At 40.9% G+C, this 72089-nt stretch overlaps 1 protein-coding gene and 1 pseudogene across 1 annotated transcript; both read left to right on the top strand.

Annotated features, from left to right (window-relative positions):
• The first annotated feature begins 24785 nt into the window (after positions 1–24785).
• On the top strand, positions 24786–27992 carry LOC147895948 (pentatricopeptide repeat-containing protein At3g09040, mitochondrial-like). The gene has a single exon (XM_087383053.1). It carries the CDS (start codon positions 24820–24822, stop codon positions 27337–27339), a length of 2520 nt encoding a protein of 839 aa, XP_087239179.1. The 5' UTR covers positions 24786–24819; the 3' UTR covers positions 27340–27992.
• Positions 27384–45870, top strand: LOC147895947 (uncharacterized; annotated as a pseudogene).
• The last annotated feature ends 26219 nt before the right edge of the window (positions 45871–72089 follow it).

The raw sequence follows: 72089 nt of genomic DNA, 5'->3' as shown, positions 1-72089 counted from the left end.
AGCTATCCACATCAAGAAACTCAAAAATATATAAAGTGACTCTTGTACCAACCATCCCTCGGCCATGCTACCTTCGGGCCTTTCATTTTGCCTCATGAAACCCTTCAAGGTCTTAATGAAGTGCTCAAGGAAGAACAACCATCGTGCATGTATAGTGTTGCATATAGCAATCTCATCCACCAAATGAAGTATGAGATGTAGTTGGCTAGTGAGAATAGAATGTGGAAAGGTCTCCTCCACTAAACAAAGCACCTCCATTGACATAACTCGAGCATTCTCAAGCGTGGTGGGATCTATTTCCTTTGAGCTCACATACCTAGAAAGAAAAAAGTGCACCATATTAGCAATATGAAAACCTTGCATGGAGCATTGATATGCTTCACATTTTGTATCCTATAAAGTACCTCACAAGCTCACCCATCTTGTAAATACAATCCTTCATGTCCTTCGATGCATTATGAGAAATGCTAGTAGGTATTATGAAATGAACACACAAGGAATGGTTGATTAGTTGCTTCTACACTCACAAATTTGGAAGGAAAAAGAGATTATGCTAATAAAATACTTACTTGGAGCATCTTGTGCCAATCATGAGATTTCAAGCCAAATCACAAAAAGTTTTGAGAAAGTGATGTGGGTGAGTTATGGAAAAGAAAGGAGGAGGATTGTTTAAAAAAGGACCAAATCCTTAAGATTGCCCACATGGAACCCCCAAGAAATATAAAATTGACAATGGAAAGAGCAAAAGAAAAAAGGCAGTTATGAAGGTAAGCTAGGAAATGTGCATTGATAGGTGGTGTGCTTTAATTATGGCCTTGAAAGAGCACCTCCAAGTTGAGCCATGAGACAATATTGTTGAGAAGTAAATAAGGATTGTGTGAAAGTAGATGTAAGTGAAAAAGACTTGTTGGCAACATTGGCATTAGCGAGTGCAGTATTTGGTATAGATACTACCATTTGATGTTATACAAGTATGCTCTTCCATAGCAAATGCCTATCAACATACACGTAGAGAAAAACCATCTACAAGGGATCGGTAGAATGCTCTGTCCTTCTTTATTTCCTTTTCTACATCTTTCTTCTCTACTCTAATGCGCCGAACAACTCTGGAGATTTGTGAATCTATATCAAGTGTCTTTTCAGATTGCAAATTTCAATGGATTGCTCTTGTGCCTAGTGGGTTGTTGATTCCACCAGCTTCTCCTAGAGAGAGTGCACATTGCTAGGAATAGGAACACACCCTGCCATAGTCGTTTCTTGATTTCTTGGTCACCGACTGTTCTTGGGTGCCATCGCTTTGCCATTAGAGAATACCATTCCCTAGTCTCGGTTCCCATGCAATTAAATGGGGGAAATGAAAACAAACTTGTGGCAAAGAGTGTACTAGATAATTGCAAGTCCATTCCATATTCAAGATAAGCTAATCGCTCAATGGTGCATTAACAGATGTCACTATGTTTGGTGGTCTTGCAAGTTTGAAAACTGAAACCTAGTGGTAGTACCTACCTGGACTACCTACCTGGACATGAGAAACATATATTGAAAGAGTTGCATAGGAGCTTCACTTAGATTCCCTTGGTCTCTATTCCCTCCTTTGCTTTTGCTATGTAGGAGCTCTACTTAGATTGCTCTCATAGAATGATGATTGTTTGCCAACCAGTAACTTTGATTGTCATATCATAGCAAATATGGTGCTGACGCGATGCCTTATTTCAATCATTTCTTTCATCTACTCTTCAAGTGATTCTTAGTGGCTTCACAAGCTTGCTCCAAGGGTGAGTCACTAAATGTATATCTACCGTGGTGCATGTGAGGAACCAAAATTGATGGGCCGCTTCTCATCCTGGTCCTTATTAGTGGATAGAGTTAACAATTGTTCTGTGGTTTATAGTAGGGCAATTTTTATAAGGGACGGATACGCATATTATGAAGTAAAGTAATGTCATCTCCATTTAACATTCTACTATGTATACCTCCCATTAAGCAATACGTTTTTTGCATCAAGACTTGTTGCCATGTGAAGGGTGATTCCCAAATGTAGACTTCCTACATCTCTAATTAATGTCTTTGGTTCAACTCTACGGCTATTTCTTAGTCTCTCCCAAACCTTCTCTCTCTCTCTCTCTCTCTCTCTCTCTCTCTCTCTCTCTCTCTCTCTCTCGCTCTTAGCCTCCTGATCTTTCTCTGCCTAGTGGCATTGTACTAACAATCTACTGTTATCTATCACTACTCTTTTTCACCTACCATGATAGAGGGAGCCTTTAGTAATAGACTGGTACTCGCCGACTATTAACAATAATTGGAGCTTTGTTAATTTTCTAATCTTATCTGGAGAGGTCTGCTTCCCTCATTTCTACCAATGTACATTTTCCCATTGTTAGGTTGCCATGTTGTGCTTCTTTGATCGTGGTGCATTGCGGGTTTGCTGTGAGTGGTTGTGAGTCAGCAAGTGTGAAAATTTGTGAAATAAGACATGCTGTGAAATAAGACAGATGCCCAATAATCATACTACACACATGCAACCGAAAAACTAAACATTGTAACTAGCCAAACAACATTATTCAACCATGACTCTTGCACATAATTTTCTTTGTTCCCCAAACAATTGCGTGCACACATGAAGGAAAAAACAATGCGTTGCATCTTGCAATAACATGGAATGTATATAATGGCCGTCACACTGTGAAGAGAGTGGGAGAGAGGTAAGTAGTCTCACTTGCAGCTTTCTCACATACACAATGGGGGAATACACACAAAGGTGGAGGCTGAAAATAGTTTTTCTCTTCTTGGTTGTGAAAGCCAAAAAGAACTCTCTCTCTTAGTACAAAAGGAATAGATCAACCCTATATGTGGGTCTCAAACCAAACTCAGCTAACCTAGGTGGCATACTAACTGAGCCACTAACTAGAGTACATAAAGATAGCTACCATCCAGCTATTATTCATGGGTAGTGTACCAACCACATCTGCAGCTAACAAGTTGGTGACATACATGCACAACAGTCACCCTGGCATATCACGAGTGGAGCTCGATATCTCAACACTCCCCCTCAAGCTCAATCCCAATTCCTGCACACCAAGCATGTCTTTGAACTTGTGCAGCTTCTCTGCACCCAATGCCTTCGTGAATATGTCAGCTACCTGATCCTCTGTGCTAACATAAACTAGATTAATAAAGCCTACTAGAACCTTCTCTCGAACATAGTGGTAATGCACCTCAATGTGCTTTGTTCTAGCATGATAGGCTAGGTTTTTTGCCAAGTGTATAATGCTCATGTTGTCACAATAAATGATAATTGGCCCATCTATAGGCGGATGCATATCATAAAGCAGCTTATGCAACCAAGTTGCCTCACATGTAGCCATTACTGCACCCCTGTATTTAGCCTCTGTGCTCGACAAGGCAACTGTAGGCTATTTCTTGTTGCTCCAAGTGACTACAGCACTCCCAAAGGTTATTGTTTAGCTCTAGTAATGAACTCCCAATAGCCTTTTCCCTTAAGGAAATTTGTCATTTTAAACTTTCATGCTTGGAAGTTGTTCTTGTCAAGCTTTTCAGTGACTATTTGTGAAAGAGCATCAGACGCCATTATAGAACACTGCAAAAAACACAACTTCTGTCTCACAAGGGTAGATCTGCAAAACTAACGAAAGTGGTATTTGACCACACAGTCACTTCCTAGTGATGGTTTTGCATCAATAGGCAATAAGAATGATTTTGTCACTCCCAATATCTCTACGCATAGGCATACGATGCAATTTCTACAGCATATACTACCCTCTTGCCATATCGCGAAGGGCATCTCAATCTGAGACAGTGCACTCTTGCACTTTTCGGGTGTGCTACCTGCATATATTTACTCCCAATGTCGAAAAAGGAAAGCAACATTGATCCTCTTACCAAGACACTATGAACTTGGTTTGCTTCCTTTGAGAGTGCTCTCAACGGAAGCAAGAACGGAAGAGGGAGAGAGAGAAACTGAGAGCCACACAAGTTTTGGTAATCTTCTTTTCCATTCATTTATATATGTGTTTAAGTATTGTACATAACTGGGGAAAAGGCACAGTGACCTTTAACCCCCACAACCTCCCACTTACGGAAGCAAGAATGGAAGAGGGAGAGAGAGAAACAGGGAGCCACACAAGTTTTGGTAATCTTCCTTTTCATTCATTTATATATGTGTTTAAGTATTGTACATAACCGGGGTAAAGGCACAATGACCTTTAACCCCCACAACCTCCCACTTAAAGGACAATGTGCCTTTAAGGGAGAACAATCAATGAGCATACTATCGAATACACGACAATACTCAAACCGCTGACTAGGTAGATTCTTCGTCAGCATATTTGCAGGGTTATCATCTGTATGAACCTTGACAAGCTCTATGCGCTTGTCCTCAACTACCTCCCTGACGAAATGGTACCTGACCTCAATGTGTTTAGTCTTTGCATGAAAGACCGGATTCCGTGCTAGCTGAATAGCACTCATGGAATCACTATGCAATGTCGGTACACTTGTATGAATCCCCAAATCTCCCACTAGCCGATCAAGCCATATAGCCTCCTTGCAACCCTTTGTGGTTGCAACATACTCATCCTCTGTGGTAGACAAAGCAACACACTTCTGTGTGCGAGACATCCACGACACTGCACCACCTGCAAAGGTGAACACATAACCAAAAGTGGATCTCCTACTATCCACATGCCCTGCATAGTCTGAATCTGTGTACCCAAGTACACGCATGTCTCCTTTACCAAAGCAGATGCACATCTCCTTGGTACCCTTCATGTACCTTATGATGCACTTAACTGCCTCCAAATGCCTCTTTCCTAGATTAGCCATATACCGGCTAACAACTCCCACTACAAATGCAATGTTTGGTCTAGTAGCTATCATAGCATACATGAGACTCCCAACTGTTGATGCATAAGGAACCTTGGCCATCATGGCCCTCTCCTCATCTGATTTGGGACTATCTGTATGACTCAGCTTCACATATGGAGGCAATGGAGTACTCACTGCCTTCCCCCCCTCCATATTGAAACGCTACAATACTTTTGTAACATACTCCTTTTGTGAAAGCCAAAGGAGTTTCCTACTCCGATCACGCGTGATGCGCATACCAAGAATATGACCTGCAAGTCTCAAATCCTTCATATCAAAGGCCTCATGCAACTTGTCCTTTAATGCATCTAGCTCATAAGTATTCTTGCTAGCCAATAGCATATCATCCACATATAGTGTCAACTCCTTCTAAAACCCTGGGACCGAATGAAAGCATCAAACTTCTGATACCATTCTCTAGGTGCTTGCTTAAGACCATAGAGACTCCTCTACAGCTTGCAAACTAAATGCTCTTTGCCCTTTTCTTCAAAGCCTTCCAGCTGTACCATGTAAATTTCCTCATGCAAATCCCCATGCAAGAAAGCTGTCTTAACATCCATCTACATAAGCTCCATATCTTCTACTCCCACTAGTCCAAGCATGCATCTAAGTGTGGTCATCTTCACAACTGGAGAGAATATCTCATCAAAGTCCACACCCTTCTCTTGCTTGAACCCTTTAGCGACCAAATGGGCCTTGTACCTAGGCACATCATCACCTGTGACCTTCATCTTGTAGACCCATTTACATGGCAATGCTTTCTTTCCATGTGGCAAAGAAACCAAGTCCCAAGTCTTATTCTTCATAAGTGAACTCATCTCTGATTGCATATCTCTGATTGCATAGCATACTCCCACTTGCAATGATCCTCGCGCATCATAGCCTCTCTATAGCAAGAAGGCTCCTCACAATCAGTAAGCATCACATAGTCTACCCTTGGAACAAACCTATCAGGCGGTCTAGACACTCTAGATGATTTTCTCAAGGGCATTTCAGCTTGCTGTCCCACCTGTATATCCGCCACATTTGGCTCATCATTTCCACCAATAAATGATCCATCATTCACTCTTGATTGTATACCTGTGGGAGTATTTGGTGGTACCATTTCTTGCACATTTGGTGCATGGACAGCTTGTTGTCTATCAACATATGTAGGTGGATTCACATCCTGGAATGCGATTCTCCTCATTTCCACATCCCTCATGGGTGCCTTATGCATCTTCTTCTTATTAAAGGCTACATCCTGGTTGCGTATGATCTTCTTTGCTTCTGGATCCCAGAGATGATATCCCATCTCTCCACTTTCACCATTACCCAGAAAGATGCATTTCCTAGACTTAGGATCTAGCTTCTTTTGAAGCTCTTTTGGCACATGTGCATATGCCTCACAACCAAATATACGCAAATGAGAGTAAGAGGGCTTCTTGCCACTCCATGCCTCTTCAGGAATACCACCATCCAAACTCTTACTAGGTAATCTATTGATCACATGCACTGCAGTCTTCATTGCCTCAGCCCAAAAACCACCAAAAAGACTTGCATTGGAAAGCATGCATTACAACCTTTCTTGAATGATACGATTCATCTTTTCTGCAATTGGATTTTGCTCTGGAGTTTGAGGGGATGTGAGGTCCCTCTTAATCCCACATGTATCACAGAAATGCTAAAAGTCATGAGAGAGATACTCTCCACCATTGTTAGTCCATAGGCATTTAAGCATTCTACCTGACTGATTCTCAACCAAGGCTAGCCATTTCTGAAATACCTAGAACACATCACTCTTCTGAGCTATAGCATAAGCCCACACTTTCCTAGTTGCATCATCAATGAATGTCACATAGTATTCAGCCCCACCTAATGATCATGTAGGCATGGGACCACATACGTCTGAATGCACCAAATCAAGCTTTTCAAACTCTTTCTTTCCCCTTCTTTTATGGGCTGATTTAGACTTCTTCCCATAGAGACAGTGCTCACAAAATTCAAAATCAGAGAAACTCAAATGCGGTACATAACCCAAATGGCATAAGAGTTTCATTCCATTCTGGCTCATGTGCCCCAACCTGCAATGCCACAAAGAAGTGCTTGGCTGCTCGGTTATTGCAACAACATGATCAAATACCTCTGATACATGTAAGGGATACAAAGTCCCACACTTGGCACCCCTGGCCAAAAGCATAGAGCCCTTTTGAATTTTCCAACTCTGAAAGCCAAAAGTGGTGTGAAAATCAGCATCATCTAGCTGACCCACTAAAATAAGACTCTTGGTCAACTTAGGCACATGTCTCACATGTTTCAAAATAAATGCAGACCCATTTGCAAAAGAAAACTTTTTGTCACCTACTCCCACTATGTCACATGCATAGTCATTTCCAAGATGCACACAAGCTGTCTTTCCATAATCATAAGTGGAGAACCATTTCCTATGGGGAGTAACATGGAATGAAGCACCAGAATCCGAAATCCAATCCTCGGAATATGCATCATTTGGAGTGGTAAGCAACTCTGCAGATAAAGTAGACATGAAGAGAACGTCATTGTCACTATCATGTGTGACTGCATTGATCTCGATCTTCACTTTTCCTTTGTCCTCCCTTGGACTCTCTTCCTTTTGATTTGAACCCCAATTTGCATTCTTTTTCTTATCCTTTTGCTCTCCTTCCAGCTTGTAGCAATCCTTTTTCAGATGGCCCTTCTTGCCACAGTGGTAACACTCAATGTTTTGTGCCTTGGATTCGCTACAAGACTTCCCTCTTTCTTGGGACTTCCCCCTGAACTGTGATCTGCCCCTTTGCACATTTAAGGCTGCATCTTGCTTATTGCCATCCATAGACTTCCGTCTAATCTCCTCGGCCAACAAGCTACCTAAACATCATCAAATTTCAGTACTCCACCAGGTGCAGAGTTACTGACAGCTGTATGGAAGGTATCCCATGAGGATGGCAATGAACATAAGAGAAATATTGCCTTAGTCTCCACATCAAAATTCATCTTCTGAGCCTGAAGCTGGCTGAAAATAATATTGAATTCATTCAAGTGAGAAGCAATGGAGACCCCTTCCTTCATCTGTAGCTCAAACAACCTCTTCATGAGGTAAACTTTATTAGAGACAGTTTCCTTCTCATAAGTGGCACACAGTTTCTTCCATAAATCTTCCGTAGTCTGCTCATTTACTACTATGAAATAAAATGACTCCTCAAGATGAAGTCTAATAGTAGACTTTGCTAATGCATCCAACTCATTCCAATCATCCTTAGACATATCTGCAGGCTTAGCTTCAATATCTACCAAGGGTTTAATCTGCTTCTTTTGAATAAGCACATCCCTTATCTGTTCTTTCCACAAAGAAAAGTTTGTCCCATCAAACTTTTTAATGTTGAAAAACTCCTTTTCAAACATGGAAGAGGATGCCATGATGCAAATAAAGCAAAATCCCAAATGTTAGTGCCTATAAGAGAGAATCACACCAAATACCAGGTGCACCCAAATGTGTATGCCACAATAGATTGAAATATCACCAAAACTCAAAGCTCAAAGCATCAAAAGATGCAGTTGACTCATGTGCATGTACTATGTATCCATATGAGCAAATGTGGCCCAAAAGAAAGTGCCAACTGCAATGGCAATCCAAAATGCCAATAGGTGCCAAATGGCTCAAGCATAAACACCGTCCATGGGCATATGCATCAATAATATCTCATCCAAGAGAGCATAACACTATCAGTGCATCACCTGCAATGTGTCAAAGCTGTCCCTCAGCATAGTATAGCATCCATGTGCAAAGCGTCCATAAAAATAGCATCCCACAAGGCAATTTGGGCCTATCAGCGCATCCAATAAGGATCGCAATACATCCAAATGGCCTATAAATCATCCGTTGCAACTGAATGCACACCACAAATGAGCACACATGGCTCAAACTACAACCAAAGTGATCTGCATAAGGTATGCTCAAGAAATCATGGTCCCACGGAAAAGACCGCTACTGAAAATAGAACTTGAGATGCCTCAAAACATGGGTGCCATTGCATAATCGGACTCAACAAGAAAATCTGAAAATATCTCTCTTCTGCCAAAACTCCAAAATCCCAAGCGATGAGTGAGAAATGGGAGTCAACACTTATCCATTGCCATGTGGCATAAATCTAAGGTTTCAAAACCTTAAAATGAAAAATGCATAACAGAGAGATGAAATCGAATACATAGAGATCTATAACTCTGAAAATACTCCACCGAATCACACAAGAACTGATAGGTAGGGGTCTTTGGGCATCTGGAATGCAATGGGACAGATGGTTTTGGAAACCATGGTCTCAATCACTAGGTCCAACACACGGATTGAAAAACGTTTTTGGAAACAAAGACGTTTGTAAACTCCACCAGAGTGCGAATGATGAGCAACATAGAAGTTTTAGGACCTGTTGAGTCGACCAGAACTGACAGATCTGCAAATGGTTGCTCCAAACTTGAGTTCTAACATTGAGGTAGAAAAACGCAAAAACTGACATAGTGAGTCAGAATCCAATGAAATGATCCCAGATTCAAGAATGAAGGTGTTTCCAAGCTTCTGAAGTGAAGTGAACACCAAAAGCAAGCAATAGTTGCCTCTACAAGTCAATACGGAGTCTCTGTCATTGAACGGAATAGGGAAAAGCTCAAAAAACGACTTTTTCTTCACAGGCTCTCAAAACCACTTCACAAAACCAAAGTGACTTTTCTAAAGGTTCCTCCAAGGCCTCTGCACACTCAGTTGCAAATAAAGTCACCACAAAGCTTCCCACAGAGCTTCTCCTTCCTCTCACAGAGCTGCTGAGCTTCTAGGCATTCACGCACACTGAGATCACCCGAGCTCTGATACCAGTTGAGAGTGCTCTCAACAGAAGCAAGAACGGAAGAGGGAGAGAGAGAAACAGAGAGCCACACAAGTTTTGGTGGGTGAAAAACACCCTAATCTTCTTTTTCATTCATTTATATATGTGTTTGAGTATTATACATAACCGCGGTAAAGGCACAATGACCTTTAACCCCCACATCCTTGAGCTCCTTACCACGAACCGAGCTTTGATACCATGTGCAGAGAGTGGGAGAGAGGTAAGGAGTCTCACTTGCAGCTTTCTCACATACACAATGGGGGAATACACATAAAGGTGGAGGCTGAAAGTAGTTTTTCTCTTCTTAGTTGTGAAAGTCAAAAAGAACTCTCTCTCTTGGTATAAAAGGAATAGATGAACCCTATAAGTGGGTCTCAAACCAAACTCAGCTAACCTAGGTGGCATACTAACTAATTTACTAACTAGAGTATATAAAGATAGCTATCATCCAGCTATTATTCATGGGCAGTGTACCAACTGCATCTGCAGCTAACAAGTCGGTGACATAAATGCACAACGGTCACCCTGGCATATCACGAGTGGAGCTCGATATCTCAACACACACATATATAAATGTTTGCCCTTAAATCTAGCTCTCGGAAACTCAGTGGTTGGTTGATAACAAGAATGTGCAAGACAACACTATGAAGGTGGTAGAGCGTGCTTCGCAAGACATTCCCACCAATTCAACGGCATTGTTGCCATCAAATCATAATGTAGGTCATTCCAACGCACTCCCAATTGTGAAAATAGCTGAGCTATCGAAGTATGTGAACCATTGATTTGTGTTCGAGAGGCATGTACTAGCAAAATATTGAACTTACAAAGCAAGGGCGCATATGCCACATACATGAGTGTAGACCTCACCGATTCAGATTGTTCATGAGATGGTGACCCTACATGTTCCTCACAACTATGTTTTCCAATTGAAGGTTATTTTGGACATGGATGAATTCTATCGGATCGAAGGCCCATCCATAGTAAAGAAGAACATGGGAGAAGGTGGAGCATGCGATGTTTCCCTGTGTATCGATGCAACGACTAGTGTAGTCAAAGCAGAGACTTGGCTCTACCTTGTGCCAAAGAAGACTATTAGTGCCTATATACCATGGGTGGTGCAGCAAATGCAAAGTGGGAGAGTCCCATTTACATCAGTGATGGAAACAATTGCATTCATTGTGATAAAAGTTGACCTAGATATGTCTGTGAGACTGAGCAAATCATAATAGCAAATGGCCCAAATCCAAAGGATTGCACAATGATACTACCCTTCCACGCAATATTTTTTGGGTAGGTAGAAAAAGTGCTAAAGCTAACAATGTGTATGTGATTGTAGGTGTCTTGTGTAATAGATTGTCGATCCATTTTATCACATCTAATCCAAGAGTTTGCCGATGGGGGGATTGTGATATATGTTGCGAGGAACATCTCTTACATGCGTGCACGTCATTCACTTTTTATTTCATTGTACTTACAAGAGTACCCATGGGTAGGCTTTGCGAAAGGCTCCTGTCTGCATTTGGGCACCAAGTTTGTGACCACAAAGCACATGTCAATATAAATAGCCCTAAATAAATTGTGGTGAATCAATGTACGTACACGCCCAACATTGCGGAAGCATATTCAACTTACAATAATACAAGTATTTCCTTAGTATGTGCTCAAGCAAATCCATGGAGTGTCTCAACCAATATCAACCTGAGCATAAGAGGTGTTGTTACTAGCATGGTTGAGCCAATACCACCGTGTGTGTAGTAGCTTTTAGCAAATAAGTTCTTAACGTTGCAGAGGTCCAATATTTTTAAAGTATATCTTCGCACGGTCAAGCCCTCTACTTCGCACGCAAACATTGCATATACACATCCAGTGCATGTACATCCACCATGGCCAACAAGGAAACTCGATTGAGCAAGATACATCTTCACGCAAGAATAGCACAATGCCTCAAAATGGAAAACAACTTTAGCATCAATACATATAACCTTGCTTGAGGCACAGAATTCATCAATGAAAACAAAGAGTGCATAGACTTGCTGTTGTGCTTGGCACACATTTTGCAAGGGAAAATACACAAAACATTGGCACAGATCATGCATGAGCACCTTGCACAAGAAAAAGCAATGATGTGAATACCCCAGCATGATCTCACAGGTGCATCACCCTCCAATAACGAGACTTATTTGCAAACATTAGATATAAATTGTGCTTAGGAATTCTACCAACTCAAAAGAACTTGTGCATGATTGCCTGGCACACATTGCATAGGCCTACTTCGTCTCTTTCAGATTCTTTCATTGGATTCAATCCATGCTTGCTAAGGTAGTGGACATCGGGTCACTTGTTGCAAAGCCCCATCACACACTATTCATAAATGATTTTCACCAGCCTCCTATGATTGTGTCGTTGGTCTCAGTCATGAGGAAAAGGAGGTGCATGGAGTGGACAAAATCTGATGAGGCAGAGTTATGCGCAACTCTACAAGATTCCCCTAGCCTCACCATAGGAGAGGCAACAGCTTGCTTTTTGGAATGCAAGCTAAATGCATGGTACTCTGTGCGTGCCATTTGTGACAAGATTTACAAAATATGGTCTAGGATGTCAAGCACTGTTGGGATTACAAAAATTGTTGTGCAACAACCCACTTCGACTACGACCCCTTGTGACACAGCTCCTCGACAAGGCATGGCAAATATGGATATCAAACAATGCCCGGTTCAAAGGTGCAAAAGGAAAAGAAGCATTGGCAATGCGTAGTCCATGTATAAGAAAAAAGTGGAAGACACACCAAGCTTCCCTTTTGAGTGCACAACTCAGGATTTCATGCAAAGCTCTAGAAGCTTACCCCAACAAAATTTTCACTCTTCCAAAATGCAGATGTCGAGCTCAGTGAGGCCATGATCAATCAGCAAAAGTAATGCAAGAGCAAGACATACAACATGACAAGCCAATCATCCCTCCTGACCCTAAATGTGACTCAGCCATGGACACTTCTATCCACAGCATATACACAGGCCAGCAAGTTGTCGACTTCCAAGACAAGCCAATAGTCGTTGCCCCATCCAAAGGTTTCTTGCCACAGCCTTTTCAAAGACAAGCATTGCAAGGAGCTAGCATTCCCAACACTGTTCTATGGGCATCCCCATTCCAAAAAGAACAAGCTACCAAGAGATTGTGAAGTGGGAATTTCTACATATCGCTAGATGATTTGCTACATGCATTGACAACTTGTTCTTCAAAACAATGAAGGTTCTTGTTCGACAACTTCTTTCTTCCACATGCCTTCACATGCGGAAAGGACAACTAAGAGGGTCAGTACTACAAGAGGACTACAAGCAAGGGATGCACTTGTGGATACAAACATAGAGAGGCTACTGCAATCAAAGATTGGGTTCCATGATTTCACATGCCTTTGTACATCTCTAGACTACAAACATGATTTGAAGAGAGAGTTGTTTGCTATGGTGTAACAGATTGGCCCACCCACATTGTTCGTTACATTTTGAGTCACACAGGGACTATGGCATCCTCTGCTACATGCTTAGCAAAGATTCGAGGGCCCACCAAGCAAGACAACATATATGAAGGTCAAAAAATGATATACGCAACATGATACAATCTGACCCCATCACAACAACTTGATACTACGTCCACAAAATCCAAGCTATGAAAGCTTTGCCTAAGAAAGACAACACCATCTTAGGTCAAATCGCTTACTTTTTCTTTGTCACAGAATTCTAGAATAGAGGAAGCCAGCACGCCATGGTTTGCTATGGACTGTAGATGCACCCACATATGGCTCATCTGAGAACAAATTCATCAAGGAGTTCATTGATAAGTACATCACATCAGACTCTTTGCTACTCGATCTTCAAGAAAAAGAGACCCAAAGCCACGTGCACATGAAAACTTCCAAAAAAAGCGGGGAAACATTGTAGGTTTGTTTTCCCATGTCCACCCATGAACGCAACACAAATTCTTGAGCCTGCAAGTAGCAATGAGGACTTGTCATCCTATAAGTCTAAAATGAAGGAAATATCAGCCTTCCTTATGAAGCCTTCCACACTTACACTAGACTTTGACACATTCTTAGACACACTTCACATCTCCAATGACGATTACTTGCTAACACTGCAAAGCAACATTTCTGAGCCAACAATATTCTTGCGCAGGAAGCCTACTGATATGTACACAAACAATTTCAACCCAGCAGTCTCAAACCTTTGGTAGGAAAACATGGACGTCCAATTCATCTTGGACCTCTTGAGAGATCACGCTCAACATCATGTGATCATATGTGCATAGCACGATCATGTGATCATATGTGAAAAGCACTAACACTTATAGAGTGCTATAAAGAAATGGGTTAGATGCCCAACTCTAAATGGGTTTGTATATATTCTACATTTTCAACTAAATCTAGTGTACATTTAGTCATTTGTGGTGTGCTCTCTAGCTGTGCCCTCTCTCCTCATCTCCACTCTTCTCCTCTCCCCTCTTCATATTTTGTCATGGTATGAGAGCATGGTTCTACCTTCTGCTGAGACACCATCCTCCTTATGAGAGTGTGAGAAAGTGATTGAGTGATCAAGAGATTGAGTGTTCCATTCACTTCCGTAGAGTGAGAAAAATTTCATCCATTTGAGAGAAATTTTCATCCATTCATTTTCTTGAGAGTTCTTTGAGCGATTGAGTATTCATTCTCCAAAAGAGAGAGATCATTGAGAGATTTCATTAGGTGAGAGGATTTCTTGTGAGGGAGAGAGTGATGTCTGCTCATTACAATTCATTTTCAAGAGAAAGAGAGGGAGCCTTTCCAATTCTGATGCACTGTGGCAATCCTACTTCTAGATAGAGAATCGAGGAGAAATACTATTCCTAGCCTATTCGTATGCAACAACAACATACTCTCGCAAAGCTTACAAAGTAGTAGCACGGTGTGTTGAGATATCGAGCTCCACTCGTGATATGCCAGGGTGACTGTAGTGCATTTATGTCACCGACTTGTTAGCTGTAGATGCAGTTGGTACATCACCCATGAATAATAGATGGATGACAGCTATCTTTATGTACTCTAGTTAGTGGCTCAATTAGTATGCCACTTTAGTTAGCTAAGTTTGGTTTGAGACCCACATATAGGATTCACCTATTTTGTACTTAGAGTTCTTTTGGCTTTCACAACTAAGAAGAGGAAAACTATTTTCAGCCTCCACCTTTGTGTATATTCCCCCATTATGTATGTGAGAAAGCTGCAAGTGAGACTCCTTCCTTCTCTCCCACTCTCTTCACATGGTATCATAGCCCGGTTCATGGTAAGGAGCTCAAGAAAGCAAACCAAGTTTGCAGTGTCCTAGTAAGAGGATCAGTGTTGCTTTCTTTTTTTTTCGAATTTGGGATACATGTAGCATAGCCGGAAAGTGCAAGAGTGCATTGTCTTAGATTGGGACACCCTTCTCAGATTCGAGGCCATTTTAAGGCCCGTTTTGGTGGCATAAGTTTTCCGTAGGCACTCAAGAAAGTGCCCCGTTTTTGTTGTGTGCGACCATTGTTCTGCAAGTCGTTGAAAAGTTATCACAGAAATTACATCATACGCCTATGTGTAGCGATATTGGGAGTGACAGAATCATTCTTATTACGTGTTGATGCATAATCATCACTAGGAACTGACTGTGTGGTCAAATACCACTCTTATCAGTTTTGCAGATTTGCCCTTGTGAGGCAGAAGTTGTGTTTTTTTGCAGTGACATAATATTTTGCAGTGTTCTGTAATGACGTATGATACTCTTTCACAAATTGTCAGTGAAAAGCTTGACAAGAACAACTTCCAAGCATGGAAGTTTAGAATTATGAATTTCCTTAAGGGAAAAAGCTATTGGGAGTTCATTACTGGAGCTGAACAAGAACCAATTATTCCTAATGTTGCCAATCAACAGGAGTTTCAGGCATTTAAAGGCTGGCATGAGAGAGCTAAAAAAGTTATGTATTGGCTGTCTATTAGTATTTCAGATACTATGATTGTGCATATTCAGGTTGCAAGCACACCGAAGGAGGCGTGGGATACTTTGACAAAAATGTATAGCACAAATACGCAAGCCAAGAAAATGCAGCTCAAGTAGGAGTTGCATAATGTGCCGAGATAAAATATGAGCATCAATGACTACCAGATGAAGGTGAAGAAGATTGCAGATGCACTTGCTTCTATTCGTTTGCCAATGGAAGATGATGATTTAGTTTCTGTGACCTTGAATGGTCTAGAAAAGGATTATGCACAATTCTGAACATCCATTGCCGTCCGTGAGAATTTTCCTGATTTTGAGGAGTTGATTGCTCTTCTAATTTCTAAAGAGCAGAGAAATGGTGGTGCATCTTCTTCAGGAGGAACTTCAAAAGAAGATGTCTTCTACTCAAATGCTCGAAGAGGTAGAGGCAGAGGTAGAGCAAGCCGATTTGGAGGCCATGGCAGAAATTAGAATATGCAGCAAATTCAAGAAAACCAGTATTATGGAGGAGTACATGGTAACTTTAGAGGCAGGGGGAGCCAAAGATGTCGTGGTGGATGGCAGAGAAGCCAAAATGCAAACAACAATGTTGAATGCTACTATTGTGGTAAAATGGGTCATATGGTTAAAGACTGCTATAAAAAGAAGAATGACATCATGATTGGAAAATTGCAGCAAGGCAATTATGCATCCTCTAGTAGACAGGGTGATGACAAAAATGAGCATCTGTTTATGGTGCAGCACATGACCAATTCTGTAACAAGTGCCGAAGAAAGCAATGATGTGTGGTATGTTGACTCGGGTGTGTCAAACCACATGAGTCAAACCACATGACAGTTCATGCAGGATGCAAGGAAAATGGAAAGACAAAGATTTGTGGAGATTGGTGATGATACTGCACATCCTATTGTGCAAACTGGTAAAATTCCTTTGTCTATGCAGGATGGGAAAAAGAAATACCTGTCTGATGTATTTCATGTCCCGAATATCACCAAGAACCTGGTTTCTGTCGGTCAAATTGTTGAGCAAGGCTTGCAGGTCATATTTAATCCTAATGAATGCTTTGTTGAGGATATGAAAAATAAAGGTCGCTTGATAGCAAAAGGGAAGAAGAAGGGCAGGATGTTTACGTTGGATGCGGACATGCTTGAATTGAGTGCAGCAATGTTTGCACATGGGACCGGTGTAGTTGCAGATATTGATGTCTGGCATAAACGCATTGGTCATGTTAATGTACATCGACTTAAATTAATGCAAGCCCAAAATATTGTTGTAGGATTGCCTAAGTTCAAGGTTGCAGAAATGCATAAGGTATGTGAAGCCTGTCAATTTGGAAAACAGGCAAGGAAACCATTTCCTAGACATGTTCAAGAGAGTAAGAGGCCATTGGAATTAATCTACTCTCATGTGTGGACTACTAAAGCCGCATCTATTGGAGGCTGTCATTATTTTGTCACTTTTATTGATGACTACACAACAGAAAATTTTGGGTGTATTCTATGAAAAAGAAAAGTGAAGTGTTTGGGTATTTCAAAGCTTTTAAAGCTATGGTTGAAAAAGAAACAGGCCTACAAATAAAATGCCCAAAGTCAGATGGAGGGGGAGAGTACCTCTCAAATGAGTTTGCAAGTTTCCTACAAGAGCATGGCATAAAGCAACAATATTCATGCAGTCATACCCCACATCAAAATGGACTTACAAAAAGGAAAAACAGGCATATTGGAGAGGTATCTTGTGCCATGCTCAATGAAAAAGACCTGCCAGATTATTATTGGGCTAAAGTAGTTGCTACAGTAGTCTACATAATGAATAGGACTTCCACTGCAGCAATACATGGCATGACACCAGAGGAGAGGTATACCGGTAGGAAACCAGATATTTCTCATTTGAAAGCTTTTGGTTGCATTGCCTATGTTCATGTGCTAGATGAGTTGAGATCGAAGTTGGACCCAAAGCTGAGAAGTGCATCTTTATTGTTTATTCTCTACAGCATAAAGGGTATAGATGCTATAACCCTTCTACTCATAAGTTTACACTGAGCAGAGATGTTGTTTTTTATGAGATGAGCAACTGGTATAAACCAGTAAATGTGATTGATGATGTAGATGCACAAAATGGTAATGCCGCACAGAATTCACAACAGCAATCACAAAATATTAGTGGACCTATATTGTCCTCTAGCAGTGGTTCACATACTTCGCCATGGACAGGCAGATTGAGATTAGGAGGATCTCCTCAAAGTAATGCAGATAGTGGTATGCAAGTCTCACGAAAAGGAAAAGAGAAAGTAGATCAGCCCATGGTTGATGTGAATGCAGGTCACTCTTATGTGGATGCTGAATCCAGTGGCTCAGAACAAGGGATGTTTTGAGAGCACCTGGTAGTGAGCCTATTTTGCGCAAGTCTACCAGAGCTAGGTATCCTGTGGATAGGCTAAAATATCATGGATTTACAGCCATTCACTATGCCTATATGGTCAAAGTGATACATGAACTAGAACCCACTTCTTTTGAGCAAGCCATGGGAAAAGAAAAATGGGAGAAAGCCATGGATGAAGAAATGGATGCCTTGGAAGAAAATGCTACATGGGAATTGTTGCCTTTGCCTAAAGACAAGAATGCAATTGGCTACAAGTGGGTTTATAAGGTGAAGCACAATGCAGATGGTTCTGTGAACAAATACGAGGCAAGATTAGTTGTCAAGGGGTATACGCAAACATATGGCATTGATTATGAAGAAACATTCAATCTGGTTGCAAGTGTGGCACCCGTAAGAGCAGTCATTGCTATCACCGCATCAAAGGGATGGTCTTTACATCAGATGGATGTAAAGAATGCTTTCTTGCATGGTGATTTGCAAGAAGAGGTCTATATGGAGCAGCCACCAGGTTATGTTCATGCTGTTCATCCTGAGTTTGTTTACAGGTTGAAGAAAGCCTTGTATGGCTTGAAGCAAGGACCCAGAGCATGGTCTGACAAGATAGGACAGTATCTTGTCACTATTGGCTTTTAGAATGCAAATTTCTCACTTTATGTGAGAAAAACAGAGAAAGGCATTATGTTGCTTGTCATTTATGTTGATGATTTGACCATCACAGGTGATAGTGATGAAGATATTCTTCATGTGAAAATGCTATTGAAGCAGATTTTTGAGATGAAGGATTTTGGAGAGCTGCATTACTTCTTGGGCATTGAGCTGATTAGATCCACAAGTGGGATATGGCTCTTGCAGAGACAGTATGGATTGGACATGCTGTCCAAATATGGGATGATAGGCTATAAGCCTATTTCAGTTCCTTTAGAGCAGAATGTGAAGCTGAGCGAAGATGCAGGTGAGCTTTTGGAAGACCCTACTATGTACAGATGCATAGTAGGAAGTTTGATTTATATGACTATTACTAGGCCACATAGATATCGAGCTCCACTCGTGATATGCCAAGGTGACCATTGTGCATTTACGTCACCGACTTGTTAGCTGTAGATGCGGTTGGTATACCGCCCATGAATAATAGCTGGATTACAACTATCTTCATGTACTCTAGTTAGTGGCTCAGTTAGTATGCCACCTTAGTTAGCTGAATTTGATTTGAGACCCACATATAGAGTTCACCTATTCTTTTGTACTTAGAGTTCTTTTGGCTTTCGCAACTAAGAAGAGGAAAACTGTTTTTAGCCTTCACCTTTGTGTATATTCTGCCATTGTGTATGTGAGAAAGCTACAAGTGAGACTCCTTCCTTCTCCCCCACTCTCTTCATATGGTGTTCCTAAAAGCTCCTCTACAAATGACTCCAAAATCTACCTTGGAAGGCCAAGATTCCATACGCTACTACACAACGGCAAAATGCATCAGTTTAAGGGACAAATGTTTTGCTGCACATAGTATGCTCATCATTGAGGCTTCTATAGTGCTACTCCATGGCGATAGCTCTCGGCCTAGAAGAACTCTACAATGACTACTAGAGAAGGCACCCCTGCACACACGTCCGTCGCCTTAAGCCCACGGGTCTTCAACGACGAATAGCCTTCTAGAGTCACGAGCCACCACAACTCGCTACAACAATAGCCTCACCTAACGACTCCTCGGACTCCCACGAAATGCCTTTGCTCAAAGCCATAGTCAAGCCTGCTACACATTCCATCATGGTAGGAGCTCCGTCTAGCCAGCCGCGCACCTCTAGTCTTCTCCAACAGCCTCCAGCACAAGTAGGAAGCCTTCGTACCATTGAGCCTATAGACTCCACAAGCGGACGCTGCTCACGGCTCTACAACAACGCCCACGCATGGGCAACAACCAGCATTGTAAAGGTGCCTCCATCGACTCACGCACGCCTTCTACAGGCTCCAACCTCATAGCGCCAAAAGCACGTATGTCCAATGCCTATAGCCTTTCGACTCTCCAACTGCACCGGCGGCTCCATCATTGCTTTGCAAACCACGTCCAACTCAAAAAGCTCTCTATCAACCTACCTGAGTAGCCTAGCAGCCACTGACATACGCGCTCAATAGATATGACGCCCTACACCTTCTCCAAACTATAAGGCTTCCTGCGAGGCATTGCTTGCCTCTCTAAGGAGCCAAGCTCCGCTGACGAAATCTGCTTCTACAAACGGCACCATCAACACAATCTTTGCGAGATTATGTCAGAATCTCCAAGATTTTGTCAGCTCACACGTGGCACAAAAGCCACCTAACCTCTTACCCACTCAAGGAGGGCTTGGTCACCAAAGTGCCACATGGCACCTTATCGAGCCACAACGGCATCTGGCACCCCACGTGCCATGTCATCACTTGGCCATGTCACCTCGCCATGTGGTGGATAAGGCTCTCACACATTTCTGAAATGTGGCACAATTGCCACATCAGCCTTATCCCTAGTTCCAAGTCATTTGACACGTGGCTTCTACCTATCTAGTCACAGGTGCCACATCAGCAGTGATCAGCCACATCATCCAAGATAGCTTAGCTACCACATCAATAGCCTTATCCAATCATCAATGCCTAGTTAGCATCCACCTTATCGATGCCACATGGCAATCCCCTAAGAGACACTCTTACCCCCTGGCAAGCACGCACTATCTATTGCATGTGAACACATGTGCCACATCCCACTGTGCTCCACAAGCACACCCCTTGCTAAGCACAGTGCCACATCATTAGTGCATGTGACTCACAGTGACCATCATTTTGCACATTTCACTCTTTTTGCCCCTCCACCTAGATCAAGCCATATCTCTTGATCCAGGAGGAATTTGAGGGTGCTACAAAAAGGTGAAACGATCGATTTTTTGTGCTCTACACACTTGTCACATCATGTGCACATTTCAGCACAAGTATCACTCACTTTTAAGCCTTCCCAAAAAATCTACTCCCTACATGCACATCAGCCTCTACATCGATGCATCTGACCCAGCACACAAAAAGAACCAAAGAAAAGAAATTATTTGTTGTTCTTTCATCGATCGATGGTTGGTATAGATCTAAATCAGAGTAGACTAGATCGCCATAGAGGGGACGCTTTCAATTTTCCCAAGTTGCCAATCTAAGCCATGCCCAAAATTCTCGACTAATACCTACTCAGAGTCAGTCCCTACTCTTACATACGGTTTCACATCATCACATTACCTGAAACCTGACGGTCATCAGTTCAGTGAGTAGAATTCAGAGTGTTCAGAGGCATTGCCAATTGATCAGTGGGGTAGATAGCACATGATTTGATTTCACACACATGCCATCATTGTAAAGGCTATTTGGCTATTTCATTGCAATGTGCACATCATTTCAGCCTTGTAAAGCCTCTTGGCTATTCTCGGCATCATTTGCCACAAACCTTGTAATTCATATCGGATTATACATTGAAGTTCTACTGTCACCAATAGTTTAGATTTCACTTGCCACAGTCAATGTTTTTGCAGTTGATTCAAAAAGTGATTTTCACGACACTTTGAGTACATTTCTTGCACCATGTCTATGACTAGCAACCTCAATCTAAAGGCATCTGCTAAGCTAGACAACTCCAATTATGGCACATGGAAATATCGAATGGAGACCATTCTTGTACTTCAGGACAAATAGGAGTATGTCGATGGATCTACACCTAGACCATTGGACGATCTAGCCAACAGTAGCTCTACTCCACCTGTTGTCACATCACCAGCAATAGTAGGATCTATAGCAGGATCTCTAGCTACACAAACAATTTTCACACCTATAGCTGATTCATGCTAGGACAGCTCAACACCGTCAAGACATCAAAAGAAGCATGGGATATGTTCGCAGCTCTCTACGAGTCCAAGAACACTTCCAAGATTCTCACACTGAGAAACCAAATCAACCAGAGTTTCCGCAATAGCAGGCGAACCCGGTCATGCTTACATACTCAAAATCAATGATTACAACAATCACCTCACAGCAGACAATAGTCAAGAGAAGTTTGACCTCGCCATTGAGATGAATCTCTAAAACACCACGGCTACGAAGTGGACATCGCAACACTACAAGCCTGGATTGATGCCCAATGATATATACCATAGTGCTCTTCACGCCATGAACAACCAACAAAGAGAAATCTTGGATGACATCGTGATAAAGAAAACATTGCAACAGGGGCATAGATTTCACCTTTTCCTCTTTGGGGATGCTAGAACGGGGAAAACCTTCACACCCTTAATTCTGGTATGAGCACTGACCCAATTCTTCTCGCACAAAGAAACATCAAATGTAGACCTCCTAGGGGTATTGCTTCTGCCATACACTGGAAATGCACATGCTATCCAGTACGGAATGACCATACATGCAGCATTGCACCTACCACTGTTGGCATCCGCATACACCGCCTTATCTGTAGAGACACTCCAAACACTCTCCGAACTATACAAAGACATCTAGCTACTCGTCATTGATGAGATATCATTGGTAGGTATAAACACTTTTGTAGCCGCAGACATGCACTTACATGAGATCAAACATAACCGCGGCAAACCATTCGAAAGGGTTGATGTTTTACTATGTGGAGACCTCCACCAAGCAAGCCCAACAAAAGACTCTTGGATATTTCCAAAGCGATGCACAATGACCGCACTACTTGGTTCCTTTTGGAGATAGCACAAGCTGTATTATGAGTTGCACATCCCCATGCGACAAAACAATGCCGAATTCCTACGCTTGCTTAATAGGATTAGGATCAGGACACAAACGGACCTCGACCTAGAAAGGCTAAATAACACAAATCTGCGAGGACCACCACAAAAACACACAGTACCACACCTCTTCTACACAAACACTGCAAAGGACAAGCATAATGAATACGTCTTCAGCATGCTCAACATAGAGCCCAACATCTTTAAGGCAACAGATGCTAGACACAAATCATGTTCCAAGGGGATAAAAATCCCTATAGACCTAGGATGATAGCATGACTTCACAAGGAGTTGCACCTAAAACTTGGGATGATAGTAGAGATGTGTTCAGGTAAGCTCGACGTGGACAACAACATCGTCAACGGTGCAGACGGCGTCTTCAGGGATGGCGACAACGGCCCACAACACCTGGTCATTTGGGTCAAATTTGCAGACCTCCAAAAACAGGAAGGAAAGTGCGTGCAGAAAACAAATTCCTTTACCCACAGCACGGACAACCACCTACCTGGACACCGATCCTGCAAGCGTCCGTGAGTTTCAAATTGGCAAGAACCACCTCAACAATGTATCTTGAAAACAATTCCCAATCCATTCACAGGGCCTCACTATGGAAGGGCCTCACTATGGAACCGTTCTCCATTCGCAGGGCCTCACTATGGAAGTAGGGGTGTTTGACCCAACAGGGATCAAAGTGCATGGCCTCATCTGCACCGCCCTTTCTCTAGTGCGTGACCCAACCAGGCTCTACTTGCTCTCATGGTTGGAAAAAAAGCATATCAGGGTGGACCCGATGGTGCAACAAGAGATCCATTTCCTGCGCACACAATGTGCCTGGAATTTTGAGGTGACAGAATTTGCACAAGAGCCCCCCTACATGGGAACATTGCAATCCCTTAACATAAGATCGACCACTTCTTACATTGAAGACGTTCTTCGCTCTGCGATCTGCGATCACATGCTTGTTGCAACTATACTCTGCCTACAATAAACAAGGTACGGGAAGAGGAGTGTTACGCATATTGAGATTCTCGGTTTTATCAACAGACGGTGGGCTCGAGCTCACGACATACTACTGCGACTACATGCACTTCACAAGAGTCTCACGGAAGGCTGTGAGTGCTTGCTAACAATCTTTCACACAGCACAAGATCAACAGCTTGCCATCCTAAATCTCTACTAGTCCCCAAAAACGTCAACTACATGTCTCCTTCCTTCTAGGTCTCCAAAATATGCTCCAACACGTGCAGACAAACACAATCACATACATAGTGACAAACACATAATAACACAACAACCAACATCAACTGCGAACGAGATTTCATGTCTCACCACAACATGCACCAACTAATAACAGTACCGACAACAATCTACGGCTCTACAATCGACCATGTCTGGACTAACGCATCATGTCCTGAGCCACGCACATGCACATCGTTCATATACTGGTCAGACCATTTGCTCATTCTTGCGTCACTCGATCACAACACTTCCACAGACAATCGCAACACCATAACACAAGCCATGTCTCCCCATTCATGATCATAGTCCAACACCCTTTGCACAACGACAACACACTACGCATCACCCGCACGGCAGGCCTGCTGGATCCATACAACTTGTTTCCTTACGAAGTATAGCATGGGTGGATCTCACCCAAGAATCTCAATGTGCTTAACAGAGATGGAATAAATTGTTTTAACCACTGGTCTACGTAGATTAGTATTATAATGTCCTTGGAAAGCCAGCGTTATGCTTTATAAAAAAAAATACTATGTTGTGGCATGCAACATCACAAGCGTTCAAGTTTTTAGTACTTCCCATTCATTGAGGTTGCCGCAACTGGGTCAGTTGCTATTATTTGGTTCTAGACTAACGGATGGATATATTGACTGTCATAGCAATGTGAGGACACTGTGCCAGGATGGACGGTTGATGGAAGCTCTGCATCGTTTGGATCTCATGGATGCACAAGGCATTACGGCCTCCTTTAACACATATGTTTGTCTTCTGCAGGGCTGCAGCAACATTAAAGCCTTGACACAGGGAAACCAGGTCCATGCCTACATAATTAAACATGGCATTAAGCCAAATGTATTTTTAGGGAATCTGCTTGTCAGCATGTATGTCAAGTGTGGGAGTTTGGTGGATGCGCACCAATTGTTTGACAACATGCCTAACCGAGATGTGTATACATGGACCCTACTGATTTCAGGATACGTGAATTGTAGGCGCACTGAGGCAGCTTTAGAGCTTTTTTCGCAAATGGGTTATGAAGGTGTGAAGCCAAACAAGGTAACCTTTTTAACTGTCCTCAAAGCATGCTTTACCCTGAAACAGGGCAAGCAAATTCATGCTTGCATCATTCAAGCTGGATTTGACTGTGATGTTTTTATTGGAAACTCTCTTCTTGATATGTATGCCAAATGTGGGAGCATTGATGATGCATGTACGGTGTTTGGAAGACTGCCAAAACAAAATGTAGTACCATGGAACGCATTGATAGCATGCTATTCTCGGTTTGGGTGTTACGAGCAGGCCTTTGAACTTATTTCAGAAATGAAAAACCAAGGTGTTGAACCAGACGAGGTCACATTTTTAATTGCTCTCAAGGCATCTGCCAGTTTAGGATGCCTAGAAGTGGGCCAAAAAACCCACGCTTGTATCCTTCAAAGTGGAATTGAGCTGAATGTGTTTATTGCTAATACTCTCATTGATATGTATGCAAAGTGTGGGAGCACGAGGGATGCATGGCAGGTGTTCAACAATATGGCTGAACGAGATGTGGTTTCTTGGACAGCCATGGTTTCTGGTTACGCTGAACATGGGCGGGCTAATCAGGCACTGCAACTGTTTGAAAATATGCAACAAGGTTGCACAAAGCCCAACAAGGTTACTTATGTGGGTGCTCTAAAGGCTTGTGCTAGCTTGCCATCCTTGGAAAAGGGTCATTATATTCATTCTGAAATCATACAAAATCAATGGGAGGCAGACGTCTTTGTAGGTAGTGCACTCATTGACATGTATTTTAAATGTGGTAGTGTGGAAGACGCATGCCAAGTTTTTAATAAAATGCCTGAACGTGATGTGGTCACGTGGAATACAATGATTGATGGATACACCGAATTGGGGCATGCTAACGTGGCTTTAAAGCTGTTTTGGCACATGCAACATGCAGGCATAAAGCCAGATGCAGCTTCCTTTGTGAGCAGTCTTAAGGCTTGTACAAATTTAGCTTCTGTGGAGCAGGGAAGGCGTGTTCATTGTCTTATCATTAATATTGAAAATCATTCAGATGTTCTTGTGGGAAGCACCCTTATTGAGATGTATGCTAGATATGGTTACATGATGGATGCACTACAAGTGTTTGACAAAATGCACCAACCACCTGTGTCTGTATGGGCTGTTATCATATCAGGACATATCCAGAATGGTTGTAGTAATGAGGCCTTGCAACTCATTGCCCAAATGCAGCAGGAAGAATTGCTGCCAAACGAGGTAACCTTTTTAAGTATACTCAAGGCTTGTGCAAGTCACACAGCCTTGGAAGAGGGTAAACAGATTCATGCCATCATCATGCAAACTAATTATGATTTGAGTGTCTATCTTGGGAACAGGCTTGTTGTTATGTATGCTAAATGTGGAAGCATGAATGATGCACACCATGTTTTTGGCGGATTGCCTCAACGAGATATTGTGTCCTTCAATGCAATCATTTTTGGTTATGTCCAGAATGAGTTTTGTGAGGAGGCCCTTCAACTTTTCTGGCAGATGCAAGGTGAAAGCATAGAGCCAGATAGGATCACCTTTCTGAGTGTTCTTAAGGCATGTGCACGCTTGGCAATCTTAGAACAGGGCACACAAATCCATGCTTTAGCAATAAAAGATGGATGTTACTTGGATGATGTCAAAGCTGTGCTTGTTGATATGTATGCCAAATGTGGAAGCATAACACATGCAAGGAGAGTGTTCCGTGACATTTTAAAACATGACTTGGTTTCTTGGACAGCGATGATATCTGGATATGCACAACATGGATGTGACAAGGAGGCCCTTCAACTTTTTGAAGAAATGCAATGTGGAGGTGTAAAGATGGACCAAATTGTCTTTATTGGCGTTCTTTCAGCATGCAGTCGTACAGGGCTCATGGATGAAGGCCTGTACTGTTTTTATTTTATGCAACTAGATCATGGCATTACACCCATGTCCGAACATTATGCATGTGTGGTTGATCTCTTTGGACGTGCAGGGCGCCTAGATGATGCTCTTGACTTGATTAAAAATATGCCATTTCAGCCTACTTCTATTGTCTGGACAGCCTTGCTTGCTGCTTGTGGAATTTATGGGGATGTGGACATGGCAAAACATTCTGCAGAGCAAATTTTTGAGTTGGAACCGCAGGATGCTGTAGCTTCTGTGATGCTAGCAAATATATACTGTGTGACTGGCAGCTGAGAGATTGAAGAGAAGATTCAAAAGCAAATGAAAAGACATACACAATGGCAGCCGAGAGTGTAGAGGAAAGATCAAAAGCAGAACAAGCCATGCAGGATGGAACCAAATTTGGTTCCATTTGCATGCTTTATCATGGACGACGTATGACTCTAAATTTTGGCGTGGAGACTGTATTCTGGTGCATCCTGCAAAGTTTGATATTGCATCCACCTGGCATTCCTGATGTGTGGATTCTAGGTGCAGAAAAGGTTATGAATGGTTACAGGCTGCTCTGTATGTGATGCAGGCACCTTATACTGCCTGTTCAAAATGAATGGTCTATTTGGAAGTCTCCTCTGCTTATAGTTCCATACATTCACAGGGAGGATGCATCTACTTTCCAAAGAGACGGTACAAACTGAACCAGATACCGTCACACAAATTTGTGCCAGACCATACAGTGCCTGGAGCAAATTTCCAAAATTCGGGAATGGAATTTGAAGCTGTAAAAGAGCATTAGATGAGGTGCTGCATGAGCATAAGATTATGCCATTATTGAGTGGTGATCCAAAGTCACAGCAGACACTGATGTTTCTGAAAGAACAACACAGGAGTAGAGAACTGAATGGATAAAGGTTCATGGTTTTCATTATGATTCCAGCATATTATTTCAAGTAAAGGATCCACACTGATGATCTTGGTGCATCAAGTTTAAGTTATGCATGTTGGCATCTTTTCTTTGTTACGCTCTAGCCGAGGTAGCATGACCTCGGAAGAATCAGTCGACATTTCCCTTATAGGATCTATCTCTGTAATATATGTGTTTGCGCTTCATGTAAATGATCAGGAGGGATTTAATGTCAAGGTCCTAGGTGAGGGCTGATAGCACCAGACTAGATAGATCTGAGACCAAGGGCCTAGTGCTAAGATTGTGCCTAGGGGCAAGGAATTAAATGCATCCCAAGAGAGGGGTGAAATGTTGCATTAGGAAGGCCCTATATGGATGACATGTGGCATCTAGATCTATCTAGGGAATTGGGGTTTGCTAAGGCTAGAGAGAGAAGAGAAGAAAATGATTCATGTGATTTCAACGTAGCTCTCTGTTTTGGCTTGTTGGCCTTAGCAAGAATTGGCTGGGAGGAGAATTATGGTGCTGCTCCCGTGATCTGCAGTAGAGGCTAGAATAGGAGAGCTTTATAATTGGTATCAGAGCCGAGGCTACGAAGTGGAAAGGACGTAAAGAGTGGAGCTGTCGTGACGACGGACGATAGGCGGGAGCGTACGTGACGGATCAACGGAAAGCCTGACACGGAAATGGGACGTGCGTGGAACGGGACACGCAGGTGCTTGTGCTGCTGTTGGAGCGGAGGGGTCTCGTAAGGTGACTCGACGAAACGAAGGATGAAGAGCGCAGGAGGGTCCTGCTACTTATGACCTCCATGCGATGGACGTAGTGGACTACGACGACGTGATGACGACGTGTCTGAGCGTAGCCCTCCCGCACTGATTATAGATTTCGTTAACTGCTCTCTTGATTACGTTCCTTCGACGATCCCACGCTATAACTCACGTGAAGGCCACCGTTGGGTGGTTCGCCACCAACGCTCCACGCCTGACAGAGCCCGTGGAGAGCTGTTGGTAATAGCTGTCGACTGCTTCCCTGGTGCATGTACAGTCAGAGATTACGGATGACTTGTGAGACTATGAGGCTAGGCGACAGGTTGACGATCGAGATCTGAGTGCAGGCTGCAAGCTGTGGGGACTCGAATTGCGGGGAGTTTCCAGGGAGCACTTTATCTATTTTCCCTTTTGGTTTTCGTTATTCCTGTTTTGTCAGAAGCAGTTAGACTTTTGTGGTTTTAGCAGAGGTCGCAGTTTATGATGCTATAGCAAGGACAGATTATGCTTGAGGATATGCCTGTGTGCTTCAGTCGGAGTTAGATTGCAGGAATTTCCCTAGTATAGGGAAAAGCGCCATCTGTGATATATGCCTGTATTAAATGCTTGATCAGTGTGAATGTGGGATTGCAGGAATTCCCTAGTATAGGGAATTGTGTCAGACTGTTAGTACACTGAATTGTGTCAGCTTGTGAATACAGTGTTCTAGAGGTGTTTTTTATTTTTATTTTTTAAAAAAAAAACCCCAAAACAAAACACCTATTGAACTGAATGGAAGCAGAAGAAGGGGCTTCCAGAAGGGACCCTGGTGAGTCAGGAGTCAGGCCGACCCAGCAGGGATCGCGCCCAGTAGCTCACACTTTATCTGGCAGGATTGCATTGCTGGAGGATGCCTTGCAACAGTTGTTAGCGCAGCAATTACAAGCCAACGCAGGGCAATCTGAACTTAGGAGAGCGTTACAGAGTATGTCTGCCAGACCTTCTCGAGAAGAGAAGGGAAAGGCTCCAATGGAACTGGAGTCTAGTGTCCATACGGTCGAGCCTAGGAAGGCTAAAGTGCCAAATATTGCCAATTACAGACCGGAAAAGTATTCTGGTCGGATGAACGACCGTAGCTCTGATGTCATTGAGACCTGGTTACATAAATGGGACGAGGCGTTCGCCATTTGTGAGATCAGAAATGACATCAAAAAGATCCGCGAGGCCACCCATATGTTTAGTGAGGCAGCGGATCGGTGGTGGATTAAACAACAAAAGGATGGCATAGCATCCACTACCTGGGAGGGGTTTAAAAGAGAGTTCAGGAAACACTTCTTACCTCCTGACGAAGCATCCCGAGCTTGGGATCAATATAGGAACCTTCGTCAGAGAAATTTATCAGTGGCAGAATACACTGATAAGTTTCGAGAGAGTGTAATGAAGGTTGATGAACCCCTGCCTCAATCAATCCAAGTGAAAGATTTCATATTTGGATTGAATGATCGAATAAAAATGGAAGTTCGGGCTAAGTACGCGAACACTCTAGATGATGCAATAGCTATAGCCCTGAACTACGAGGATGCCAAGGGCAGCAAGCCAAGTGGGTTTGCACAGGTCGGAACCCAGTATGGGTATCCGAAGAAATCTGGGTTTAAGAAGAAGTGGGCTAGTAGAGGGAGTGGTTCGCAGCCGAGTGGTCAAGCCAAGCAGGCGAGACCGGCTGAAACTCCTAAACCAAGTACCACCATTGGAGTGAAGAGGAAAGTAACCCCAATGGCAGCCCGGGCTTGGTCTAAGTCTCCCTTGAACCCAGAACAGCGGGAAAAAGCGAGGAGAGAAGGCTTGTGCTTTGGTTGCCTTCAACCTCATCAGTGGAGAGATTGTCCACGTAATAAAGATCGTCGGATGGCTGAGATGGTGATCTCAGAGTGCGACGTGGAGATGCAGGGAAGTCCCAGAGCAGAAGAGATGCAGATTCAGCTAGTGGGATCTTCTCAGAGGTTAGTACCTTGTTTGTTCTGTGTGTCTGTTGCTAAGTTAGTAACGAGTGCACCTGATAACATCCTATCTAAGCCCGCAGCAACGGGGTATACAGCCTTCAATGATACGGAGTTAATTAAAATGAAAGGGCAAGTGGCCAGTCATGATGTCATTGTGTTGTTTGACTCGGCGTCAACTCACAATGTGATTAACTCCAAGCTCGTGAAGAGGTTGAAACTAAAGACAAGTCCATCTGACTATGCGTTATACAGTCAGGATGGCCGATGGAAGTTCAACTGAAGTATGGGACCAAAGGGTTACCCAGTTGGAGCTTCGGATTCAGGACTATGCTGAGAAGCTTGATTTTGAAATGACCAAGCTTGCTCATGCGGATATAGCCCTGGGAATGGCGTGGCATTCTAGGAAGAATCCAGCCATTGATTGGAAAAAGCACGTATATCAATTAAAGATGAATGATGTGCTTTATGTCTTGCGAGCTGAGAAAGATATACCTCAGGGACCGTTGGTTTCCGTGATGGAAATCAGAAAGGCTCAAGTCGAGTCTTTATTCCTTTGCACAGCATCGGTAGAGCTGGTGGATGATTCTTCGGCTAGCACTGATGTTATGCAAAGTGGTGAGATGGTCAAGCTGGCTAATCTTATAACAGAGTTCTCTGAATGTTTTAGGGATGAACTACCTTATGGGTTACCTCCAGAGCGGAAAGTTCAACATAAGATTGAACTAATCCCGGGGGCTGAACCTGTAAATAGACCTCCCTATAGAATGAGTTTTACTGAAGAAGCGGAGGTGCGTAGGCAACTGGAAGAATACCTCAAGTTGGGGCAGATTCAACCAAGTTTCTCACCTTTTGCTTCACCAGTGATATTAAAAAGAAAAAAGGATGATACGTTTCGCCTCTGTATAGATTACAGAGCATTGAATAATATCACTGTTAAGCACAGGTATCCGATGGCTCGGATTGATGATTTGCTAGATGCATTACATGGAGCCGTGATTTTCAGCAAGATAGATCTTAAGTGCGGCTATCATCAGATCCGGATTAGAGCCGAGGATGTGCATAAAACCGCTTTCAGGAGCAGGTTTGGTCATTATGAGTTTTTGGTAATGCCCTTCGGACTTACCAATGCTCTAGCGACCTTTGTCATGCTTATGAACGATTTACTACGTCCGTATATCGGAAAGTTCGTAGTACATTTTATTGACGACATCCTGATATTCAGTAAAAGTGTTACTGAACATCGTGAACACTTAAGGATAGTGTTCAGTACTTTGAGGAAAGCCAGTCTTTACGTGAATAAAAAGAAAACTATACTGTGTATGGTTAGGCTTGAGTATTTAGGGTTCATAATTACTCCACAGGGAGTAGAAATGGATCCGAAGAAAGTGGCTGCGATACTAACTTGGCCAATCCCTCAGAGTCTGACCGCGCGCGTTGCGATCATTCTTGGGATTTGTCCAGTTTTATAGAAGGCATATCAAAGGATATTCCGGAATAGTATCGCCATTGACTGATCTGACCTCAGATAAAGTACCTTTTATTTGGGGACAGAATCAACAGGAAAGTTTTAACACCATAAAACAAGCTGTGGTCTCAGGACCGGTGTTAAAAATAGTTGATCCCCAGAAACCGTTGTTCCTAGAAACCGATGCAAGTGGCATTGCGGTAGGAGCAGTCCTCCTTCAAGAGGGAAGGCCAGTAGCCTTTGAAAGCAAGAAGCTTTCTCCCTCTCAAAGGAATTGGCCAACTCATGAATTGGAGTTGTATGCAGTTATCCATGCTTTGAAAACATGGAGGCATTATTTGTATGGTTCAGAGTTTTATGTGGATGTGGATCATGATACTCTGAAACATTTTTGTAAACAGCCTGACTTGAGGGGCCGCCAAGCTAGGTGGGCAGAGCTCATGCAAGAGTTTAATTTAACGATTCGGTACCGAAGAGGAAAAGACAATAAGGTGGCTGATGCATTGTCTCGCATTATGCACAACCTGAGTTTCACGGTATTAGAGAGTGCTCTAATGACCGAGATCAGAGAAACTCAGAAGGTGGACGAGTTTGTCCTGAGCTTGTGGCCTAAGGCTCATGTGTTAAAACCCGGGGAAAATGAAAAGGATGACCTGGCATCCAGAAAAGGCCAAACTTATGCAAGATATACCATAAGGGATGGTATGCTAGTTAGAAATGGCAAGGTTGTAGTACCTGGTCAGAATGATCTCAGGCAGAGAGTCATTCGACAATGCCATGATAGCTCGTGTGCGGGACATCCAGGAGTCGAGAAGACATATGATCTCGTGAAGCGAGATTTCTTTTGGCCAAAGATGAAAAAGCATATTCATGAGTATGTGACACGATGTTTCTCGTGTCAGGTAAGTAAGGCCGAGCGGGTGAAGCCACCCGGACTTTTACAGCCCTTGGAAATACCACTAAGTAAGTGGGAGAGCATTTCCATGGATTTTATTGTAGGGCTACCTGCAACACAAGGAGGGTATAATTCTATCCTTGTGGTGGTTGATCGTCTAACCAAGATGGCTCACTTCATTCTGACTAGAGAGTCTGTTAGTGCCCCGCAAGTGGCGGATTTGTTCATTAGACATATATTTCGTCTGCATGGATTGCCTAGATCCATAGTGTCAGACAGGGATGTTAGATTTACCGGTCATTTTTGGACAGCGGTATTTGAGACACTAAGGACTGAGTTGGGAATGAGCAGTGGGGATCATCCTGAGACGGATGGTCAGACAGAGAGAGTCAACCAGACTTTAGAGGATATGCTGAGGGCATATGTGTCATTGAGGCAACATACATGGGACAAGTGGTTGCCATTGTTGGAGTTTGCCTACAATGATAGGAAACATTCCTCTACCGGGTTCAGTCTGTTTGAGCTGAACTATGGTTATAGGCCAGTCAATCCAACTATAGTTGGAGTCCCTCAGAAAGTGCCTAGTGCCGCGAACTTTGTAGTTCAGATGCGGGAGATGCTAGCACTTGCGAGAGCTAATATCCGCCAGGCTATGGATAGAGCCAAGGTGTATGTGGATGAAAATCGGTCTATAAGAGTATTTGAAGAAGGAGAAAAAGTTTTTCTCAGAATTCCTTCGCACTCGAAGTCGTTGACTTCAGGAGAGTGTGCTAAGTTATCACCTCGATACTGTGGGCCGTGGTTAATTCTAAAGAGAATAGGCAGTGTAGCCTATAAATTAGAATTGCCACAGGGGTGTAAGGTGCACCCGGTTTTTCATGTTTCATGCTTAAAGAAATTTTTACATACAGGTGACTCACTAATCGAAGGTGTGGTTTTGTTTCAGGAGATAGAGGATATTGCAAGGCGCAAACCAACAAGAATCCTGGACCGAGGAACAATGCAAATACGAAATCGAAAGATACCCACGGTGTTGGTTGCATGGCATGGCCACCTCTATCCGAAGCTACCTGGGAATCCGTATATCAGTTGCGGAGAGTGTTCCCAGACTTTATCATCGAGGACGCTGATGTCTGAAGAGGGAAGGAATGTTACGCTCTAGCCGAGGTAGCATGACCTCGGAAGAATCAGTCGATATTTCCCTTATAGGATCTATCTCTGTAATATATGTGTTTGCGCTTCATGTAAATGATCAGGAGGGATTTAATGTCAAGGTCCTAGGTGAGGGCTGATAGCACCAGACTAGATAGATCTGAGACCAAGGGCCTAGTGCTAAGATTGTGCCTAGGGGCAAGGAATTAAATGCATCCCAAGAGAGGGGTGAAATGTTGCATTAGGAAGGCCCTATATGGATGACATGTGGCATCTAGATCTATCTAGGGAATTGGGGTTTGCTAAGGCTAGAGAGAGAAGAGAAGAAAATGATTCATGTGATTTCAACGTAGCTCTCTGTTTTGGCTTGTTGGCCTTAGCAAGAATTGGCTGGGAGGAGAATTATGGTGCTGCTCCCGTGATCTGCAGTAGAGGCTAGAATAGGAGAGCTTTACATTCTTGCTCACCACCTTGGAATTGGGGACATCCACAATGAGCATGATGCTACTTGGCTGATCGCTGCCTCTACTCCTCAGGTGATGGGAAGTACGTTGCAACATCTAACTGTATTGCTACTCCAGGGATTTTTGCAGGCAAGTGCTGCTTCCAATGCCAGACAACCTATGAATCTGACTTGTCCGACCTTGATGACTAGCCTCTTACTAGGTCTGCATTGAATATGTCTACTAATACAGCTGTTCATGTCTACTTGGTACACATTTGGGTGATGAAACTAACATCTACTCATATACATCAAAATAATTTTTACCAGGCATGGGAAGAGAGTGTTTCCCATGTCAAATAATCAAATGTTTGAAAGGAAAATACTTTTGCTATCCCACTCCATGGTCCTCACTGTATTATGGTCTTTGGTAAGATTAATCCCATCAAGGACTAATGCCTTTTACACTCCTAGCACACTCCATGGCCATTACTTCATCCGGCCAATTTATTGAAAAATGGCTCGTTTAGAGAAAAGCACTACAAATGTCCATGTTTGGTTGAATGAAAGGGGGAAATGGATTCTAGTGCTCTATCATGGTTATCCATATCCTTTTTTATTATAAAGGGGGGGTTTATGTTAAGATGTCAAAGTTCATATATTAAGATGTCAAAGTGAACTGTTATAAAAGATACAACTGTTCCTTTCAAGTATTTGAGACCATCACTGCTTAGAGAATCTAGTTTTCCTCCTTTGGGACAGACATGCCAGAACGAAAGGTAACAGAAACTACAATGGTGTCGGAAGAGTGCTTGACGGCTGTGCATCTCTTGGCCCTGCATTGCGCTCAGGCTGACGATGACCCTGAGGGGTATCTTGAAGCGAGGCGCTTAGCAGCCACTGGCTCTGCATGTTGCTCTCCATTCGAACTCTCTGCGTAGTGCTTCTAGGATCAGATCTGGTTACAGGGCGCTTGTAGTGCACGTAGGGAATGCTTCCTTCAGGGGTGATAGGAGAAGAGGTTGGTACAGTTGGTGGCTAAGGCACCACCATCGGTTTTGTGGCGAGAGGATTCGTATGTCTTGTTTGGGAGAGTGCTTGCACACTCTCCCTCTCCTACAGCTCTTGATAATAAGTCGCCATGAAGTCACGTGCCTTCCTCATGAGATGGTCTTGTTGATCCGCAAGCACCTGCTCTTTTTCTAGGCCCGCCTTAACCTCATTGGTCATCTTGTCCAGTGTCTCCCAATTTTTTCTTCGATCCTACATTCAGCCACCAAGCTAGTAGCATAAGAGAAGAGTCAACAGAAATACAGTTCAAGAACAGATGCAAAATGTGCTATGTCTCCCTTTTGCATCGTGCACATTTTTTGTCCCCACGCCCGATTATTCGCACTTTGCTGGCTGTCCATACTCCTTTATGAACAATGAGCCAGGAGCAAGCAGGATTGTTTCTCCCAAATTTCCTTATCCCACATCTTCTCCCACTTCGTGAGATGTGAGATTAAGTCCTCTTGGTGCTCTAGATTGTTAGGAATTGGCTAGAGGTTGTTTTGGCCCACCCATCTAAATTCTCTGATCGATGGCTTGGCTCTTCCCTCCCATCCATGTCAAGGATTCCGCGTCCCAAAAGTCGGTAAGTCTGAATTCTAACACTAATTCTTCTTCACTCTTCTACCTTCTATTTTGCACTGTCTCAAAGGTCTTGCTGTCTCAAAGGTCTTGCCAGCATCTATTCCTTTCTTATTAAGTATGAGGGCCCCCTTGATGGAGTTTTCATTTGTGGGGGATGAGTTCCATGTGATAGAAGACTAAATAGAGTCTTGGCTACAAAAGGTTCCTATTTTTCTCAAGAAGCATTTCCACTAAAGATGCGCTTTGAGTTCCTAGGTCTTCCACATCCCCTTCTAGAGTTCCGATCGTTTGGCAACAAAGTTCCCAGGTCTTCCACATCCCCTTCTAGAGTTCCAATCGTTTGGCAACAAAAAGATCCCTACTGAAGAATGTAGTGTCCTTTGGAAGGCTTTTCCAGTGCTTGCACCTAACAAGTTTAACTTTTTTGATATTTTCCCTTACCAGAAAGGCCCAATCAGTATGTGGCGCCTCAAAGGCCTAAAGGATTCACTGTTCCATGAACCTAGCTGACGATTGCTCAACATTCACTATGCCTAGCCCTCCCTTCTCTTTGGGAATCGTGCAATATCTCCACCGCACCTTAGCCATTTTCCTTTGACCCATGTCTCCTCCCCATAGGAAGGTTCTGAAGAGCGTGTTAATATGAGAGAAGGCTTTCTTTGACGGCAACCAACATGATATGAAGTAAATTACTGATGGATAAATATAATGATTCATTACAAACTTTCTTCTGACCAGGGTGGGTAGGAGACCTTGCCACCTTGCAATGTTCTCTTTGACTTTTTGGATGACCCTTTCTCACCTGCTTTTATTTGAGCATCTGAAACCCATTGGTCTTCTGAGAAGCCGGAAAACCTCACCTTCTTTGATAACTTTGCACCCCATGTCAAGCAGAGCATTAAGCGGTTGGGTTCCTGTGCGAAAAATTCTGGTCTTACTATGGTTAACTTTGGATCTAGAGGCCAGGCAGAAGGTCTCGAGGCAATCCAACACAGTGCCCACTAATTTGGGGTCATTTGTCGGAGTAAGGTTGGTGTGAATTAGCCATCCAAGTGCATCATTCGCTATAGCAAAGAGCAGAGGAGAAAGGAGACATCCTTGTCTGATAGACCTTTTAAAAGGAAAGTGTCTGATGTTTTACCATTTACTTCAACTTTAGTTTAGAGTCAAGGTACCCTTTCGCTATCGTCTCTTGCAGAGTTGTAGGAGGAAAGGACTTAAGATCTCCCAATAGACTTGGAAGAATTCGATTGGGAGACTATCTTCTCCTAGCGTCTTTCCCTTCCCAAATCTTACAAAAAGGTTGTGCAACTTCACAATTAGGCTCTTCTTCTTGGTATTTGGTGAAGTATCCTCTTGCTTTCATCATTGTTTACCAATTGCTCATTGAAGTCCATGCAGCTCAAGTCTGGCCTTGTTCTTTTTCCAACTTAGTTCTCATGCCCTATTCATTTATTTCTCTCCCAAGCCACCTATAAAATACATTTTCATATGTTCCTAATTCATTATGGATCCAACCAAATACTTTTAAAAGCATGTTATTGCCATGTTGTCAAGTGTGCATGGAAGGTAATCAAGTGCAATGTTTTTCTTGTTGCAACCATTAGCTACACAAAACTTGTAGAAGCTTTGTGGGTCATTGTCAGTTAATTCCTTGAAACTACTATTAACCTTTATTCTTAGTGACGATAACATCTTGATTGCTCTTCTCTTGCTTGTGTCTTACATGGATGCCCTTTGGTTTTTGTTCCTTTTCCTTCAAACTTGGGTTCTTTGATTCTGGAAAGACACCTTGGTGTATAGTTGTTCAAGTGTGCATGGAAGGTAATCAAGTGCAATGTTTTTCTTGTTGCAACCATTAGCTACACAAAACTTGTAGAAGCTTTGTGGGTCATTGTCAGTTAATTCCTTGAAACTACTATTAACCTTTATTCTTAGTGACGATAACATCTTGATTGCTCTTCTCTTGCTTGTGTCTTACATGGATGCCCTTTGGTTTTTGTTCCTTTTCCTTCAAACTTGGGTTCTTTGATTCTGGAAAGACACCTTGGTGTATAGTTGTCCACCCCTCTTGAGGGTTCTTGCCCTTACCATGTTTCCTATCCTCATGGCAAGGTTTTTATCTTCTTTTATAGAGTAGTTATCCTATATTACTACTTGTCTCCTATTTCCACATGATTAAGCCTTCCTTGGGCTATCAGGTATCTATGGAAGTGTCTCTTGGTCTTCTTAGGTCTCCTCAATCCCTATCTAGCTTGCCTCTTCTATGACCATGTAATTAATAGAACAAAGAGGGTAGGCAAACATTATCCTGCATGCTGAGGCACCTCACTTGCCTTCTTGGGTGCATTAGAATAGATTTTGGTTCTTTGGCTCTTCTTAGTGGCTCTACTAATCCATTTTCATAGTTTGATCACTTAGTGGAACCTTCTCTGGTACTCCTAGCATGACTTCTCAATCCATGTCCATCATAGTTTGGTAATTATCATTAATATAACCCTTCATAACTCTTGGAAAAACAACAAAGTACACTAGGAAAAATACACACAATCCTTTGGGCATGTAAGAACCATGACTTCATGTTTTCTTAATCCAAGAGTCCCACCATTACCAACACCAAATGTTGAAGGTGTACACTACCTCCTCTTGCAATTTACTCTACCATCTACAAGTGTTGAGTTCTTAACTCACTTCCCACCTTTCCTTGAGTATGAAAAATAGGCATGGAAGCACTATGTTAACAAGATGATCTGTCTTAATCAAACTCTACCATTTATGTAAGACAATCTTTAAGAGGAATACAATGAAGAGATGCGATGCTTGCATGATTGTCAAGAATGGCTTGGGAGATTCAAAAATTGAAGCACCAATGTCTCCTTCACACACAAACACACACACACACACACACACACAAACTCATATGTGCGTGTGCGTGTGTGTGTGTGTGTCGCGTGTGCATGTATGCGTGCATGTGCATGTGCATGTATATGTATATGTATATGGATATGTGCTAATGGAAAAGGGATACTTTCATGAAAGAGACAATTTCTTCACATGAAATAAAGTATAATTTCCTCCCCTTGATAGGGATGGGATTTCAACCATCAAATGGGTTTCTACAAGGAACATCATAGAAAGATCGAGCTTTTAGTTGTTCTTGGGAATCCAAAGCTTAAGTTCTATTGTTGTGTTCTGATAGTTCAAGGAGGGCACACAAGATCTCCTCTAAGAAGCAAGAACCATCATGGAAAGGTTAGAGAACTAGTCCTATACCAGTCACCTCCTATTGGAGGGACCTCCACGTAGGGAGCAAGGGGAGGTAGAATGACTGAAGCCACTCATTGTGCTTTTACCCCAATTGTTGGATTAGCCAACATACACAATCAAACCTCCAATTGATTTTGCCTCAAATCATGAATTCATCTCCCACTCGCTCACTTTCCTTAGCATGTCTTCCATCACAAGCGAGAGGTTGAATCATTCAATGTCTTGGTACAACAACCCTCGCATTCTCCACCTTGAATAAATTTCTCTAGATCGAGGGTGTCCATCACTGCATACAATTATTGTCCTTCATCCAGTCCAAGAAATTCATGCTTAAGTTTAAGAACCTTTGGTGAATCATATTGAGGTAGAGTAGGCACAAGGTCAAGGAAGGGATGTTGACAATGAAAAGTGCATGTTTGAGAAGAGAAGTTTGGTAGAGAAGTCAAAAACATAGTTAAGAAGTGGAGACAGTGGACTGTGGTAGAATACTAAATTTGTTGAATACCAAGACCTCATCCTTGATTAGTTCAAGAGTAACACCATCTACTTTATGTAATCCTTTTGTATGGCCAACATCCTCTCCTTCAAGATAGCCTATATAGCCTCAAAGTCTACTACTTGAGGTTGAAGCTTTAATCATCATACCTGCACGGAAGATGTACCTTGCTGCACAAAGTTCTCACCTAGATGAGAAGAGCTCACTAAAATGTGGGTACGTTCTAGGTTGGTTGGATCCATGGTTGCAACTCTTTCTCTAAAGGATCCTCTTAAATATCCATTGTGGATTGAAATAGTGGTAGAAATAAAGTCTATGTAAGGGAAAGTGACTTTCATTGTTGTGCAATGGTTTAGGACTATGCATGCTGATCCATTGAAAGGGAAATATGTTCCTGAATTACTTGCATGTCCAAAAAGTTAAATGTCGAGAAGTGTCACTTTAAACCCAAGCGACAAGTGATGACATAAAGAACATTCAAACAAGCAAATGTTTGGATTGCTCATTTCCGTGAAAACAGAAAAGGACATTCAAACAAGCAAATGTTTGGATCGCCCATTTCTACATAAGTCACTATAAAGGTAGAATTAAATTATTGAAAAGGCCACGGCAAATCCTTTCATGTTTGGATCACCCATTTGTACTTAACTCACTGTAAAGGCAGAAATAAATTATTGAAAAGGCCACGGCAGATCCTTTAGACAAAGACTCATCTAGAGCAATATTTCTTGTAAACTTATGATAATGTAAAATTGCAAGCATAGCTATTGCTATTTTTTAGAGTATAAAAGAGGCTTCCATCATGTCTCATGTCCATATAAACCTTTAAATTTCTTGAATATTCAAGAGTGTTATAGTTTTCTACATTGAAAGTAAAAAGAGTCTTGCATGTCTCATATGTATACCTTTTTTAAGTTTTTTGAATCTTCAAGAGGGTGGTTTTTCATGGATTTAAACTAATAACTCAAGGGATTCTTTAATTTAAGAATACGATTCTTAAATTTAGGATTTAATAGTAGTTTTTGCATTATTAGTGCAACATTGTAGAGAGAGATTTTGAAATGTATTACGTGGAAATGACAGGGCTAGCTAGAAAGTAAACTTTTGATTCTCGAATGACATTTTCATAAAGTAAACTTTTCATTTGGGAAGGTTTTTTAAGGAATAGTCCAAAAGTAGACATATGAGTCCAAAATTAATGAAATAAGTGTTACAACCTTCCATCGTAGGAAGTGTTTAATGGGTGAATGCAAGGATTGTGGCATATTTAGAAGTTAGCCTACTGCCCCTTGGAGACAACGAAGGAATGGAAAACCATCACTATGAAAGTATTTGAATATGTGGATACTGTAGACAAGCATGGAAATAAGAAGAAGAGGAAAGGTCTCATGAACAAAGACATGCAATGTTGGGAGTTTTTGCATTTCCTGAAAAGTAAAATGAAGCACTTTATCAAACACAAATACATAGCCCAATGTTAGGTGCTTCAATTCAAGGAATGTATTCTCAAATTCCCTTGGTTGTCTCAGTTGTAGACTTCGCAAAAATTATGCTTTCAAAGAACATAATGCGATTCAATTAATGCATTGGTATTTAATACAGGTCTCAATTTTTGTGCATATAACTCACTACCATAAGACAAGAAAAGTTATTAAAATAGTTCACTTCTTAATTTTAGATGATAGGTAGCATGACACATTATTTGTACAACATTGTTTCATGTTACAGGAGATCTGGTTGAAAGGCTAAGGAGTTGCTGTTAGGAAAAAGAAATTTTTTGCGCAAATCAATGACTCCCACAAATGAGTGAGACCTTTGTAAGTGTGCGGAGTAGATGAACATATGTTGCTTGTGTCATCACTAGTACAAACAGTGCATTTGATTGACATTTCAAATGGATGCCAAACTTTTTATTGTGCATTGAGTTCAGCACATCTTTCAAAAAGGACATATGTGAATGTGATTGATCAATGTGCAAGAAAAATGTTTGATGATCCACAAGGCTATCTCATTGCACCTTCGCACGAACTCTGATTTGATATGTATCTGAAGCACCATCTCCTATTTTAGCTCCAGGTAATTGTAGCTCACTACCCTTTTCAAAATTAATGATATCCCATGTATGTCTATTCTCTATGATATCCCATGCTTGTCTATTCTCTTTTCTCAACATCTTTATTTAACTCATCTGGAGGAATCATACTTACACCCTTTAGTTGTTTTTTTGTGAGAGTGGAGCACTCAAGACATGCCCAACTGGGGATGCACTTAATCCCTGAATACCTAAAAAAGAAGGGGCTCTCAATCAATGTGAATAAAAAGAAGCATGAGCTCTTAATCCATGACTATAGTGCCCTATTTTTTGACTTCATATATAAAATATCCTTCTCCCTATGATGAGGAATAATCCTCCTCCACATGCTCCTCTGAATAACTCTCAGAAGTAGATACCTCCATCTCTTTAGTTGTCTTCTCCACCTCCACAGTTTGGTTAGTCAAGTGGTGAATAAGATCCTAAGCACACAAAGACTTAAATTGAATGACTCATTGTTCTTAAAGAAAACTACATAAAAAGAAGAAATATAAAATTATGTATGGAGAATAGCTAACCTTTCCTTCAGCCTTGAATTTTTTAAATCATTCTGCTACAGTAGGAGAGTGACGGCTTTGTAAGAAAAAAATTCCTCCAAGATGATACAAACAAGAGGTCTCTTATTATTATGAATCCCAAGCATTTCAACTTCCTCAATGTTAGACTCACGCTTTTGGCTATGCCTTTGATCTTTATAATTGGCTTGAAAATTGATCTTCCACTGGGAAGCGTCTTTGGAAGCATCAAAGTCATCTCATCCATATCAGGATCAACTTTGATGGACCATTTTGAATCTTGAACATTTTGTACTTCAGCTTTGTCCCATAAAATTTGAAGTTGCAAAGAAGCTTCATCATTAGAAGTAGGAACATCATAAATTTGTTCAAGTTGTTGCACATTAGGATTCAAATATTTTCTAGTTCTCTTTGCTTCCTTAGTATCTTCTTTGTCAACTTTATCTTCTTGCTTTTAGGGGGAGTATCCTCTGTGGAAGGCTTCCCATAGACATGGATCTCCCCAAACATTTGTTTGTTTGACATAGCTACAAAACACCAAAACAATTTTGAATTGTTTAGAATATGTTATTAACAATATCTCATGAAGAAAGGACGATAAACTTTCAAAAATACTTCAACATTTACTACAATTACCAAAAAGAACTTCTACATGAAAAAACATGTCATCTTGCTCATCATTGAAACATGATTTTAAATTCCTATTCTAAACAATTCAATATATTTTTCCAAAGCCTATAGATGATAAAAAAATTTGAACAAAAAATTACAAAATTATGACAAAAAAGCACAAAGTTATGATTTAAAAACCGAAATTGCAATACAAGTCATTCATCAAAACATGCATGTGCTTCGAAGACTCCAGAGTTGCCCTTAGTGGCATGTAATTAGGAAAGTAAAGTAGAAATTGACAAGTGGCTTGTTGCCAAGAAGGGGAGCCTGAGAGCTCATGTAATTGAAATTCACCTTTGAATTTTGCATGAGCAGCTTCCACGCTGAACTCATGTACTCAGTTTTCTCTCAAGTAATAAAAACCTTCGGGGGGTCTAGCCCAACGATTGTCCTAGGCCCTAGTGTTTCTGTTGAGAGGGGGAGAGAGAGAGAGAGAAAAGAGAGTGTCTTTGCTGTTCTTTACGAGTAAGATTTCTGAGAGAAATGAGAGCGAGAGGTTCCAGTTTCATTGGTATCAGAGTGTAAGGTCTCATTTTCCTCCTAGGAAGTGACGATCCAAGATTGAAGAATGCAGGCTTTGGCGTAGAACGCCGGACAGAAAGTAAGCCTAATTCATGTAAAAATTAAAGAAATTTATCTCTATCTCTCACCTATCCCTACTTTTCTCTAACTTTCTCTCTCTCTCTCTCCCTCTCTCTCTCTCTTAATTTGTCGTTCAATGGAACAAATTTTCCCTCTTAATTTTCTCTAACAAATTTTGGAGTGGCAAGAGTTTTTTGGACTGAAGGGAGCATCATTGGTCGACGATATCATCGACTGATATGCAAGCCCACCGATGTATCATTGACTAGGCTAGTGCATCTGATTGATTGTATCATCAACTGGATCTAGCAATCGATCAATGACATCATTGATTTGTTGCTTGATAGGTTGATGATATCATCCATCGTCTACTAGCCGTCGATCGATGATATCATTGACTCGAGTGCCGCACCGATTGATGATATCATCAATCAACTTAGTAGAGCCGATCAATGAAATCATCGGCTTGGCTAGTGCCCATCGATGATATCATTGAGCCGACAGCACAAAGCTGGTCGATGATATCATTGACCAGCCAAGTGCTTGGTTAATGATATCATCGATTGGCAATAGGTTGATGATGCTCCCTTCAATCCATCTTGATTCCCCTTGTCCAAAATTTGCCATACTAAGAGCTCCCTTCCATCCAAATTTGTCAAAACTTAGGAAGGTGGAGAGAGTGATGGTGAGGAAGAGCCTCTTACCTCTGTGTCTTCCTGAAGGAGAGGGAGAGGTTTAGACCATGAGGGAAAGGGAGAAATTAAGAGCCTGAGGTTATGAGAGTGATAGAGGCAAGTCCATCACCAAACTCTAACTTGTATGGGAAGAATCTATTTAAAATTTTTGTGCGATATAAAAAGCTAACCTTGTAAAAAGCTTATGCTTTTATTTTTATAATTTTCAAAAAGCACAATTTTTTTACAATTTTTTAAAACTATTTTTGGTATGTAGGTGAAATTATTGATTATTACAATGTTTTCTCAAGAAATCAAAAACACCTAATTAGAAAACATATTAAAATAATCATGGAGCATGCCATAAATTCTAATTTCTCTATTGAATTGAAGATACAAAGCACTAAACCATAAGAAATTGCTACATACCAAGAGACTTCTTGAACTCTTTAGTGCATTTCGTAAAGAATGAGAATACAATATGGGGGCCTCATACTTCTAGGAAAAATCTACTATTATTGGAAATTTTTCTTTGGTATGGTGTTATGGAAAGACGTAAACTATCAAGTAGACATTGGCATTGTGGTCCTACAACCTATAATGGTTGGATTTTGCATAGCAAAAGTGCTCCTCTACTCAAACTTTGAAAGATGGTTCTTGATCTCTTAAGATTAAAAAGGTTAATTTGAATGCAGCATGCATGGACTATAAAAATTGAAGGCATCCCTCCCTAGTAAAAGCTCCCTCTATCACACCATCGCCTGCAACTCCCACTTTGATTCCCACCCCAATCTTGTCCCCTAGCTTGCGGGGGGGGATAAGGGTTCCTTGGAAGAAATGAATAAGGAATTGGGTGTGGACGGCTATGGCTGCATGAATGGGCTGATCTGCCATCATTCTTGTGATGACAAGGCTAGGGATGTGTTTGAGAGTGCGAGTGACATTGATCTAGGAGAGTTGTTAATGAGGGAACATAATGTCCATTCTGTGGAGCACGTAGAGCAATCCATTGATCGAGGATTGAGCTGGTTTGAGATGATCTATCCCTCATGCACCTCAGGAGCCGCTGCTCCCAAAAACTTGGACACTTGTCTTCACTGCCATGAGCATCTGATTGTGCATCTAGAAGAGGATAATCTCCCTCTGAAAGAGCGCCTTTTCTTGTAGAACAAGAGCTTATTGAACTGTACAAGCGAGACACAAAGTTGGAGGGCTTGAGCTATCTAGCGAGCCTAGGTAAGAAGACTGTGAAGAAAGTTGTGGGGATGTCTCAACCCCTTGCAACTGAAGTACTTGCTGATCTTCACCAAGCTTAGCTTTGAAAGGCTTCCTACCTTTATTGGAGTTTCCACCATCGGATACACGTGAAGGCCTGTCCAATATTTTAGATAGCCCTACTTGGCTTCAATGAAAGTAGTACAGTAGTGATGTCATTACCTATTGGTAGATAGGCAGAGCTAACCAACGCAACTGTTGCATTGGTCACATACTCATGCTGCACACTTGAGATGTGTTGTGAATCATGTAGGGAAGAGACATTCAGTAGAGCTCTTGCTTTGGAATATAGAGATCTTCCTTGTTGTGTCTCTATTCACATTCTCATTATTCTTCTGTTGATGTTGCGTGTATCGTTTATCTCTATTTTTCGTAGCATCTACGCATAGTTATGATGCTACTAATGCATTGCCAATTGCACAAACCATATCCAATGGACATGATCTTTTGCACATGCCTAAGGTAGGTGACATGGACGCATGCACAAAGTACCATTCTCATCGGAGAATCGCACATTGGAATAAGCCACTATGAAGTGTGTTTTTTGACCCTTGTGCATGATACCTTGTAAAAAACATGGTATAATGCATCCTTGACCATGCAAGCCATATCTGATGTGCATGATACTTTGCACACGCCTAAAAGTGGGTTTGATTGAGGTTCGTGTAAAGTATCATGCCCATTGTAGACTCGTACATTTGAATGAGGCACCTCGAAGCGTGTCTTTTGAACCTTCTCCATGACGAGTGGTGAAAAATCTGGTATAATGCCTCCCAGACCAGGCAAACCATATATGATGTGAATGGTACTTTTCACACATCTCAAAGTAGATGACATGGAGGTACATGCAAAGTAGCATTTCCATTGGAGACTTGCACATTTGAATAAGACACCTCGATGCGTGTTTTTTTATCGTTGTGCATGACAGGTGGTGAAAACCATGGTATAATGCATCCCTAACCATGCAAACCATATCCTATAGGTATGATATGATACTTTGAAAAATACTTAAGGTAGGTGACATGGAGGTGCATGCAATGGATCACACGTTTGAAGAATGCATCCCAAAGCATTTTGTTTACCCTTGTGATGGTGAAAAACATAGTATAATGCATCCCTGACCATGCAAACCATATCCAATGGGCACAACACTTTGCACACATATTATTTCAAGTGACATTGAGGTGCATACAAAGTATCATTCCCATTAGATGCTTGCACGTTTAAATAAGGCATCCCGATGCATGATTTTAACCCTTGTGACATGGTACAATGTGTCCCCAAAAGCCATATCGGATGGGCGCGATACTTTTCAAGGATGGGCATTTTACTTTGCACGGGCATTAAGGTGGATATGAATGAGGTGTGTGGAAAGTATTGTGCCCCATTAAAGACTTGCAAATTTAAACCCTGAAGCATGTTTTTTAATCTTTGTGCATAATAGTTGGTGAAAAACATGGTATAATGCAACCCCGACCATCTAAACCATATCTAATATGATACTTTGCATGCGCCTTAAGTAAGATGACATGGATGTGTGTGCAAAGTATGATCCCCATCATAGATTCATACATTCAAATAGGCCACCCCAAAGCATCCTTGTTTACCCTTGTGCATGACGGGTGGTGAAAAACATGATATAATGCATCCCAGACCATGCAAACCATATCCGATGGGCACACTAGTTTTTGCGGGCCATAAGGTAGGCATGAATGAGGTGTGTGCAAAGTATTGTTCCCATCAGAGAGTCGCATGTTCGAATAAGACACCCTAAAGAGTGTTTTTTAATCCTTGTGCGAGAAAACATGGTATAATGTGTCCCCGACCATGCAAAGCATATATGATGGACACGATAATTTGCACAAGACTTATAATTTTTGACATGCAGGCACTTGCAAAATGTCATGCCCATAAAAGACTTGCATGTTTGAATAAGCCACCTCAAACCATGTTTTTTGGCCATTGTCCATGACGGGTGGTTAAAATAATGACATAATGCGTCCCCAACCATGCAAAACATATTCGATGGGCATGGTACTTTTCATAGGCCTTAAGATAGGTGACATGGAGGTGTGTGTAAAGTATCACTCCCATTCAAGACTCGTGCCTCATCTGCCTAGGCATGGGAATCAGTGGATGAAATCCACTAGTCAAAATCCTCTCTAGGGGAAGCCATGAGTACATGAGGATGCTCAGGAAGACAACAGAGGAGGCTATGGAATGCAAGGTTACTCAAGAGTGGGAAACTGAAAATGTGAAAATGACCTTAGAAGTGTACTTCATAAAATGGGCATTGCCCTTAAGAATGCTCTTAATTACAATATTTTTATATTTATTGTTTTTACTTTGGAAAGTGTTTCTCTCTCTCTCTCTCTCTCTCTCTCTCTCATAGACCCGCAAGGTCTTTCGAGGATGTTTATATATCTTTCTTTCTCTCCCTTCCTTTGTGTCCCTCATTGCTCTCTCTCTCTCTCTCTCTCTCTCTCTCTCTCTCTGTGACACCCAATGATCATCTTGTTACCTTATTGCCCTAAGCTATCTATGTCATGGACATTGATTTTACATATACACTTTTTGTATTTTGTTAGCGGCTCAACCCTTTGGATCAGTTGTATTTGGGTTTTTTTTCAATCTCATAGTCTCTCGAAGACTTTAATTAACTTTCTTATTTTTCTCTTTCTCAACTTAGAGGTGCAAATGAATAAATGCAATCTTAACTCTCTCTCTCTCTCTCTCTCTCTCTCTCTCTCTCTCCCACTCTACATCTCCATCTTTCCCTCCCCCTCCCTCTGCTGTCTCTTTTCCTCCCTTTGTGTCCTTGATTGTTCTCTCTCTCTCTCTCTCTCTCTCTCTCTCTCTCTCTCTATTCATACATCTAACAATGTCTCATGGCCAGGTGCATTATTTGTGTCCCTTTGTGCCCCTGACTGCTCTCTCTCTCTCTCTCTCTCTCATAGTCTCTCTCTCTCTCTCTCTCTCTTCATACATCTAACTCTATCACATGGCCAGGTGCATTATTTGTGTCACTTATTGCACTCTCAACTTCTCTCTCTCTCTCTCTCTCTCTCTCTCTCTCTCTCTCTCTCTCTCTCACTCACTCAATCTCTCTTGTACACTCTAATTGCTATCTATGTCTCTCACACACACTCTCTCTTGCACAATACAGCTATACAAATATCCACACATATTTAAAATTACAAATATTTATCGCTTTATCATTCATAGACCATAGAGAGCCATCAATCTAGAGGTGCAAACTTAATAAATAAAATCTTAACAATAAATGAAACAACACATTGAATTATTTATGATTTCTATTCATACATGTAACAATGCCTCATTGCCAAGTGCATTGTTGAAGCACTAAGGATCCAAGAAATTGGATATTATGAAATACCTGCCATCATATGTCTACTATCTCTAGAGTATGGGGGGGCAAAAATTCTTACAAAGTATACTTGTCTCATCCCAATATCTAACTTTGTGATTATCAAGTATAAACTAATAGTCTTGGGGAGGGCTTGCTGTTGCCAACTGTAATTCTTCCCTAATAAATTGCATGGTCCACTCCTCTTCCAATTCCAACATTAGATCAGGATGTCCTTGCCGATAAATTAATACCTCGATAACAGGACTGTGAGCCCCATCGCGCATATCATCATCCATTGCTTCCCATTGTAGGTTCTTCCATCTAAACCTTCTATATGTGAAAGTCATGCATAGATTTTGCCTTCCAATGAAATACCTACAAAATTTGGGATTTGTTAATACATACTATCCTGATCAGTTTTTCTACAAACAAGAATTGTAAGATGTGCTCACCAAAATGTCACATCTGAAGTGTTCAATTGACATTGTACTAAATCTTCAGCATGACATGTTCTTGTTGTCCATCCATTGTCAAATAGCTTAGACAGCCAGTCCAATTCTAAGCTCTTGCAAGTGTAAGTAATCTTTGTTTTCCTTAATTGCCTACAACTTGCAAAGAAATCAACAAAGCATGGAAATGGAAGAAACCAGCTTAACCTAGCATTTCTTCCACTAGTAGTTGGATTCATAGCATTTCTCACATCATTAAACATTCTATTTCTATATGATTCACTTATCTTGATGCTTGGAAGTGGTTGTTCTAGACAATTAAAAGAAGGCAAGGGAAGAGATTCTAATCTACTATACTGTCCTTCTTCATCTGGCACAATGAACATTGAGTCATAGAAGAAGATCCTGTCCTTTTTTATTTCTGATGGTGTGTGACCTTCATACTGAAGATTCCCGATCTCAACATGGAGGACATGCAACAACCCAATTATACATGCTGTAGGCTCCCACTCTTTGTAATAAGTAGATGGATATAAATATGTAAAAAAAATACAAGGCATAAAACAGTCATGTCAAAGTTTCAAAATAAATGCAAATGAAGTACTATTACACTTTCAAAAACTTACAATTGGGCCTATGATATGGAAGTCCTGCATTCGGATGCACGTATATGTTTGCATGGGTAAAGACATGCTGAAGGTATACCTATGTCACTGTGTTACTACCAGGAGAAATTTCAAAATCTAAGATCCTTCCCTTCCAATGTTTGGAGATGTCCATTGCATCCTTTCGACCCAATTTGTAGCACCCCCGATTAGTGGGTTGCATTGTGATCCAAGAATATTTCTTGTAGAGCTGAGGAATCCGTTCCCCATGCTCATCCTTAACATTCTTCAATACAACATACTATAAACTACTTCTATATCTATCATTTTCGACTTCCATAGTTTCTGCCCTTGTACCATATGATTAAAATTAGCTCTTTCTACCTCTTTCTACTTCCACAGACCGTCAAAATTAATGTCTTCCCTTCTCTCTTTCTCTATCATTCTCTTTCTCTTTCTTTTCAAGTCTTTCTCTCTCTCTCTCTCTCTCTATCTTCTTCTTTCTCTCCTTTAACTAAACCTCTCACAAAAACAAACAAAAAATTATTAAAAGAAACATAGAATACTTCAGTTTGTCTTCCAAGGTACCCCTCACACAAGCAAACATCAAATTATTTTGAAATACTTAGTTTAAGATATGCTCTCTTTTTGCTTTGTTTCTCCACAAACAAAGAAAACATTATCAATATCATATATATATCTCTCTCTCTCTGTGTCCCAAAACTCTTTGATTAAAATCTCTTATTCTTCCTTCTTTCTCAAATACTTCTAAAACCTAGCAGTTTGAAATACAATCTCTGTCTCTCTCCCTCAATGGAAGAAAACATAGTAGTTTGAAATATAATCTCTCTCTCTCTTTTCCTTTCCTCTATCTACCCCTACTATACTAGCAAAGAAACAAACAACTATTTTTTGTCTCTCTCCCTCACTCATCCCTCAAACAGATAAAAAAACATAGTAGTTTCAAACATAATCTCTCTCTCTCTCTCTCTCTCTCTTTCCCTTCCTCTATCTACCCCTCCTATACTAATGAAGAAACAAATGACTATTTTCTGTCTCTCTCCCTCACTCATCCCCTCAAATAGAAAAAAGCATAGCAGTTCAAAATAATCTTTCTCTCTCTCTCTCTCTCTCTCTCTCTTCCTCTATCTATCTCTCCTATACCACTAAAGAAAAAAATGTTGAAAATCATCATGTAGTTTTAAATATCATCTACCTCAATCTCTCCCTCTTCCCTGTCTTTTGTAACAAACATATAGACAAAGTATGATACAAAAATGTATCTACTTAATACAAACAAAACTTTCAAGGCAAAATCACTTCATTACTTGGAAAGTATGTGTTCCTTCTTCTGGAGTTGACTCTCTATACTCCAAAAAGGTGGGGAAAGAGATGAAAATGATAGAACACCCATTTTTCTCACCCCTTACACGTAGATTTAGGTTATAACTTTAGGAGTTGACTCTCTATACTAAAAAAAGGTAGGGAAACAACGAAAAATGAGAGAACACCCATTTTTCTTAGTCCTTCCAAGTAGATTTAGGTCACAACTTTGGTTTCTAAGAGAGATTGAAATAAGTAGAGAATAAATGGAAGAGAAGAGGGATGAACAGAGCTTGGGAAGAAGTTTCTCTGAGAGATTTTTGAAGTGGAAGAAAAACGTGAGCAAAGAGGAGAGAGAATGACTAATCAAGAGTGGAATGAAGTAGAAAGTGTCAAGAGTGAATGTTTGAAACATTTTGGAAGAGAGACAATAGGGAGAGAGCTAGTTAGGAAGTCAAAGTTTGGGCCAAATGTTTGAACCAAATGGAAAACGTGAGCATGGTTCTAGTTAGGGGATAGTTTGCCATGGGAGGAAAACAAGGAGGCCTAACATCGTCAGGGTAGGCTTGCCAAAGATAATTTTTTATTGTGAAGCATCGATGATGTCTTTTGGGGTATTTAAAAAAAAACGTGAAAATTCCCCTAGATTTGGGGAGCCTTTGTTACAGAGAAGTCCACATGGCATAATCTCCTTCACGGATACCATATTCCCTTATCCAAGCCTCTAATATTTTAGTAATTCTTCAAAGGTCCCCTTTTTGAGTCCAAAATTTTTGTAATGAGAAATGTGCCTTGGGGCAAGAAAGTCCAAAAAGTCCAAGGTAAGTGTTCAAAAAATGTGGAATGGTAGCATTGAGGACTTGGCAGGTGGGTATGATGGTTGTTGTGCTAGCTACAGATGATCCTAGTGCATTACCTTTTTGGATTGCTAAAGTTGTGAAAGTTGAAAAGAAGGTTCAAAAACTAAGTCCATAGAAGTGCATTGATTTTCCACCAAGTGCATGGATGCTTTCATAGGTCAATATAACTTAGAGATGGTGGTAATAAGGAAACATGGCAAAAAAGGAAAGAGGGCAATAAAGAATTGTCCAAGAATTGGTACTTTGCAGTTGGATGAGGTACATATTTTGGTATATGCATTTCAATTAACACAATCTGGGCATTTTCCACGGGGGACACAATACATAATATCCCAAAATATGTCAAAGACATTGATTGGATGCAAGGAACAAATGGAAGCCAAGACAAATCATGCAAAAAAGATGGTTGCAGTGGCTAAACTTCTCAGGTTGACTCAGAGAATGTTCTAGTGGAGAGCCTAAAGGAGGAAGGCTCTATAACTTCTTCCCCACAAAGCTTTGGCCCTAGTGCATTTGAAGGTGTAGGATTGGAGGATGAGTACTGTCCTTTGTAGGATCAATGGCATGTATGTTTGTGCAGCAATGTAATTTGTAGCTTTTTAGGATTTTGAAATGTGCTTTCATAAGCCCTTTTATCTCCATTGATGCATAGGCCCATATTGTAAATGTTTTGAGAAATTGATGCATTTCATGCAATTTTGATATTCCAAATGAAGTTTTTCTAGTCATTTTCCCAAAAAAGTTTGTCAGCAAAATTTCAAAAAACTTGTTTTTTAAATATTTTTTCAAAAATTGTCATGTAAAATGCCCATCTTTTCCAAAAAATGTGAAATTCACATGAAAAAGGAGATCGTTGAAAGATTCACCTAGAGTTCTCTTTTTGAGGTTACAATTCTCAAATGACATGTTGCACTGTTCTTCCTTCCCTCCCTCCTTCTCTCCTTTCTTCTCTCTTTCCTTCTTCTCTTCACCCTTCCCTTTTCCTCCTCATTTCTCCTCCCTTCTCTCCTATTTCTCATCCATCCCTCATTTCTCCCCACCTTTCTCCTTTCCTCCTTTCTTACCCCTCTCCCCTTTTTTGCCTTCTTTCTCCCCTCCTTTATCATAGATTTCCCTCCTCTTCCCCCCTCCTTTCTACCCCTTGTAAATTTCCTATTCACCCCCATCCCCACTTTTAAATTTCTCTCACATATTCTCTCTCCCTCTCTCTCTGTGTGTCTTTGTCTCTGTCTCTGTCTCTGTCTCTGTCTCTCTCTCCTCTTTCTTTCTTCCCCTTTTAATTTTCCATTCCCTCTAATTTTCCCATTTTCCTGATCCCTCCCATTCCCCTTCTAAATTTCCCTCATCTCCATTTCTTCCTTGTTTCTCTGCCCTTTCTCTCCTCTTTTGTTTTTTCTATCCCCCTTCTAAAATTCCCTCATGTCCATTTACCCCCTCGTGTCCATTGTCCCCCTATTTCTCCCCCCTTTCTCCCCTTTTTTGTTTTCCCCTTTCTAAATTTCCTATTTCTCCCCCATTCTTTCTCCTCCCTTTCTCCCCCTTCTCAATGTACTTCATCTCCCCTCTACTATTCTATTTTCTTGCATGCCCTTTGATCCCCTCCCATTGCCCATTTTGCATGCCATCTCATCTCATCCCTCCTATTGCCCTCTCTTCCCCATCCCTCCCATCGCCCTCTCTTTCACATCCCTCCCATGTCCTCGGTTTTAGGATCTATTTTCCTCTTTGGGAGTATTTTTTTGAAGTGTTAAAATAGGGGTGGGATGGTTTAGAATATCTTTGTTCACAAGCAGTCTTTTTTTAAGGAGCACATCCCTTGAGTATGGGATCTGGTGGGAGTGGCACAACTGGGAGTGATCAGGCTGTTAAGTGTCTAGCTAGTAGAACTAGTGGACCATTAAAGAAAAAGTTTTTACTTTTTGTTATATTATAAATTAGTCTTTGCAAGATTGAGATCCCCATGATCAAGAGAAAATCATATACGCAATCAACAAAGAGCACGAGAGGATGTGGTCTCAGTATCATGCCACAATTGAGGCATCAAAAGCATCAGGCACTAGCATGGGAAGGGACCTTAATCTAAGGAGGACCCTTCCCATGTTCATCTTGATGATGAGGGCAATGAATCCAACAAGGGATTAAAGGCCCCTAGGGAGAGATGATAATGGATCAAATAGTGCATGCTACTCTGTGGAGATTTTAAGGGTTGGGTAGCATGCAGCTATTGTAGTAGGCTAGGCCAGCTTGCCCTCGGATGTCACTTTGAATGAAAGTTTAACAATCTCCCTTTGAGAAATCCTTGCATACACACATAGATATATAAAATTTAAGGAAAATTAGGATTATTTTATTTCTAATGTTCCCTTTTGTTTTGTAAATTCATAGCATTGATCTACTATTAAAAATGTCTTGAGTTTACAAAAGAAAACGTTTACATTGATGGGTCAAATTGATGGTTTTTTCAATGCTTTATTAGTGATGCTTATATCCACACTTGTATCAATTCATGGTCTTTTACGAGAAAAAAATATACGTTGTTTTCATTGAAATAACCATCACAACTAATGTAAATGGTTGGAGTGACATGTTTGCAACAAGTGGCCACATCAACCACTATAGAAGGTGACTACTTCCATAATAGCGCACATCAATTAGCCAGGTTAACCACCCCAATATTCTTATTGCAATACATATTTTTCTATGGAAATAATGGTGCTACACATTGAGACTAGATCAATAGTCTAGGCCCCAAGTAAACTTGCATAATGGTCAAGGCAATTGTCTTATTACATGAAATGTGGTTGTTATCATGGTACCAAGTTCTCCCATCCAAGAACTAGTAAAGTATGCCACACTAGTTGCATAGCTTCATGTCATGTGCATTGATCATCCATGATTGAGTCCTTTTCAGTCCCCTTTATCAAAATGATTCTTGTGGACAAAAACATGATTCAAACCTTGAGCTCATTATCACATGCCATTCACCCTCTCCAAATCATCTTCTTAACCCTAGTCACAAGGTGGGGAAAGGGTTCAATAGGAAATACTAATTCCCATGTTGATTATTGTAATATGACTTATGACATTGTGGTGCTTGTGTGGAAAATGGGAAATTTCATGCCAAGGTGGCATGTAGTGTGAGAAATGGGAAATTTAATGCCAATATGGCATATGGTGTGGTCCCCTACAACACATTATTCAACTTTTTTGGAATTTCTTACTTCATTTGGAATTCTTTACAAAATGTTCACCTCCAATCAATATCTATTGATAAAGTCTAAAATTAGGCAAATTGCAAAACTAAATAGCTTACGTCCACACAAATATGGCCTAATAAATCTAAAAATTTATCAAAATTGTAAAGTGGTGACCTCTGCTCAACAAGGATCAAGTAGACTCCAAAATTTGGTTCAATTATTCTACAACTCACCTCTACACCTTTCTTTTATTATCTCTTTATTATTAACATATGCATGGAGCTATAAGAATGAATTAAATAAAGTAATTAAAGTATTTCTTGAATTCAACATCTTGATGGCGTTAAGATATACCACTTGCTTGAAACATACATCGGGTTGTGTAAAGATACACCATCCATTTAGAATGGGACAAATGACATTATAAAAACTCAACCAATACTTCAAAGTCTTCATGTGGATGTACCTTGGGTGGGAAATCACATTGGTGATCATCAATATACATTTTCTCTTACCACAATGTTAAAAATGACACATGCTTGTAGGATCAAGATTGAGTACATTTACAAGTTCAAAGCCAACCACATAATTGCTCCAATGTAACACCACATCTAATCCCTCTATTAGAGTGAATACCAATTTTAGAAAATTAAATTAGCAACTAGGGGAAATAAATGTAACAAATATCTACCTTACAATTCATTTTTTAAATCAAATCGGCAGGGGAAAAAGCTCTTGCAACATGTTTTGAAGCTTTTCTCAAGCTTTTAAAGACAACTAAAAAAATGATTAAATTTGAGAAGAATGCTATGTTGCACCCAATGTGTTGCTTACGCATTAGTTTAGTTGGGGTGCAACATAGCATCTTGCTTGAATCAAGAGATTTTGTTCATTTAAGGAATGAGTTGTGTTTCACTTCAAGGTGATGCTTGTGAAATTAGTTGTGTGCAACATGACATAGAGACAACTTTTTGATTAAGAAATAGGTTGGATGCAGCACAACTTCTTACTTGAATCAAAGATTTCATAGATTTAAGGAAGAAGTTGTGTTTCACTCCAAGGGAATTTGATGTAGGGTTTCTAGGGTTGAGTTAAGCTTTTTAGGTTTATAAAATTTTTCCCTAGGGTCCCTAGAGATTTGATGTAGGTTTCTAGGGTTGAGGTATGCTTTCTAGGGATTGGAGTTTCTAGGATTTAGCTCTTGGGATTTCTAGGATTTATGTTTTAGGATTTTAGGTTTATGGTCTAGGGCTTAGGGTTGAGGGTCTACGATCAAGGGTTTAAGATGGGATCTATGGTCTAGTGTGTAGGGTTTAGGGCCTAGGGTCAAGGGTTAGCATCTAGGGTCTAGGGTTTAGGGTTTAGGGTCTAGGGTCTATGATTTAGGATCTAGAATATAGAGTCTAGGGTTTAAGGAATTCTATTTAGGGCTTAGGGGCTAGACTTTAAGATTTAGGTCTTAGGGTTTAGGATTCAAGGTTTAGGGTTTGAATTTAGGATCTAGGGTCTAGGGTGTAGCATTAAGGGTTCAAGGTCCAAGATTTAGGGATTAGGATCTAGGGCTTTGGGTTTAGCATGTAGTGTTTAGGGCTTAGGGTGTAGGATTTGAGGTTTAGGATTAAGGAATTAGGTATAAGGTCTATGGTTTAATTTGGGGTCTAAGATTTATGATTTAGGTCTATGGTTTAGAGTTTGAGGTTTGGGTTTATCATTCAAGGTTTGGGGTCTAAGGTCTATGGGGTCTAAGATCTAAAATTTAGGGTCTATGATTTAGGTTTCAGGATCGAAGGTATGGGGTTTAGGATTTAGGGTCTAAGATTTAGGATTTAGGTTTAGGGTTTAGAGTCTATGCTAGCAACAATATGCAAAAGTGAGTTGAGACATAGGAAGAGGACAAAGTAGAGAGAGAAAGCTACAAGGAGCAGATTTTGTCAAAGACAAGACATAATCATATCCAATGGACCTTGTTCTTCTCACCAAAGACATGTCAAGTTATTAACTAGAAGAAGCGCTTTGTCAAGCCAAGGGGAGTGAGCATGTGTGGGAGTTTTCAAGGGAATGATCTACATGTAAGCTTCTTACATATTAATTTGGCATGTACTTGAAATGTTTTGGTGTTGTTATTATTAATACATGTTATATAATTATGTAATTTTATATCAATAATGTTATATATGTTTTGAATAATATCAATGATGATTTTGTAGCATTTTAAGAATTTTATATGAGGTAAAAAAGAAAAGTGCTAGTTTGTTTAGACATTATTATGCGAATGTAAACAATCCCAAAGGTATTGCATACACATGAGGTGCTAATATGTTATATTAAAAAAGAATCTTTTTTGGAACGCGTTGCTTAGGCAAGAGGTTGGAGGGGGGGCAGGATTAACTTTTTTCAACATCTTGGTTTTTTTCTTAAAAAAATTATTTAGATTCTTGAAGATGTTGCATACATAGGAGGTTTTAAAAAATTAAAAATAAATAGCCCAATATATTAGATGTCAGTGTCAGGACTTAAGTAAACCCTTACAAAAACTAGCCAAATATGTGGCCACACTACCCTAGGCCCACACAAAGATGTTTATTTGACTTCTGAGAACCAAAGTCCCCAATTCACATAAGCATGAGCTTATCAGCTCATCTCTTTTGGCCATTATTACAGACATAACTTGTAAGTGCAGGAAAGCATATACAAAACTATTGAACCCACTGAGAACATCTAAGAAAATATCATTATGTTTCTAGTGATCCAAATAGCTAAAATAATTGCAACCCAAATATAGGGCCATCATGCTATTAAGGTGGAGGAAAAACCCTCTGAATCACCTAACAATGCTGCTCTCCATTTGGCCTTGAAGAAAGTGGTCATCAACCATAATTTCCTAATCCCAAATCCACTTCTGGCCCAAATGATTATCACCACCACATTGGACCACAATAGGTGTTTCGAGTCCTCTACTGCAATGCCACACAAAGGTCAGAGAGGATTGATACTGGCCCATTTTGCCAATTTCCCTCTAAATGGTAAAACCAAATGAAGCATCTTCCAAAGCATGAAACTAGCTTTCCTAGTTTTACAGCCTCTCCAAATATCCATAAACCTTCCCAACCACCACTTAGCAATTTTACTGAACCTTCATTGGCTATTAAGTTCAGCACACATAGGAATGCCATGCAAGAACCCTCTGTAAATAGTTTTAGCAGTTATTTTCCTTAACATTGTCCTTTAAAGGACCATTGATTCACAAGCCAACCACTAGATAGTACTGTGTTAGTTGTCCATCCTTCTACACCCTATTTAGAACAGTCTCTAACACCATAGTCTCCTGTAGGCTATCTAGAACTCTCTATTTACTACATGCAATTGTTTCCAATCTACATGCCTATTGTCCCATAGGCCCAACCATCTACTCACCCCTTTCTTATGTAGACCTCTAGTCTGAGCTAAGTTCAATAAAGCTAGAGGTCCCTAATGAATCTTAATGGCCAAACCTCACCATATTCTTTCCCCTAAACTCCTCTCCATGTAGTACCCCCTTTCCATTCAAAGTGTTGACATAGGATTTTCCAAGTTGACATTAAGCCTGCAGTAATATTTGAGCCTTTAATATTCAAGGGAGACTCTAAGCAAAGTTTCTCATACTAGGACAGTTCACTCCATGTACCAACCTTCTTTCCTTTACTATTATCAATGAACCACCTCATAATCTAAACATGGGGCATTCAAAGAGTTTGGGCATCCATTTACAAATCAAAGATGTGTTATGCATGTTGATATCCAAGAGGCTAAGACCACCTTTTGCTTTAAGCACTTTAAGTAATCCCGAGAGACATAGTGAAGTCTCCTTTTTCCCTTCTCCTATACCCATAAAAAAGATTCAAAGGGTTTTTCAAAATTTTCCCAATGGCATCCCTTGAAATTCTAGATAGTAGCTACATAAGTAGTCATGGCAAAGAGAACATGTTGGATGACTAGAAGAGGTGCATTCCATTCCAAAGGCAATACACTCCACTATTTCAATTTTTTCTTAAGCTTGTCCTTAAACCAATTGAACCTTTTCTTTTGGGTGACACCAATACCGATCGGGGATCCCATGTATCATACTATCCTTCCTTTCTTGATCCATTGCATAGTGATATCTTTAATTTAGCTCGAAACCGAGCCATATACAGATTTAAAATCAAAGGTTTGATCTAGCTACCATTTGAGCTCAAGGCTAGAAAAAAGTCTGAAAAATATCTGTTAATATTTTCACACTTTTCTCATCCTCTTGTGAAGTTGCTAAGCTATCATCTACAAATAATTGCAGATAAAATTTTTTCCCTCGAAGGCAAACTAACACTCTTAACTTTCCCCTCTCATAGGGCCATCTTTAATTGACTAATAAATGGCACAGTGCAAATGGCAAACAATAGCAAGGCTAGAGAACGATGTTGTCTCATTGATTTTTTCAAAACATAAGACCCTACCACCCCACCATTGAGGCTTAATATTGTTGAAGCTTTCACAAAAAGAGCAGCCATCATATTCCTAAGATGTACATCAAAGCATAAGGCAACCAGGACTCTTAAGAAGAAATACCATCTAATCCGGTCGTAAGCTTTTCCAAGTCAATCTCAAAAAACTTGCATCTTTGCTGGAGGCCATAGCAATTGCCAACGAGACATTGAGAATATTGTCAAAGATATCTCTCAAGACTTGATAAATCCTGTCTGTCCTTTGTCAATAACAACATCACAAATACTTATGATCCTCAAGGCTAAGGCCTTGACTATATCTTATATGAGGAATTCAGCATAGTTATTGGTTGCCAATCACCCACATATAGCCTCTCTTGTATTTTAAGAAATAATTTACCAAAACCGTATTCATATCTTCAAAAAGAGACCTTTTATTCATGGCTTCATTAGACTTATCCCACAAGGTTAGTCTTCAAAAAATCCCAAAAGAAAATATAGGGGATTTCTCCTTGCCCACACATACAATAGCATCCCAAAGATATTATGCTTTGAAGGGCTTTGCAAGAAATAGTCTCTGACCATTAGAGATTCAGTTTTCACACCCAGTCAGCATCTCATATCCTCCACCTTGGCCTGCCATAATTCATCATATTGGATCCCGTCGGTGAGCCTACAATACTACTGAGGCCTTCCTAAAATATATCAACAATATGCCAGAACTTTGTAACTATGTTGCCTTCTTTAGTGACTTGCACAAGCCTTGAGTATACTTAAAAAGGTTACCTCATTTGGCAGCAATTCTTCTTGTTGCATTTGAGGAATGAGTTGCAGGGCCTCATTACTACAACCATTCTGGATATGTCCTAATATGATAACGGCCCATACAGACATAGGTCGTTGGTGCATTTTGTCAAACACTTGTAGTGCATCCATCATGTAACCATATTTAGCATACATCTCAATAAGGGTGCTTCCCACGAGAACATCCAAATGATCTTCAATATTAATAGTAAGACAATGAACATGCCTTCCCTGCTCCACAGAAGCTAAATTTGTACAAGCCTTAAGACTGCTCACAAAGGAAGTTGCATCTGGCTTTATGCCTGCATCTGCGAATAGTTTCTCAAGAGTGCTTTCCTTTTATCGATTGAAAGAACAACTTAGCTGGACAATCCCCCACTACCATCTAGGTCTGTCTATTGTTAACCCAGGCCATTTTTAACTTTGGAATCTGAAGGTATTGAATTGCACAATCTATTTCTGTTAGAAGCATACCCACAATTGGATCCCAAGGAGAAGCCTCAATAGCCTATTTCAAGGTCGCTTGAATGTACTTGATCGCATCTTCATACCCCCTTCTTTTAATCATGTTAGCACTGCACCATGCCCTAGTATTTAGCTAAATTGCATGAAATACTCTATCCCACTAGGTACAGGATCCTCCTCCTCATAGACTGCAACCTTCAACATTTTCCTGATTAGCCTGTAGTACTCCTTGTTCTTGAGCAAACGATTATCAAATTTGAATGGCATGTCATAGGACCTATTGATTGCATAGGGCATAGAAAAGAACCAATCCAATGGAAAATGGTGTAAAAGACAAGAATAGGTGATATAAGAAACCCCAAAAGGGGATTTCAGCCACTATCCTTCATCAAAATTGTAGTACCAATCCAAATGACTTACTCTAAACTCACCACCCACTCTCCTATTATTCCAAAAAAACCCTCCTGGACCATGTCGACTAACTCCTGACTAAATGTACACTATCTATTATTCCCTACTAAAGAACCAATCCTCCTAAACATCCCTTTCACTCCCTAAAATACATTGTCCCCCATGAGATCTGCCAACCACTCTTGGTCATATTCCAATCTCCTCCTAGAATCTAGTTACAACTCATCAGAGCATTTTTTAGAGTTGACCAATATATAGTTCTCCCAAGCATCAAATTTGGGGCATAGATGCTAGTAGCAACATTGAACCTAAGTGTCTCACCATAGATCTCAACAGCTATAAACCATCCCTTAATATCCCTACAGACTTCTTTCACTCTCAAGGTATCCCTTACCAGGACATCAACAACCCCCCCTCCCCCCCCTCCCCTAATGGGATAATTTACAAAAATAGAGTAACCATGTTTACCAAAGGTATCATCATCTCCACATCTTAGTTCCAAAATCTGGGCTTCTTTTCTTGATGACTCCAGTATAGCATGTATGCATGGTTTTATCTCAAGAAAGCATCCTCAATAGCTTAACAGTCCCACCACCATCAACTCCACTATGTGTATTGCAGCAATAAGGCAAGGTAGGCATCTTTAAAGAAATTAAATATGTTTTCTCTACCTCCCACACTACCTCTGGACATATCCTTGATCCCCTTGGGCATTCCTTTTGGGATCTTAATGTTCCCTTTAGATGAATTCTCCTATTATTCCTTAGTCTTGTCTTCAAAATCCCTCTTCTTGTGATTAGCATCCAGAATATCCTCATTAGAGACTGCCTTTAAGTCCTCATCTGTAACTTCACTCCAAACCAACTTAGGCTCACTTGATGAAGTGGGATGCATAGAGGATGCACAGGTCACTCACTAGTTGGCTCTCCATCTATGACTCAAACCATCTCATGGTGTTTAGAATTTCATACCGTCGAGCTTGAAACTTCCTCATAGTGTTGCATTGCTCAACCTTTCTTCCCCACAAAATCCATGAAGCCTCCTTAGAAACATCCACCGAGTTGGTTTGTGGATGCACGCTTCCTGCTCCTCGATATCCCACATCTTCTTGTTGTCTCGCATGTCAGTAAGAGTCCTTTATCCACCTCCCCTTGAGCATGTTGGAAGGATTGTGCATGTTAGTAAGTGTTCTTATATCCTACTGCCCTTGAGCATGCTGGAAGGATTGTGGAATCTGAGAAATCTCCTCGTTTGATTCCATTGCTTTTGATGGACAATTTATGGCAAAATGCATTGTTTGCTTGCAAATACAGCACATGTCCGGGAATAGGCCAAATCATACCTTGACTTGCAACGATAGATCATCCAAGAAATGAATCCGCAAGAAATTAGGGGTAGCTTGGGTCTAATCCCATAGAATTCAACATGCTTTTAGCTAGCATCTTCCTTAGTTGATGGTAAAATATGAAGCACACGCCCCAAAGAAGCAATGACACATTCGAACCCTCTTCCCAACTATGCCAGGTAGTTTGAAAACTCCACCTAGAGAGGGAATTCCTTGAAGATAAATTCATCAATATTAAATGAAGGACCAAGGGAATCAAAAGTATTATAGTGCCATCAAATGAGACCATTTTGCTTGCCAAATCATTCAGTATAGCCTCTAAAATGCATCTAAGAAGGAAAAAACTTTAACCTAAGAAGTGAACACTATAAGCACTAGGTGGAATATCGAGCTCATATGAAAGAATCTCCCCAAACTCTGCAAATGAAGGAATTCTCTCAGTATTAAAAATATACAAACCACCCCATACCAACTTTTCCAGCTCAAGCTTGATAACCTCTATGGAGAGCTCACACTCCACCGGATGTATTTTCCTGGTCTCAAACCAACCCTTCCTTTCCATGTATTTGTCCTCTAGTGAACCATGACATGTAGTAGCTTCAAGGCATCCTACTCATCTAACGGGGTGAAACCACCTTGTATTTTCCTTGAGAGTGTCTCTACATAGGAGAGAGTACTTGGAGTCTCCTTACCCTTCTTTCCCCCACGTGCTCGAGTATTCGCTTCCCCTCTACCTCTAGATCGACACTAACCAACTCCCTCACATGCTTCCTCCCTAAACTCACCAACACGCCATCCCCCGCGCTCTTAGTCTCATGCACCCATTCTCAATTCAAAGTCTTCCCCCAAGTATAAAAAATGCATACATAGGTTGGCAGCGGTGGGATTTAATGCTATAGATGGTGCTTTGTCTATCTGATGGAACAAAAATGGAGCATGCACTCAGTCGTTAGAACGAAAATGGACACACACTTAGGCATACAATTTCTACAACCCTTATATATATACATATGCTTGAGACAAGAACCCCCCTTGCTGTCCCCCTCCCTATTTATATTGCTACTTTAACCCACACCTCATTCCCTAACCCCCTTAACTAGTCCCTAACATTGATTGCTTCCGAACCACCCCCTAACTCCCTATTCATACTAACCCTCTATGAGAGTGCTCTCAACGGAAGTGGAACAGAAGAGGGAGAGAGAGAAATAGAGAGCCACACAAGTTTTTGGTGGGTGCAAAACACCCTAATCTTCTTTCTCATTCATTTATATATAGGTTTGAGTATTGTACATAACCGGGGTGAAGGCACAGTGACTTTAACCCCCATAACCTCCCACTTAAAGGACAATGTGCCTTTAAGGGAGAACAACCAATGAGCATACTATCCAATGCCCATCAATGCATGACAATACTCAAACCGCTGACTAGGTAGACTCTTTATCAACATATCTGCAGGGTTATCATCTGTATGAACCTTGACAAGCTCTATGCGCTTGTCCTCAAGTACCTCCCTGATGAAATGGTACCTGACCTCAATGTGTTTGGTCTTTGCATGAAAGACCAAATTCCGTGCTAGCTGAATAGCACTCATGGAATCACTATGCAATGTCGGTACACCTGTATAAATCCCCAAATCTCCCCCTAGCCGATCAAGCCATATAGCCTCCTTGCAACCATCTGTGGCTAAAACATACTCAGCCTCTGTGGTAGACAAAGCAACACACTTCTGTGTGCGAGACATCCACGACATTGCACCACCTACAAAGGTGAACACATAACCAGAAGTGGATCTCCTACTATCCACATGCCTTGCATAGTTTGAATCTGTGTACCCAAGTACATGCATGTCTCCTCTACCAAAGCAGATGCACATCTCCTTGGTACCCTTCATGTACCTCATGGTGCACTTAACTGCCTCCCAATGCCTCTTGCCTGGATTATACCGGCTAACAACTCCCACTGCAAATGCAATGTCTGGTCTAGTAGCTATCATAGCATACATAAGACTCCCAATTGCTAATGCATAAGAAACCTTGGCCATCATGGCCCTCTCCTCATCTGATTTGGGACTATATGTATGACTCAGTTTCACATATGGAGGCAATGGAGTACTCACTGCCTTCCCCCCCTCCATATTGAAACACTGCAATACTTTTGTAACATACTCCTTCTGTGAAAGCCAAAGGAGTTTCCTACTCCGATCACGTGTGATGCGCATACCAAAAATATGACCTGCAAGTCCCAAATCCTTCATATCAAAGGCCTCATGCAACTTGGCCTTTAATGCGTCTAGCTCATAAGTATTCTGGCTAGCTAATAGCATATCATCCACATATAGTGCCAGGAGTATCAAGCTATTATCCTTAGCCCTTTTAGTGTAGAGGCAGTGATCAATTTCACTCCTTCTAAAACCCTGGGACCAAATGAAAGCATCAAAATTCTGATACCATTCTCTAGGAGCTTGCTTAAGACCATAGAGACTCTTCTTCAGCTTGCAAACTAAATTCTCTTTGCCCTTTTCTTCAAAGCATTCCGGCTGCACCATGTAAATTTCCTCATGCAGATCCCCATGCAAGAAAGTTGTCTTGACATCCATTTGCATAAGCTCCATATCCTCTGTTGCCATTAGTCCAAGCATGCATCTAAGTGTGGTCATCTTCACAACCGGAGAGAATATCTCATCAAAGTCTACACCCTTCTCTTGCTTAAACCCTTTAGCGACCAAATGGGCCTTGTACCTAGGCACATCATCACCTGTGACCTTCATCTTGTAGATCCATTTACATGGCAATGCTTTCTTTCCATGTGGTAAAGAAACCAAGTCCCAAGCCTTATTCTTCATAAGTGAACTCATCTCTGATTGCATAGCATACTACCACTTGCGTTGATCCTCGCGCATCATAGCCTCTATGTAGCAAGAAGGCTCCCCACAATCAGTAAGCATCACATAGTCTACTCCTGGAACACAAACCTACTAGGTGGTCTAGACATTCTAGATGATCTTCTCAAGGGCATTTCAGCTTACTGTCCCACCTGAATATCAACCACATTTGGCTCATCATTTCCACCAATAGATGATCCATCATCTACCCTTGATTGTATACCTGTGGGAGTACTTGGTGGTACCATTTCTTGCACATTTGGTGCATGGACAGCTTGCTGTCTATCAACATATGTAGGTGGATTCACATCGTGGAAAGTGATTCTCCTCATTTCCACATCCCTCATGGGTGCCTTATGCATCTTCTTCTCATTGAAGGCTACATCATGGCTGCATATGATCTTCTTTGCTTTTGGATCCTAGAGACGATAGCCCATCTCTCCACTTTCACCATAACCCAGAAAAATGCATTTTCTAGACTTAGGATTTAGCTTCTTTCGAAGCTCTTTGGAAATGTGCATATGCCTCACACCCAAATATACACAAATGAGAGTAAGAGGGCTTCTTGCCACTCCATGCCTCTTCAGGAATACCACCATCCAAACTCTTACTAGGTGATCTACTGATCACATGCACTGTAGTCTTCATTGCCTCAGCCCAAAAACCACCGGAAAGACTTGCATTGGAAAGCATGCATTGCAACATTTCTTGAATGGTACGGTTCATCTTTTCTTCAACTAGATTTTGCTTTGGAGTACGAGGGGATGTGAGCTCCCTCTTAATCCCATGTGTATCATAGAAATGCTGAAAGTCATGAGAGAGATACTCTCCACCATTGTCAGTCTATAGGCATTTAAGCATTCTACTTGACTGATTCTCAACCAAGGCTAGCCATTTCTGAAATACCTGGAACACATCACTCTTCCGAGCTATAGCATGAGCCCACACTTTCCTAGTTGCATCATCAATGAATGTCACATAGTATTCAGCCATGCCTAATGATCGTGTAGGCATGGGACCACATACATCTGAATGCACCAAATCAAGCTTTTCAAACTCTTTCTTTCCCCTTCTTTTATGGGCTGATTTAGTCTGCTTCCCATAGAGACAGTGCTCACAAAATTCAAAATCAGAGAAACTCAAATGCGGTACATAACCCAAATGACATAAGAGTTTCATCCCATTTTGGCACATATGGCCCCCAACCGGCAATGCCATAAAGAAGTGCTTGGCTGCTTGATTATTGCAACAACATGATCAAACACCCCTGATACATGTAAGGGATACAAAGTCCCACACTTGGCACCCCTGGCCAAAAGCATAGAGCCCTTCTGAAATTTCCAACTCCCAGAACCAAAGATGGTCTAAAAAGTAGCATCATCTAGCTGACCTGTTGAAATGAGACTCTTGGTTAGCTTAGGCACATGTCTCACATTTTTCAAAATAAATGCAGACCCATTTGCAAAAGAAAACTTTGTCACCTACTCCCACTATGTCACATGCATAGGCATTTCCAAGATGCACACAACCTGTCTTTCCACTGTCATAAGTGGAGAACCATTCCCTATGGGGAGTAACATGGAATGAAGCCCCAGAATCCAAAATCCAATCCTAGGAGTATGCATCATCTGAAGTGGTAAGCCACTCTGCAGATAAACTAGACATGAAGAGAATGTCATTGTCACTATCATGTGTGACTAGATTGATCTCCTCGATCTTCACTTTTCCTTTGTCCTCCCTTGGACTCTCTTCCTTCTGATTTGCACCCCAATTTGCATTCTTTTTCTTATCCTTTTGCTCTCTTTTAAGCTTGTAGCAATCCTTTTTCATGTGGCCCTTCTTGTCACAATAGTGACACTCAATGTTCCATGCCCTGGACTTGCTACGGGACTTCCCTCTTTCTTGAAACTTCCCCCTAGACTGTGATCTTACCCTTTGCACATTTAAGGCCACATCCTACTTGTTGCCTTCCATTGACTTCCGTTTAATCTCCTCGGCCAACAAGCTACCAACCACATCATCAAAGTTCAATACTCCACCATGTGCAAAGTTACTGATAGCAGTACGGAAAGTATCCCATGAGGATGGTAATGAGCATAAGAGAAATATTGCCCTCATTTCCGCATCAAAATTCAGCTTTTGAGCTTGAAGCTGACTGAAAAGGATATTAAATTCATTCAAGTGCAAAGCTATGGATACTCCCTCCTTCATGTGCAGCTCAAACAATCTCTTCATGAGATAGACTTTGTTTGAGGCAATCTCTTTCTCATATGTAGCACACAGCTTTTTCCATAAAGCTTATGTAGTCTTTTCAGTGACTATTGTGAAATAAACTGTCTCCCCAAGATGAAGTTTAATGATAGACTTTGCTAATGCATCCAACTCATTCCATTCATCTGTGGACATAGCTGTAGGCTTAGCTGCAATCCCTTGCAAGGGTTTTATCTGCTTCTTTTGAATAAGCACATCCCTTATCTGTTCTTTCCACAAAGAAAAGTTTGTCCCATCAAACTTTTTAATGCTAAAAAACTCCTTTTCAGACATGGAAGAGGATGCCATGATGCAAATAAAGAAAAATCCCAAATGCTAGTGCCTACAAGAGAGAATCACACCAAATACCAGGTGCAACCAAATGTGTATGCCACAATAGAGTGAAATATCACCAAAACTCAAAGCTCAAAGCATCAAAAGATATAGCTGACTCATGTGCACATGTACTGTGCATCCATATGAGTAAATCTGGCCCAATAGAAAATGCCAACTGTAATGGCAATCCAAAATGCCAATAAGTGCCAAATGGCTCAAGCATAAACACCATCCATGGGCATATGCATCAATAATATCTCATCCAAGAGAGCATAACACTATCAGTGCATCAACTGCAATGTGTCAAAGTTGTCCCTCAGCATAAAATAGCATCCATGTGCAAAGCGTCCATAAAAAATAGCATCCCACAAGGCAATCTGGGCCTATCAATGCATCCAATAAGGATCGTAATGCATCCAAATGGCCTATAAATCATCCATTGCAACCCAATGCACACCATGAATGAGCGCACACGGCTCAAACTGTAACCAAATTGATCTGCATAAGGTATGCTCAAGAAATCATGGTCCCACGGCAATGACCGCTACTAAAAATAGAACCTGAGATTCCTCAAAACATGGGCACCATTGCATAATTGAACTCAGCAAGACAATTTGCAAATATCTCTCTTCTGCTGGAACTTCAAAATCCCAACCGATGAGTGAGAAATGGGAATCAACACTTATCCACTGCCATGTGGCATAAATGTAAGGTTTCAAAACCTTAGAATGAAAAATGCATAATAGAGAGACGAAATCAAATACACAGAGGTCTATAACTCTGAAAATACTCCGTCAAATTATGCAAGAACTGATAGATAGGGGTTTTTAGGCATCCGGAATGCAATGGAACAGATGGTTTTGGAAACCGTGGTCCCAATCATTGGGTCCAACACAAGGATTAAAAAACGTTTTTGGAAACTAAACTGTTTGTAAAGTCAACCGGAGTGCGAATGATGAGCAATATAGAAGTTTTAGGACCTTCTGAGTCCACCGATCTGCAAATGGTTACTCCAAACTTGAGTTCCAACACCCGGGTAGAAAAACATTGAAACTGACACAGTGAGTCAGAAATCCAACGAAATGATCCCAAATTCAAGAATGAAGGTGTTTCCAAGCTCCTAAAGTTAAATGGACACCAAAAGCAAGCAATGGTTGCCTCTACAAGTCAATACATAGTCTCTGTCATCGAGAACGAAACAGGGAAAAGCTAAAAAAAATGACTTTTTCTTTGAAAACACTTAATAGGCTCTCAAAACCACTTCGCAAAACCAAAGTGACTTTTCCAAAGGTTCCTTCGAGGTCTCTGCGCACTTGGATGCAAGTAAATCACCCACAAAGCTTCCCACAGAGCTTCTTTTTCCTCCCACAAAGCTGTTGAGCTTCCAGGCATTCACGCACGCTCAGCTAGATCACCCGGGCTCTGATACTAGTTGAGAATGCTCTCAATGGAAGCGGAACGGAAGAGGGAGAGAGAAGCTTTTGGTGGGTGCAGAACACCCTAATCTTCTTTTTCATTCATTTATATATGTGTTTGAGTATTGTACATAATCGAGGTAAAGGCACAGTGACCTTTAACCCCCACACTCTATTCACGTTATCACTCCTTATTTAGTTCTATACCCTTATTTTCCCCCTACCCACCGCCCAACCCTTAACAACCACTACCTTCTCCCCTCATGCATGACCTTAATTTACACGCTCCTCTTGATAGAGTTTTATGATTTGCCTTCCTACCATTCCCTATTTAGGTGCTCTAGTATCTCTCCAGTCACACAAATATTCTTTTCCTCCTCACACTCTCTTCTTGCTTGCCAACTTGGCTCCTGCATTGCTTGCTTTAGCTATTCCCCTTGCCCCTTTTTACGACTGTCTCGACCATTGGCTTACCTTGGCTACCTCTATCCTATAATCCCACTCTATCACCTCCCCTTACGCCTTGGAGCTTGCTAAGTGCTGTGATTGGTGACACTCAGCTTCTTACTAGGCAACCTTTATTGCTTTACTTTTTTTTCATCGTGTTGTATGGCTACTACTTCCTACTACTTGGCGGACTTTCTTCTTCAGTCTGTGCTTTGGACTCTTCCGTGCACTACTTGGTGGACTCTTCAGTGTGTGTGTGTTTTTTGGCGACCCCTCCTGCTATTTTTTTCTACTTGGTTGCCTCTGCCTACCTTTGCTTTCTCACGGACCTCTTTTCTTGACTCAAGAAACGTACTCCTTGCGCCCCGTTCACATTAGTCCCTTTGCCTCCAAGATTTTCTACTAGCACTTTCAGAGCTCATATGCCTGTCTCGCCTTTCCTACTTTTGTTCATATGGCACTGGCCTCAGATATCTATGCATCAAGGTAGCTTTTCCTTTCTCGTCTATTGTCACGTACCTGCATGCTAAGAAAACGTGTCAACTTTTTTGCTTTTCTAAACCTTTGGCACTTTGTCTTTTGCTTAGTCAATTGTGTGGTTGACTTTATTACCTTTTCCTAGTCTATGTGGATTCAACCCTCTCTTGCTTGTAGGTATCCCCTCTTTTTAAAAAATTAACTCTTTCTTTTTGCACCTCATTGACAATTTAAATTTAAAACATACGCCCTTTTAAGTTGTGTTAAAAAGAGGGTGAGGATGACCCCCCTTAATCGCTTATGCTCATTCACTTTTTTTGTGTTGCTTTTCTAACTTAATTTGTATGGATTTATCTTGTTTATTAATTTGTTTATATATGCAAATAGGCATTGTCTAGTACAATGATAATGCACTAATTTGCTCTCTTGTCTTATGTTATCCTCTGATTATAGCATTCCCTCGTGATTTTTTTAAACTTTACATATATCTATGTATTTATAGGGAAATCATTCTACTTTTTTCTTTAGTTGCACTTAATTAATTGTTTAGTTAGAGGCTCTCCTTTATAAAGCACTCTTTTATATAATGTGGCTAACTCATTTACTTATATCTATTTTCTTATATCTTAAGTACTTTTTCATTGTGTTTTTGCCTTTATAATGTATGTGTTTTCTTATATTAATTCAATTGCTTTATTTAATTTTTTCTTCCTTCATATCTAATTTTTACTTTAAGTAAACTTTTTTTTTCTCTACTTGGACCTATATATTTTAAAAAAAAGTAATCTTTTAGTTATTTCTTAATTATTTTTAAAAATTAATTAGCTTTTACTACTCTAATGAACTGACCAATTCAAATTAATGCTGTCAAAATGTCAACCTAATTGTTTTTATTTTTTCCTCATTTATTGCCTTATAATTCGCTTGGTTTAGAAAGTAAGTTAAGATTTTTTACAAGGGAATGTTTTTCCGCCCTTTCAAATTTTTCCTTGATTTATTTGTTTTGCATTTTGTTTTGGCTAAACCCCTTTATTCACCCTCACTGCTAGTTATTAGCCTCTAGAACTATATTTTAAAGTTCTTTTTTTAGCATCAAAATGTAAACCCCGGTTTTTTCTTGTTTAAATTCATTTTATCCAA

The sequence above is a fragment of the Dipteris shenzhenensis genome, chromosome 12, assembly GCF_047967505.1.
Source record: "Dipteris shenzhenensis isolate YYH24624 ecotype China chromosome 12, Dip_SZ_1.0, whole genome shotgun sequence".
Lineage (NCBI taxonomy): Eukaryota > Viridiplantae > Streptophyta > Polypodiopsida > Gleicheniales > Dipteridaceae > Dipteris > Dipteris shenzhenensis.
The sequence above is the reverse complement of the archived record's forward strand: the minus strand, read 5'-3'. Positions and strand labels throughout refer to the sequence as shown.

Bases quoted from the DNA above. Each gene is read 5' to 3' on its own strand.
- LOC147895948 (XM_087383053.1), top strand. From the start codon at position 24,820: ATGGAAGCTCTGCATCGTTTGGATCTCATGGATGCACAAGGCATTACG.